This window comes from Rhinichthys klamathensis, unplaced genomic scaffold, assembly GCF_029890125.1.
Source record: "Rhinichthys klamathensis goyatoka isolate OS25496 unplaced genomic scaffold, OSU_Roscu_1.1 h1tg000230l_1, whole genome shotgun sequence".
Classification (NCBI taxonomy): Eukaryota; Metazoa; Chordata; class Actinopteri; order Cypriniformes; family Leuciscidae; genus Rhinichthys; species Rhinichthys klamathensis.
In genome coordinates this window covers 1,146,297-1,206,803 of record NW_026606754.1, presented here as the reverse complement: position 1 = coordinate 1,206,803, position 60,507 = coordinate 1,146,297, and the positions used below count along the sequence as shown (strand labels likewise).

The window sequence follows — 60,507 nt, the reverse complement described above, 5'->3', positions numbered from 1 at the left end:
TAGGCCTAGCATCAGACGCTCCGTCACGTCCAATGCCGAAGGGGTGTGGAGGAACTCAACAGGGTTCGGCTAAAGGGGAACTCAACTGGAGCAGGACCTGCTTCTCTTCCTCCCTGACATTGTGTTTGTGCAAGAAGGCTCACTGGGGGAAACGCATACATGCGGAGGCCCCGGGGCCAGCTGTGTGCCAGCGCATCCGTGCTGCGGGTCCCCTTGGTCAGGGAGTAAAACAACTGGCAATGGGACGAGTCTGGAGAGGCAAACAGATATATCTGTGCGGTCCCGAAATGGTCTCAGATCAGCTGGACCGCCTGGGGATGGAGTCGCCACTCTCCCTGGGCCACAGGCTGTCGTGAGAGCTCAGAGAAACGAAGGGTCTGACGGCAGGCCGGGTTGATTGTCACACGGAGCGTGCCGCTCTGCCACGCCCACCTCGGGACTCGGCCGTGAAGCCAGTGCTGAAGCGGTCTCATATGGAGCAAGCCGAGCGGCGTTACTACGTCTGCGGATGCCATATGCCTCAGGAGCCTCTGAAAAGATTTCAGTGGGATCACTGTTCTGCTCTTGATAGTATTCAGGCAGTTCAGCACCGACCGGACATGTTCCTCTGTGAGGCGTGCCGTCTGTAAGACCGAGTCCAGCTCCATACCTAGAAAAGTGATCCTCTGCACAGGGGCGAGTTTGTTCTTTTCCCAGTTGACCCGAAGACCCCACTGGCTGACATGTTGGAGCAACAAGTCCCTGTGTTCGCACAACTGCTCTCGACAGTGAGCTAGTATCAGCCAGTCGTCGAGATAGTTGAGGATATGAACAGCATGCTCTCTCATGGTAGCAATGGCCGCCTCCGCGACCTTCGTAAAGACCCAGGGCGACAGGGCCAGCCTGAAGGGTAGGACTTTGTACTGATACGCTCGACCCCTGAACGCGAACCGCAAGAACGGCCTGTGTCGCGGCAAGATGGAGACATGAAAGTACGCGTCCTTCAGGTCGATCGCTGCAAACCAATCTCAGGGATGTCTCTGCGTTAGCATTTTGAACTGAAGCTTGTGAAGGGCCCGATTCAAAACTCGCAGGACCAAGATTGGCTGTAACCCACCACCTTTCTTGGGTACAATGAAGTACGGGCTGTAGAAGCCGGTCTTCAAATCGGCTGGAGGAACCGGCTCTATCGTATCCTTCGCCAGTAGGACTGTGATCTCCGCGCACATGACAGGGGCACGTTCGCTCAACACCAAAGTGTAACAAACGCTGCTGAACTTGTGTGGACGCCGGGCAAACTGAATCGTGTAGCCGAGTCTGATGGTACAGAGGAGCCAGCTTGATCGGTTGGGAAGCACTCTCCAGGCTTCCACAAAACCGGGCCAGGGGTACCAGAGGCACCACAGACATAACGGGGTGGGGCAGCGAGGTGGAGGACAGGGACCTGGCTCGGAAGGCCTGGGGGCGGCCCGAAGCGGGTTCTGAGTGTGCGGTGCAACACTTACCAGTCTCCATGGGTCGGCAGGGGATACGGAAGAAGGCGTAATCGGGTCCTCGAACTGCACCTGGCTGCCGCCTGGCGACACAAGATGGGGCTGAGGGGTGCAAGGCTTTACAGGGTCACACACTGCCAGGCTGGCCCTCTTGGGACCCAAAAACAGAGGAATTTGCTCTTTTGACAATTCGGGGTATCGCTGGACTCCTGGGAGAACGGTAACCAGCGGCAGAACGGTAACCATCTGAAGAGCTCGTCCCTCCCATCCCTGGTTGGGCTGTCTTAGTCTTACACTTGCCACCTGGTATGGCAGCGACTGAGACAGGCTGGGCGGCCTGCCTACGTCTGGCTCCACGCTGAGGCCTGGGTGGAGGCTGCTGTGAAAGCCCAGCAGAAGCAGGAGCGGCGGCAGGGGGATGCCCTCGATGACGAGCAGGCTGTAAGCCCAAACACGTGATGCAACAATTGTGACCGTCAGAGAGGGACAGGAAAAAACTGCATTCAGAAACGCATGGGTAGATTGACATCTTGAAACAGACGCGAACATACCTGTGTTACTTTTTCAGGAAATGAAAACTCTCACCAGTGCCAGAGCATAAAGGGGAATGATCGTGGCAACACTGACAGGTATGGTGCAGCCTGTACCAGTGAAGCACTCACTTTCTTCGCCCTCAACCGGCTGTCAGACAAACAAACACAGAATGGTGATGCTGTTAAAACAGCAGTTGAGAGCTCAGAAGCTCGCGATCACCGCTGCACTCGCGCTGTAGAACCACCAGCACCAGGAGAGACTTCCTGAAGAACACCGACACACTCGCTCATTGTAATATAACAACACTCTTCAGAGACATCGACATGAAGACCTATCGGCTCCGAAGCGAAAGACAACTGGTGCGTGCATCTACTTCCGTATTTATACCTGCGCTACACCAATGTGTATTGGCTCGTTTTATCAATACTCGAAGATGACAGGCTCCCTAAGCGTGATCCCAATCATTTGACACGTCGACCGTGAGCGACTGAGAGGGAATTATAATTCTTCTGTAATTGTATCTTCACTAGTGAAATGTCAGCACAGGCTGACATTCAAATTCATATTTATGTGTGTGTGCACATGTGCATGTGTGTGTGCATGTATGTGCTTGTATTTAGAGGGGTTTGTGTGTGTGTGTGTGTATATATATATATATATATATATATATATATACACACACACACACACAGAGAGAGGAGCTGGATGTGTTGCTGACCTTTGATGAGAATGGTAGCCTGTTTGTGGTCCTTGCCAAATACTACAACATTCACCAAAATAAACCTCAAGTAACAGTGGTCATGTGACAATAGTGTAGCACACATTATTTCATAAGCCATATCGTTTCAAATAGGAAGACATTTTCTCTTAAATAGTAGGGCTAAGCAATTACAGCATATATTACCTAAACAGTAGAATGCTAGTAAACAATTCTAAACATTTGGAATGTTTCTATGTGTCAGTTTAGAAATGTTGCATATTTGTAAAATAAATTTTAATTTTTAAAAAAAATTCTTTCTCTCGTTTAACATGTTAGAGATGACAGACTCAGAGTGAGAGGAGGTATCAAACAGGATGACAGTTGAGGTAAACTTTGAGTAACCAGTAGACAATGGAACAACAGGAGACAGACGAACTGGAGACTTGAATTGCCGAGTACAACCACACACACACCTGTTTTTTGCCGATGAACTTAAAGAATTAACTGAACCGTCTGAAATATTTTACAGGGAATGGAGAGAACGCTGGAGTATGATCACAGGAGCAGGTAATCCAGCAAGAGGAAAATCACAGGAGGCCTGTATACGCCAGCAAGGGCATGCTCTCTGAGCTCCAAGTTGAGACTAGACTATAAGTGCAACTGAAGTGTGTGCTTTTATCCTGAGTGATTGACGAGGGAATGAGCTGCGGGTGATCATTGAGTGTGTGCAGGTGAGAGCCAGGAGGGATTCTGGGAAACGCAGTGCTGAGGTGACTGGGCTGGTGACTGGAAAAGATTGTGGCATAACAAACACACACTTCTATGGATTGTAAGAAATCAATCCATAGAAAAACAGAAAAGGTGCTGGTATTTTTTCTGCCAGTACAATATCGGTTAAATTCATGGACATTTCCTTTAACCCTAAAGCACAATGCAATGCAATGCATAATTCAAAATACAGGGAAAATTCCATATTCATATATATAGATCCAAATTTATATTCCATATAATTTCATATTAACACAGTACATTTGACCCTGTTTTTCCAGACTCTTCTCTTAGAGTGCAGGCAGCTTTATACCATTAGTGCAAACAAAATAAAGAGCAAATGATGCACATTAAAGGATTAGTTCACTTTTTAAAAAACTTTTGCTGATAATTTACTCACCCCCATGTCTTTCTTTCTTCAGTTGAAAAGAAATGAAGGTTTTTGATGAAAACATTCCAGGATTGCAATGCTCGCCTTGCTCTGTTCTGTGATGCGCGTTCGTGAGGTCACGTAATACGCAATTACATTGAAAAGGTCTCACAGAACAGAGCAAGACGAGTATTTGTGCTTATAAAACTTTTTTATTTATTTTTGAAATGACCAATCGTTTCTCTAGATAAGACCCTTATTCATCGTCTGGTATCGTTTAAAGCCCTTTGAAGCTGCACTGAAACTGTCATTTGGACCTTGAACCGTTTGGGGCCCATTGAAGTCCATTATATGGAGAAAAATCCTGGAATGTTTTCATCAAAAACCTTAATTTCTTTTAAACTGAAGAAAGAAAGACATGGGCATCTTGGATGACATGGGGGTGAGTAAATTATCAGCAAAAGTTTTTTGAAAAGTGAACTAATCCTTTAAGTGCGCATCTGACACTAGCTACTACTTCACAGGAGAGAAGTCATGATTAGGTGAAGTGTTGTAGGACACATGACAGTGCAGATTGTAAGTCAAGTCATCTTTATTTATATAACGCTTTATACAATACAGGTTGTTTTAAAGCAGTTTCACAGTGATCAACAGGAAAATGATGCACTGTTGTTCAGCTTAAGTCAGTTCAGTGATGATTCAGTTCCGTTGTAAAGATCATCAATTATTAAATTAGTTCATTTAAGCTATGAAACAGTTCAGCAACAAACAAACAAAAATGTCATTGTCCAGCTCAGTTCTCATACAGCAGCGTCAGTACAGTCAGTACATTGCACACATACTCATACATAGATACTATATAAAATACACTTTTTCAACAGCAAGTTCTTCATCAATGTTGTACCTTCTCAGAGCCCACTCAACCCGAGGGTTCAGAATTTTGAAGCAAACTTGTAAAAGACTAAATTAAATATTTGTATATTTTCTATGATTATTGTACAGCAGTTATACAATTAATAATAGTGCCTCACAGCCGTTGACTTTTGGTGAATTTTGCTGTTTTGAAGCGAAAATATGTAATTTAGCGAGTGATTAATCCAGAACCAAGGAGTTTTGAGTGAGGGTGGTTTGGGGGAATCTGCTAAAAAAAAAAAATCTGAATTTGTCACCATAACTCAACCAAAGCAGCATTTGGTATTTAATGAGGCAAGCCTTACATATCCATTTAAATAACAGCCTTTAGTGATAATGACAGAGATCTAGGGAATCTGTTACAGATGCGGTGCATTTCTCTAAAGGACTACAGAGAAATAATGCATGTTCTTGCTTCGGTTCATAATTCAAAAGTAGCCTATATAAGTCGGTCTGAAGACATGGCTGTAATTGTTAAAATGTAATTTAAAAAAATCAACTGTTTTCCACATGAAAATGCAGGTTGATCACCGGCAGTCGAGTTCACTTGCAATTTAGCTTGGTTCATTATAAAAATGTATATTATATCAGGATTTTACCCCATGCATACTTTAACACCACTAAGCTGTAATGGTAATGGGAGAATCTGTTCAGGTGTTATTACTAGAGAGTGACGTGTCTGTATGTAACATGTACAGTTAATACAGATAATACTGCAGATAGAGCACATAACAGTGTTCATGTTGTTTTGCCGTTCAAGAGTTGAAAGGTCATAAACTAATCAGTCCTTATCTTTATGAGCCATTCCAACATTACATTGAGTATCATGATTCACAGTATAGGAAGAAGAGCCAGAACTGTTACTGGTGCCCCTATAAACACTAGTTGCATGACGTTCCTGAATCTACTCTGGAAGTACATGATTTTGGACACAGCTTTGAAGCGTTCACTAAAGAGCTGATGAGTCGCATCAGTGAGTTTTATTAGGAAGAGTTCACAAATATTAGTGTGTTTCCAGGAACAGGTTTGGGAAATACTGTTACAGCATCTTCCCCTACACTACATGAGCCTGTCCAGCAGAGGGAGTAACACACACACACACACACACACACACACACACACACACACACACACACACACACACACAGAGTGTTTTTGCCTGAGGCTTCCGACTCTACTTTCTAGTGAAGAGTTTAGCTCCCCATGCTAATCAAACACACCACACTAGATGTTTAGGGTTACTTGTAAACTACAGGAATGTGTGTGTGAGCTGAACTCTGCAGACAGTTAGTTCTTCAGGAGTTACACAACCCTGATTAATAATTAGACTGTGTGTTGAATCATGGGTTTGACAACAAGCACTGTTAATACTTAAATGTCCTCATATCAAGTTCCTTATCAATGTAGGCTACTTTTGACTCAGGGCTAGAGTATATTTTAGAGAAAATCCTACAGTTGACTATACCAGGAAGCAACTGCACAAGTCATCACCAAATCCCAGCATGCACTGCAGTCGCTGGTGCTGAGAACGGGTCCTGTTATATCATCTGTGGTCATTTTGTCCTATTTATGGTATTATGACTTACTGTATATTTGTCACAGTAGTTGTACTTAAAATCCATTGAATTCCATCATTTTTCTTATATATATATATATATATATATATATATATATATATATATATAAAGTATAAAAAAATTTCAAACATTTTAAACTTTTTAAATAACGGTTGGTTTGAAAGTATCTTGTCTTGTTATTCTGTCAATTATTATGCATGGATATATAAACCGCTGCTTGCCTCACAGTCCATTCAGAGCTCGAGTTATAGGATAATATATATATATGAACATATGAGGATTTCACTGAAAAGAAGATTACTAAAATGTGTTGACACTTTATCTTGTCACATAATGTAAACGTGAATTTAAACATACTTGAATTATTGTATGACTTGTTTAATGGTTACTTAAGTATTGAATTTATAATAAAAATGACTTTGTGATTTACAGTACAGTAGAAATGTTCTTTATCAAATATTACATGCACAAACACAATTTTTTTAGTACATACAAAACTCACTCTCACAATAATTTATCCAATTGACTCTAATATGCAGAAGCAGAAAACAGGAAAAAAGCCTTAAAGACTGAATCATTGTATAGTTAAATGGCTCTGATATAAAAAGAAATTGGCCGTTTTAATGGGGTTTAATGGGGACATTTTTGTCCTTAAGGTCCAAACTTGAGTGTAACTATTTTGTCTACCCAGTGATTTATGAAAGGAGGGTGAAATAAGAAAATTCCAATAAAATCTGATGCAGTTGGCATTAACACATATTTTAAAAAAACTGAAAGAGACAAACATGTCCACAGGGAAACACAGGGGTTAATTTGGCTCTAAATGTTACATTAAGTGTGATTGATCAATGAGACCCTTTGATTAGTGTTATTATTGAAGAATAATTTGTAAAACTGTATTAATCTAGAAGCAGAAGTAGATTTAACTGTGATTTTCTGCTGTAATAAACAGTTTAACTGGTAAGATCCTCAGAGGGGAAGTTGTGCAGAAATTATATAAGAATGGAAAGACTGTGTCATTGAAGGTGTTTGTGAATGTGAGTAAATGTGTGTTAGTTACAGGATCAGAGAATGACACTGTTCCTCTGTCATAGTCCAGCTGAACTCTCACACGCTGGAGCTTCTGTTTAACAGGAAAGACAGTGTCTGGTTGCCCTGGGGATTTTGAGGTGTATTCGCTGTTTATGTACCCCACACTCCAGACATTAGAGTTAAAGAAAACACTTCCCTTCCTTTGGTTTGATGCTGTGGTTATTCCAAGAATCCAGAATGTATTGTCTCCAACCTCCACATCCCAGCAGTGTGTTCCTGAGTTAAAGCCCTCAGATCCCAGGACACATGCATACAAGTCAATCCTCTCTGGATTATCAGGAAGTGTTTTATCTTCATCACTGTACGACACACTGGTCAGATCAGCAGAGAGTGTGAGACGACGATGTGCTGTGTTTGGATCCAGAGTCAGCGGAGCTGCAAAGAGAATAACATCAGATTAGAGGATGAGATATGATGTATTAGAAATGTAAATGTAAAAAACAAAGCCTTTGTTGAAAGTGATCATAAATCATAACAATGGTCTCTCAGCAGAGGTGGAAAGAGTAAAAGTGAAAAGGTTACTGAGTCACTTTTTTACAGCGGGGGTGTGGGGGACTCTCTCGTGCAGGGTTTCACAGTGTGATAATGTCACCGGTGCAGGCCGGGGCGGACTCGTATGACCAGCCGCCCCTGACTCCAGACACCACCGCGAGGAGCCGACACCACAGGTGCGCAACGGAATGGACCAGACTGAGGCAGAAGTAAATTTCAAGGAATAACAATCTTTATTAAACACTGTATTTATGGAAGTAAGAAAAGGATGGTAACGGTTGCTGGGCCTTCTCCCCGGAGCAGCTTGGCAGATCGAGGGCTCCTTCCCCGGGATGTTACACACTCCACGGCCCCGAAGGTAGATAGACAGGTAAGCACTCTTCTTCCAGCGATAACTGCACACTTCGGAACTCAGAAGGTAAGTAGACGGGTAAGGATTCTTCACAGTACAAAGTACTTTCGTCGGTGCACAGTAATGAGACAGTGGTTTAAAAGCTTACTTCATCAGCGAGGCTGCATACTTCCAAACTCAGACAGTGAGTAGAAAGTTAAGGATTCTTCACAGTACAAAGTACTTTTCGGTTCACAGTAGTGGGACAGTGGTTGACAAACTTACTTCATCCGCGATGCTGCATACTTCCAAACTCAGACAGTGAGTAGAAAGGTAAGGATTCTTCACAGTACAAAGTACTTTCTTCGGTTCACGATAGTGAGACAGTGGTTTAAAAGCTTACTTCACCAGCAACGCTGCATACTTCCAGACTCAGACGGTAAGGAGAACAGATAAGGATTCTTCACAGTACAAAGTGTTCTCCAGCTCAGCTGTAGCACTCTAGGCTTCTGATGGAGAGCAGATATAGTAACAACTTTCCACAAACGTGTAAGCATGGGTTGGGGCCACTTCGCAGCAAAAGCACACCACACTCGTGTTCACTTCAATTCCACAGCCATAAATCAATGTGTATCAATAAGGCAAAAGCACTGCAATTCACTCACACGATAAGGCTGTTCAGAGGCCTCAATCCGTTTGTTACACTCACGTGGGGGAGATTCAACCTTCAGTTCCTGCTCAACACACTCTGAAACACATAGCCTCTCCAACAGTCAGATCCACACTCACTGCATCCTCTTCAAGCTGTTTGAATGTTAGTAAGATGAAATCAATTCACTTATCTTTCTCTCTCTCTCCACAGTGCCGGTTAAGTCGATAACTCAGTCCAGTAGATTCCCCACAGACGATCACTTTGATCCAGCAACCTTCAATGGGCGACTTCCACACCCAGACAATTTTCCCGAGGAAGTTTGTGTCCAACACTGCTCTGAGACCACCAGCTTTAACCCACTTCGACGATCCTCCTTGAACATCCTCTTTGAACACGCTCGAACCACGTTTGAACCCCTTCTCTGAATGGCCCTTTTATATTTGGCTTGTGAAGCAGGAAGCCTGTGTGAGCGCCGCTCCTCTCTCTCTCGCACCTGCAATGCATTAGCGCTAATCAGTTCAGACCAGGGGTGCTTCTCAATATCCCTCCTCGTCTCCTCGCTCCTCCGTCCTCCATCCTATGACCCGGAAACCAATCGAGCTCAGCCATCTTAATTCTCTAATTGCACCGCGAGGAGGCGAGGATCGAGGAGTGAGGAGCTTCCAGAGGAGCTATGAGCGAGGATGCACAGGTGTACCCTTTGCGGAAGAGTTTTATCGACTAAACATGACGCACGTATCAATTCTCCTCCCCCTTCACATCTGTCACAATCATTTAAATTTATACTTTACTTTTGTAGTTTACATAAACCATACAACTCACATATTTCAACAAGGTATCTTGCTTTATTATTATTTATGAATTTCTTAAATAAACCAACATAAGGGCAGATCATTTGAGCACTGCTGATGACGCAGTGAAGTGACGCTCGAGTGATCAAGTATTTCAATGTATAAAAAAAACTTTCATTCAATTCCTCTGTCCTCATTTTCTTTCCTTGCAGCCTTCCCTCGCATCCTACAGGGGGTGGAGCTGAGACGCGAGGAAAGGAAGCGAGGAAAGGAAACGAGGATGCACAAATAAGAAATGAGAAGCACCCCAATGCTGCGTCCCAATTCGCATACTATCCGTCCTGAATAGTATTCGAAAATAGAATTAGTACGTCCCAAATCGTAGTATGTTGAAATGAGTGTCCCAAAGAGACCCGGATGGTCTACTATATCCGGTCAGAGTCCGAAGTGCAGATCGATGCGCACTCTAACGGCTGATATTGCCCACAACCCATCGTGCGTTGGACGAGGATTCGGTTAGAACTACAAACACGAATGAAAAGTGTTCAAAAACTACAGACATGGAGGATGCGCGAGTCCGACGGTTATGTAGAGAGGTTTAGATAAAGGGGTTTGAGTGATTAATTCAGTATCTAACCTGACGAAAATGTATTTATTCAATGTTGTCCATGTTACGTGGATGCAGATTGACGAACCCAAAAGCAGACTGAATGCTCTTCACACAATTTATTGAAGACAAAAAGGGGAAAACAAAACCCACGAGGGGGCAAAACAAGACAGGACTCTGGTGACTAACTAGACAACGACACTGACAAAATACTAGAAAACAAACACTTCGAGAGATACTAACAATGACTAGACCTACAATGACTTTCAATGACAAGACTTTCACAAGATACTCACAAGTAACGTTTGGCAATGAACCGACCCAAGACAGCAAACACAAGGGGATTAAATAAGGAGACTAATCAAGACATAACAGGTGACACGAGTGAAGCAATAAAGACTGAATCAGGATAACAAGGGGGCGGGGTTAAGAGACGAGACAACACAAGCACATGGCCTTGACAATTGGCCATGCGCTTGTACACAAAACATTGGTTCTGTCATGATCCTGCCACAAGACTAGGAATAATCAATAACATGATGGCAGAATCTTGACAGAACCCCCACTTTAAGGAGCGGCTACCAGACGCTCCTCAAAGGGACACTAAGCACAAGACAAGACGGAACGAGACATTGACAAAAACCAACAAAACATGGAAAACACTAAAAGCGGCATACATGAATAAACAATAACAGGGTTAGGGTGAAACATCAAAAACAACATACAAGGCAAAGGAGGTGAAGGAAACACAGAGTTCATGGGGGGTGGTCCAGGGTGTATGGGAGGACTGGGGGTCTTGGGTCCATGGGATGAGGGCTGAGGACAAGAACTCAGGGCAGGTCTGGCGGAAGACACCCGAGGACGAGACTTGGGCGGAACAGTCCGGGGTTTCGTGGTGACAGGGGGAACAGTCCGGGGACTAGTGACGACAGGGACAAACGGGGAAACAGTCCGGGGGCTGGTGGAGACAGGGACGAACGGGGAAACAGTCGGGGATGCTGCAGCAACAGACTCAGACACAGGGGACACAGAGGACACGGAGGATGAGGTAACGGGACTTCTGACGGGGGACATGGCAGGTAACAGGACAGGACTGGGTGCGGCGCTCACGGCGACCGGCTCGGGTGCAGCGCTCACAGGGACAGGCTTGGATGCGGAGGACAAGGCAGGACAGACAGGGGGTTCAAGAATCGCGACAAGACGGGACAGGTAATTAGAAAGGGCCTTGGCCGCAATGATGACCGGCATCTCCTGATGAGCAGAAACAGCTTGCAGAACATCTTTAGCGGCTAGGTCGGCCGCAACTCTCTCCGCAGATCCTGGAACAGCGCTTGCAGAACATCTTTAGCGGCTAGGTCGGCCGCAACTCTCTCCGCAGATCCTGGAACAGCGCTTGCAGTAGCGGGCTCTGGAACAGCGCTTGCAGTAGCGGGCTCTGGAACAGCGCTTGCAGTAGCGGGCTCTGGAACAGCGCTTGCAGTAGCGGGCTCTGGAACAGCGCTTGCAGTAGCGGGCTCTGGAACAGCGCTTGCAGTAGCGGGCTCTGGAACAGCGCTTGCAGTAGCGGGCTCTGGAACAGCGCTTGCAGTAGCGGGCTCTGGAACAGCGCTTGCAGTAGCGGGCTCTGGAACAGCGCTTGCAGTAGCGGGCTCTGGAACAGCGCTTGCAGTAGCGGGCTCTGGAACAGCGCTTGCAGTAGCGGGCTCTGGAACAGCGCTTGCAGTAGCGGGCTCTGGAACAGCGCTTGCAGTAGCGGGCTCTGGAACAGCGCTTGCAGTAGCGGGCTCTGGAACAGCGCTTGCAGTAGCGGGCTCTGGAACAGCGCTTGCAGTAGCGGGCTCTGAGAGAGACGGAGGGCAAGAGGCTCCCCTCTTCTTCTTCCTGGGTCGCGGAGCAGAGGCCGTAGCCGGGCTTGTGACCAGTTGAGGCTGTACAGCCGGGACTGCAGTCTCAGCGGAAGAGGACTCCGAAGTCGACTCCCACGACAGCCGTCTCTCTCGTTTGCCACGGAGATCAGCGGGTGCAGATGATGCCTCGGGAGTCGAAGTGGGACGAGTCTGGTCTCCAAGCGTCACGACGCCTAACATACGACCCTCCGGGATCCCCGGCAGACAGGCAGGAGGTGACGACACGATGGGACCCTGCGGCTCCTTACGAGACAAACAGTCCACCATGTCCCGGAACGGGCGGTGGACCAGCCTCTCCCGTTCAGCCAGAGGAGGCGGAGCTTTGAGACCCACGATGAGGTAACAGTTGACAAGGATCTCAGGTAAGAAAAACCTCCTTGCTTCCACAGCCTGAGCATATCTCCTCAGAGACCTCTCTCCCTGGGGAGGGAAAGGAAGCTTGCCCATCCTGCTGTCGGTGATAGCTGACTGCCACCATAATTGCTGGTCAGCTGACTGTTGCTTAAGCAGGGAGGACATACTGTCTGCTGGGTTCAGTTCTGGTCGGTTCATTCTTTTACGTGGATGCAGATTGACGAACCCAAAAGCAGACTGAATGCTCTTCACACAATTTATTGAAGACAAAAAGGGGAAAACAAAACCCACGAGGGGGCAAAACAAGACAGGACTCTGGTGACTAACTAGACAACGACACTGACAAAATACTAGAAAACAAACAACACTTTGAGAGATACTAACAATGACTAGACCTACAATGACAAGACTTTCACAAGATACTCACAAGTAACGTTTGGCAATGAACCGACCCAAGACAGCAAACACAAGGGGATTAAATAAGGAGACTAATCAAGACATAACAGGTGACACGAGTGAAGCAATAAAGACTGAATCAGGATAACAAGGGGGCAGGGTTAAGAGACGAGACAACACAAGCACATGGCCTTGACAATTGGCCATGCGCTTGTACACAAAACATTGGTTCTGTCATGATCCTGCCACAAGACTTGGAATAATCAATAACATGATGGCAGAATCATGACAGTCCACATTATATTGCATCTGCAGCAGCATTGTGAACTTTTGCAAAGATACGTTTAGCCATTTACTTTTAAATGCATTATTATATTCAAATTCCAAACACACGAGGAGAGTCTCCGCATGAAAGACCCATGACTGGCAGATGAACGTGCTACAACATTTCTCTCCGAAATGGTAAATTATATTAGATTGAATGGAGGATTTTAACTGTGACGAGATGATTGACAGGGCAGTTTACGGTGATAGGATGCACGCGACAGAGCTGTCCGTTAATGATGACGAAGTAGTATGTCCCAAAGCTTGCCTACTCTTTTGCTACACACTCAAAAGTATGTACTTTTTCTTCACAAAAAGAGTACATACTTTTAGGGCGTAGTATAAGTAGGCGAATTGGGACGCAGCACATGTTTCTGTCACACCCGGAACCGGAGTGAGATGTGTCGCACCCAAAACGTTCCCACAGGAAACTCAGTTCATCAAGAGGGTTCCGCTCACCTAGCGTTTTTGTCACCCGAGACAATAATCTCAGAAAATATCACGGTTTGCGCTATTAATCAATTATTAAATACATAAATAAAAAGTATTATCAAATTATGTTTATTATTATTATCATCAGTCAAAATGACTTTTTTTTGGGGGGGGGGGGGGGGGGGGGGGGGTTTGGGGGGATTGGGGGGGTTGGGAGTTGAACAAATGCTTTTATTAAAACAAACTTGAAACCATTTGTTTGTTTTATTACAATTTCAATAAAACATGTCTAATCAACTAAATTTAATAATTTATAATGAATTAGATTAACAACTTATTTTTAACATTAATAATTTATAAAAATGATCCTATGAAAATGTATTTTATTTAGAAAATTAATGTTTCTTTTTATGATTAAATACAAATATATTATCAAAAACAGTGGTAAACAATTGAAAATTTAAACTTTGTCCTTTTATTTCCATCTGCAAAATAGATTTACTCAATTAAACCATGGACAAAAATATATTCTTTAAATATTTTTACATATATTATTATTGTTGTTGTTATCATTATTATCTTGAGAAGTCTTCTATTCTAGGCCTACAATAGTAATATATTTCTGTAATTTCTCCTAACTTATTTTGACGGGATGTAGTGAAGACCTGTTTCAGAGTGTATTTGACAATGGTTATCCTCAAATATGATGAAAATGCTCATAGGCGTTCTCTCAGAGCAGCCCTGGAAATGTTCATGCATTAATGTCCTCATATTGTTGTGACGCTGAAACACCATGAGCGCGTGGCGTACAGTAGACGAAGCGGCACAGCTCATTCACACAGAGACACGCAGAACAAGCATTAGCAGTCTTTTGTGCTTTAATATTCACAGATCATGTCGCAATTGGATTTATTGCACAGCTCTACTTTCGATTTCTTTATTCATCCATCAGTTTGCGTGTTTTACGAGACATCTGCGTTATGTAAATTCCATTTTCATGATTCTGGAATTCCCTCTGAATCACGGAAATCATACAGCCTTAAGTTAAAACGGGACATGGTCATTACTGGGATTTGGTAATATTTCAACTTGGATTTTTTTTTTTAACTACATATAAATCACTTTCTAAATAGCCCACATCATTAGGCACATATAAAATCTCCAAAAAAATCATATTTTTCTACCTCAGGCATTTAAGAGCTTTAATTCATTTGGGGTACATTGTAACATGACCATATAACAGCTTAAAATGCTTTCTCAAAAAAATATACAAGACAAACTAAAATATTTTCTCAATAAAATACAACTTTTTATTAACTTTTTCATATAAAATAATGGCATTTTTTAATAATTAAAAATAAAATAATTTTTGAGTTTGACAACAAACACGCATGTCTTCTGCTAGTTAGCGAAGCATTAAAGAATCATTACATAACATATTGGAGATTAAAATAATATCAGATTTGTCTAATTTAAAATAAACGCCAACAATAGAGATGAAAAATGAACATAAGAAAGACATTTACTTTTGCTATGGTTAAATAATTGATATCTTTCAAATATTTCTGAATTTTGATGCAATTTTTTCTATATAGTGTTGATATGGCAACTATAAATACACTAAGTTTCGTCACGCTAGCATGTGTGGACGTATTTAAAACAAGTGTGTTACAACGAGCCCGCGTTAGGTTGTGCCCCGCTCTCCCCTACTTTTCAAAAAATTAAAAATAGACAAATTGTGTCTGTGGTCTCTTTATTTTTATAAAAAATATAGTAAATTTAGATGTTTAAAGGTATACTTCACCTCTGGAAAGATGAATGTGTATTTAAAATGGGTCATTTATGTAGAAGAAATGTGAAATTATTTTTGAATTTGGAGCTTTCTAGACTGAGAAAAGCCAGAAAATGTATTTTTGGCTGATGTGGATGAAAGACAACAACTCCCAGAATGCACTTCCTTCGCTGCCCTAGGAGGCCACGCCTACCGGTAACAGAGCGCAGTAGTTAAACAACAAGTCTAGGTTACTAGTGAGTCTCCGTGATGAGTCTGCCCAAAAATGTGTTTCGAGATCGCCCAAAATGTCCGGGATTCGGCTTTGCGTTCTACAGTCGCCATTCATCATGTTTACTGTGGCGAGCAGGACGAGTGAGGGCCGCGGGAGAACGGCGCGAGTCATGTTTACTGTGGCGAGCAGGACGAGTGAGGACCGCGGGAGAACGGCGCGAGTCATGTTTACTGTGGCGAGCAGGACGAGTGAGGGCCGCGGGAGAACGACACGAGTCATGTTTACTGTGGCGAGCAGGACGAGTGAGGGCCGCGGGAGAACGACACGAGTCATGTTTACTGTGGCGAGCAGGACGAGTGAGGGCCGCGGGAGAACGACACAAGTCATGTTTACGGTGGCGAGCAGGACGAGTGTGGGCCGCGGGAGAACGACGCGAGTCATGTTTACTGTGGCGAGCAGGAAGAGTGAGGGCCGCGGGAGAACGACACGAGTCATGTTTACGGTGGCGAGCAGGACGAGTGAGGGCCGCGGGAGAACGACACGAGTCATGTTTACGGTGGCGAGCAGGACGAGTGAGGGCCGCGGGAGAACGGCACGAGTCATGTTTACTGTGGCGAGCAGGACGAGTGAGGGCCGCGGGAGAACGCCACGAGTCATGTTTACTGTGGCGAGCAGGACGAGTGAGGGCCGCAGGAGAACGGCGCGAGTCATGTTTACTGTGGCGAGCAGGACGAGTGAGGGCCTTGGGAGAACGACACGAGTCATGTTTACTGTGGCGAGCAGGACGAGTGAGGGCCGCGGGAGAACGACACGAGTCATGTTTACTGTGGCGAGCAGGACGAGTGAGGACCGCGGGAGAACGGCGCGAGTCATGTTTACTGTGGCGAGCAGGACGAGTGAGGGCCGCGGGAGAACGACACGAGTCATGTTTACTGTGGCGAGCAGGACGAGTGAGGGCCGCGGGAGAACGACACGAGTCATGTTTACTGTGGCGAGCAGGACGAGTGAGGGCCGCGGGAGAACGACACAAGTCATATTTACGGTGGCGAGCAGGACGAGTGAGGGCCGCAGGAGAACGGCGCGAGTCATGTTTACTGTGGCGAGCAGGACGAGTGAGGGCCTTGGGAGAACGACACGAGTCATGTTTACTGTGGCGAGCAGGACGAGTGAGGGCCGCGGGAGAACGACACGAGTCATGTTTACTGTGGCGAGCAGGACGAGTGAGGGCCGCGGGAGAACGGCACGAGTCATGTTTACTGTGGCGAGCAGGACGAGTGAGGGCCGCGGGAGAACGACACGAGTCATGTTTACTGTGGCGAGCAGGACGAGTGAGGGCCGCGGGAGAATGACACGAGTCATGTTTACTGTGGCGAGCAGGACGAGTGAGGGCCGCGGGAGAACGACACGAGTCATGTTTACTGTGGCGAGCAGGACGAGTGAGGGCCGCGGGAGAACGGCGCGAGTCATGTTTACTGTGGCGAGCAGGACGAGTGAGGACCGCGGGAGAACGACACGAGTCATGTTTACTGTGGCGAGCAGAACGGCGCGAGTCATGTTTACTGTGGCGAGCAGGACGAGTGAGGGCCGCGGGAGAACGACACGAGTCATGTTTACTGTGGCGAGCAGGACGAGTGAGGGCCGCGGGAGAACGACACGAGTCATGTTTACTGTGGCGAGCAGGACGAGTGAGGGCCGCGGGAGAACGACACGAGTCATGTTTACTGTGGCGAGCAGGACGAGTGAGGGCCGCGGGAGAACGACACAAGTCATGTTTACTGTGGCGAGCAGGACGAGTGAGGGCCGCGGGAGAACGACACGAGTCATGTTTACTGTGGCGAGCAGGACGAGTGAGGGCCGCGGGAGAATGACACGAGTCATGTTTACTGTGGCGAGCAGGACGAGTGAGCGCCGAGGGAGAACGACACGAGTCATGTTTACTGTGGCGAGCAGGACGAGTGAGGGCCGCGGGAGAACGACACGAGTCATGTTTACTGTGGCGAGCAGGACGAGTGAGGACCACTGGAGAACGGCGCGAGTCATGTTTACTGTGGCGAGCAGGACGAGTGAGGGCCGCGGGAGAACGACACGAGTCATGTTTACTGTGGCGAGCAGGACGAGTGAGGGCCGCGGGAGAACGACACGAGTCATGTTTACTGTGCGAGCAGGACGAGTGAGGGCCGCGGGAGAACGACACGAGTCATGTTTACTGTGGCGAGCAGGACGAGTGAGGGCCGTGGGAGAACGACACGAGTCATGTTTACTGTGGCGAGCAGGACGAGTGAGGGCCGCGGGAGAACGACACGAGTCATGTTTACTGTGGCGAGCAGGACGAGTGAGGACCACTGGAGAACGGCGCGAGTCATGTTTACTGTGGCGAGCAGGACGAGTGAGGGCCGCGGGAGAACGACACGAGTCATGTTTACTGTGGCGAGCAGGACGAGTGAGGGCCGCGGGAGAACGACACGAGTCATGTTTACTGTGGCGAGCAGGACGAGTGAGGGCCGTGGGAGAATGACACGAGTCATGTTTACTGTGGCGAGCAGGACGAGTGAGGGCCGCGGGAGAACGACACGAGTCATGTTTACTGTGGCGAGCAGGACGAGTGAGGACCACTGGAGAACGGCGCGAGTCATGTTTACTGTGGCGAGCAGGACGAGTGAGGGCCGCGGGAGAACGACACGAGTCATGTTTACTGTGGCGAGCAGGACGAGTGAGGGCCGCGGGAGAACGACACGAGTCATGTTTACTGTGCGAGCAGGACGAGTGAGGGCCGCGGGAGAACGACACGAGTCATGTTTACTGTGGCGAGCAGGACGAGTGAGGGCCGTGGGAGAACGACACGAGTCATGTTTACTGTGGCGAGCAGGACGAGAGAGGGCCGCGGGAGAACGCCGCGAGTCATGTTTACTGTGGCGAGCAGGACGAGTGAGGGCCGGGGGAGAACGACACGAGTCATGTTTACTGTGGCGAGCAGGACGAGTGAGGGCCGGGGGAGAACGACACGAGTCATGTTTACTGTGGCGAGCAGGACGAGTGAGGGCCGCGGGAGAACGACACGAGTCATGTTTACTGTGGCGAGCAGGACGAGTGAGGGCCGCGGGAGAACGGCACGAGTCATGTTTACTGTGGCGAGCAGGACGAGTGAGGACCGCGGGAGAATGACACGAGTCATGTTTACTGTGGCGAGCAGGACGAGTGAGGGCCGCGGGAGAACGACACGAGTCATGTTTACTGTGGCGAGCAGGACGAGTGAGGGCCGCGGGAGAACGACACGAGTCATGTTTACTGTGGCGAGCAGGACGAGTGAGGACCGCGGGAGAATGACACGAGTCATGTTTACTGTGGCGAGCAGGACGAGTGAGGGCCTCGGGAGAACGGCACGAGTCATGTTTACTGTGGCGAGCAGGACGAGTGAGGGCCTCGGGAGAACGACACGAGTCATGTTTACTGTGGCGAGCAGGACGAGTGAGGACCGCGGGAGAACGACACGAGTCATGTTTACTGTGGCGAGCAGGACGAGTGAGGGCCTCGGGAGAACGACACGAGTCATGTTTACTGTGGCGAGCAGGACGAGTGAGGGCCACGGGAGAACGACACGAGTCATGTTTACTGTGGCGAGCAGGACGAGTGAGGGCCGCGGGAGAACGACACGAGTCATGTTTACTGTGGCGAGCAGGACGAGAGAGGGCTGCGGGAGAATGGCACGAGTCATGTTTACTGTGGCGAGCAGGACGAGTGAGCGCCGAGGGAGAACGACACGAGTCATGTTTACTGTGGCGAGCAGGACGAGTGAGGGCCGCGGGAGAACGACACGAGTCATTTTTACTGTGGCGAGCAGGACGAGTGAGGGCCGCGGGAGAACGGCGCGAGGCTGGTGGCGTGATTACCGATGAGCGACACCTGTGAGACGCACCGGTCTCGTATCTCTCACGGAGGAGCGAGAATTTTCTTAGCAATGTTAAAACGCACATAAACCGATCACTTGTCTGAACTATCTTCTGCACTGGTGTCAAATCTGCTGAGACTCACTGTGTTGGACAGTTTCCAGCATCTTCTTCCAGACTCTGAACGGCAGGTTACCCAGATAACGCCACACATGAATCAAAGCTCCAGAACTCTTCCGTGGATCCGGCCGTGAGATCTGGAGTCTGAGGAACATTCAGGAGTCAGAACTGCAGTGAATTTGAGTTCAGATCCACTGAGAGAAGAGATACGAGCAGCTCACTTACCTTTCCATCGAGACTTTATAGTTCTGGAAAATATAGAGTTTGAAAACATTTTAATATCTTATCAAACACTCTCACTGTCAATGAGTCTCTCTATACAAGTTGTTTTATGCACAGAGAATGAAGCCAGATTGATTTGTCACCTTTAGAAATGAGACGTCATTGTCTTTCATCATCTCCTCCATGTCTCTGATTGTGTGTGAAAGAGCTGAGATGTGTGTGTTCATCTCCTCCAGCTTCTCCTTCATCCTCTGCTTCTTCTGCTCCTCTTCCTCCCTCAGTGCAGTGATTGTAGCTTCTTCTTCGTCTCTGAGAAACTGATGAAGCTTCTCAAACTCTTCTTTAATCTGACGCTCTGTGTGCTCAGCTTGAGACTGAAATCAAATCACATTCACTTCAGTCAGCTCTGTATGAACACACTATCTATCTATCTATCTATCTATCTATCTATCTATCTATCTATCTATCTATCTATCTATCTATCTATCTATCTATCACTATCTATCAAAGATGTTAGAAAAAGCAGTATCCTCACAACTGTGTTCCTTTCTAGAAAGAAATTAAATCTGCGAGGATTTTCAGTCAGGATTCAGACCGTACCATAGTACCGAGACAGCTCTCATCAGAGTCACAAATGATTTGCTCTTATCATCCGATCGTGGTTGTATCTCTCTATTAGTGTTACTTGATCTTAGTGCTGCATTTGATACTATTGACCACAACATTCTTTTAAATAGACTCGAAAATTATGTTGGCATTAGTGGAGTTACACTAGCATGGTTTAAATCATACTTATCTGACCGTTATCAGTTTGTAGCAGTAAATGAAGAGATGTCTTATGTACTAGGACCGCTGTACTAGGACCGCTGCTGTTCACTCTGTACATGCTACCACTAGGAGATATCATTAGGAAACATGGAATTAGTTTTCACTGTTATGCCGATGATACTCAGCTGTATATTTCTTCACGCCCCGACGAAACTTACTAATTCACAAAATTAACGGAATGCATAGCCGATATAAAAAATTGGATGACTAGTAATTTCCTACTACTAAATTCTGAAAAAACAGAGATTCTAATAATTGGACAAAAAACATCCACACGTAATAACCTAGAATACTGTCTAACACTTGATGGCTGCTCTGTTAAGTCCTCGTCGTCGGTTAGGAACCTGGGTGTGCTCTTTGATTCCAATCTCTCATTTGAAAGTCACGTGTCTAGTATCTGTAAAACCGCATTTTTCCATCTTAAAAACATATCTAAATTACGCCATATGCTCTCACTAACAAATGCAGAACAATTAGTTCATGCGTTCATGACATCAAGGCTAGATTATTGTAATGCTCTACTGGGTGGTTGCCCTGCACGCTTAATAAATAAACTACAGCTAGTTCAAAACGCAGCAGGAAATATGACCATATTAGCCCGGTTCTCTCAACACTGCATTGGCTGCCTATTAAACATCGTATAAAATTTAAAATATTGTTGACTTACAAAGCAATAAATGGTTTAGCTCCGCAGTACTTGAGCGAGCTTTTAAAGCATTATAGTCCTTCACGTCTATTGCGATCTCAAAATTCCGGCCAGTTGATAATACCTAGAATATCAAAATCGACTGCTGGCGGTAGATCCTTTTCCTATTTAGCACCAAAACTTGGGAACAGTCTTCCTACCATTGTCCGGGAAGCAGACACACTCTGTCAGTTCAAAGCTAGACTAAAAACACATCTCTTTGGCCTAGCATACACATAACACACTATAGACCACTATAATTCAATGTTAGGCTGCATAGATTAGGTCAGCCGGAACTGTGAACACTTCCCTTAAATCCTGATGTACTCGTTACATCATAAGAAGAATGGCATCTACGCTAACTTTAGTGTCTTTGTTTATCCCGAGGTTTTCCTGCAGCCTGCCGGATCCAGGCCGTATCCAGATCTGATGAAGGAGATTCGCCTGGACCCGATGACAATGCAGTGCTGAAGTGTCAACTATCCTCTCCCTATGGAGGATCCCTTTCCCACTCTACAGATAAAGCGTTGTTGAAAATCCGGTTCGCGTACCCCGAAGTGATAAAATAAAATTCTGTATCAAATTTATAGGCAAGACAAGTAGTTTGTTTAGGCATGGTTTGTAGGGAAATTACAAACCTGCACACACATATTCAAACGAATATAACTATAGAATCAATTTTTAATGCGCATGTGAACGCCATCAGGTCACAGGTTCGCGTTTAAAGTCTGTTTAGAGAGAACTCCGTCGTCTTAGTGGCCCCTAATGTAATAACAAATGATAATTTTGCTGGAAGTGAATCAATCAAAACTAACTTTAGCCGGAAATAACATTATTCAAAATCGCTATAAAGCCAAAACAATCTCTGTTACCGTAAATTGTATGTTTATCTCTGTAAAGCTGCTTTGAAACAATCTCCATTGTTAAAAGCGCTATATAAATGAAGATGACTTGACTTGACACACTCCACTAATGTCAATAATAAACTCTGTGTGAATGTAGAGTATTTAACTCTTTATATCCTCACCTTGATGTGTTCAGTTGTTTCATCACACTTGTTCTTCATTTCTTCTCCATGTTTGAGCTTGTTTAGTAAGGACGTCAGTGCTGTATTAAATTCCTCCTACAGGATAAGATGAAAATCTGTGAAACTTATGCAGCTATAAGAGGTTTAAACATTGTATGTTTGGATGTTTTTATTGTTATATTATTTATATGTTGAATGGATCATTCTCAGGAAGCATTTGTGCTTGACAATTGCAGGAGATATATTTTTAATAATTTAATTTGGAAAGGAAGAACATCAAGAAATCGTGTTTTCACCAAACAAATGTGTTTTTTGCAATGGTCAATTCTTGATTATTATATCCATGCAGGTGTATATTTGTGGTTGTGTAAATACAGAAAGTGAAAGTATGTTAGTATCATTCACTTTTTGGTGTGTCTTAAATCACATATTATTATTGAAAAAAATATTAATAACCCATGGCATTTCTATTTTTTTAAACATGTTTTTGCCAATGCTGTTACATTCAAGAAGATTTAAACATCAGAGAGTCGAAGATTAGTGCAGAATTTTATATCAGTAGTAAATCAGAGAGATTTGATTTCATCTGAAAAATAAATACTGGTCTATTGTGTACACAAATAATACTGTTTATATGTTTAGCTCTGTATTTAGCATATGAAATTAGAGACATTTGTCTTACCTTGCAAGAGGAAAGCACTTCACTGATGGGTCTGAATGTGTGATTGGTGTGTTTCTCTGAGTCTCTGCACACTAAACACACAGGCTGTTTGTCCTCCAGACAGAAGAGTTTGAGTTTCTCACTGTGTAAACTGCAGATCTCCTCAGATCCTGACGAACGTTTCTCATTTCTCTCCTTCAGGAACGACTCACACAAGTTTTTTAATGTGAGATTAACTGGAGGATCATCTCTTGAGGATCTTCTCCTGCAGACAGGACACTCCTGAGTTTCCTTAGTTCTCCAGAACTGTTGTAGACACTCTTTACAGAAACTATGACTACAGGACAGAAGAACAGGAACCTTGAAGATTTCATAGCAAACAGGACAATAAAGCTCTTCCACAGATTTTAAATCCATTTCCTCGTCTAGTAAAAGATCCAATGATCTACAATTTACTTTCACTTTCTGAACTTTGGTTTGAAAAATAAATAACTATTACAATAAAAATCTAATCTAGGTTCGTTCAGAAATACACAAGTATCCTAATATAATGTGTCCACCTCTTTTATTCACAACTCGTTTTAGCTTTCAGTGAAAATGAAAGGTAGAAATAATGACTAGTCAGTTCCTGGTGGGTTGTAAGAGGGAGGAGTTTCTGATGAACCTTTTGGTGTCGCTGCATAAGCCACTGAAACTAGCCTTACAAGTTAGTCATCCTTTTTTTTTTTCTTTAAGACTGTTCATAACTTTCTAGCGTCAGTTATACATTTTTATTCAAAACAAAAATAAGACTGATTGTCCCTTCTAGTGTGTATTTAAGACTGTCACATCCACCAGCTGGAGTGCCCATGATCTCCACTAGGGGGAAACACCTCCCGACTCTTGCGCTCTTATCATGGACTACATTTCCCATAACCCACTGCCTGGACTTGATTCCATTTAGCTAGTTTCTTTCAGACAGGGAGCGCGCGAGGACGAACCGTCAGTGAGAGAAGCTTGTAATCGTTTGCCAGGCACTGTTTACACTCAACTCGGATAGAATGGCAGGGATGGAGACAGATGATAGTAACAGTATGGAGTTTAGCGAGGAAGAGAGAAATTACCTAGATGAGGGGGGAGGAAAAGGATGGGAAGAGGTGGTAAGACGGAGAGAGAACAGGAATGCAGGTAGGTTTAAGAGAATGAAAAATACAGGTAGTTTAATTGAAACAGAAAATGAGGGAGGAGAAAGTGGGAGGAAGAATCCAAAGGCAGGAGTGCTTAATGTAGTGTTAAGATTTGAGGGGGAGTAAAGAAAATTGTTCCATTGAAGTTAACAAAAATAAAATTGAAATTGAAAGTGAGGGAGGAATCAGTTAAGAGTGTGATAAGAATGACAAGAGGAATAGAGAATATTGAGACTGAAACTTTTTTTGGTAGAGTTTGGAGGAAAGGAGATCCAAACGGGGTTTACTGCGGTTTTGTGAGATATAATGCAAGGGAATACATACCAAAACCTATGAGATGTTTCAACTGCCAGGAGTTTGGACATATAGCCAAAGTATGCAAAGGAAAGAGCCGAGGAAATGTGCTAGGTGTGTGTGTGTGGGGGGGATCATGAATATGGAAGGAGTGGAGAAGGAGTGAGTCCCAAATGTAGTAACTGTGGAGGTAATCACAGTGTTGCATATTGGGGGTGTGAGGTGTTGAACAAAGAAGTGAAGGTAGGCTACAACAATTTTGAGTAAAGGAAAAAGTATTGTATGCTGAGGCAGTTAATATGGCAGGAGAGAATAAGAAGCATGAGGAGGGAGGATGTAGTAAAGAGCAAGTGGTGGGGAGAAAACAGCAAGATGAGAAGAAGACATGGGTAGAAAAGAAGAAGATGGTGACATTTATTGCAGGAATGATAAATGCAACATATGAGATCAAATCTAAAACTGAACGGATTCAGGTCATAGTAAAAGCTGCAGTGCATCATTTGGATATGATAGGATTAAGGTGGGAAGAAGTATGAGATGAATTAAGTATACAGTCAAGTCAAGAGACAGCATGTGTGGGTTGATAGTTCTAATACTAATAATTTTAATTCTTCAGTGGAACGCGAGAAGCTTGATAGCTAATGGGCAAGATTTCAAACAGTTTATAGTTAGAGGGGGAAAACCTGACAATGGGTCTCATTCATGAAACATTCGGAAATATGTGAGTGATTTGCGCGTAAAGAGACCTTCCCGAAAACTCTTCTCCTGATTCACAAATACTTCGTAAACGTCCGATGTGATAGTGAAATGTGTGTGTGTGTTAATGAATTCCAATCAGTCGTAAATGGGATACGCGTGCACGCTCATTCTCAATTATCATAAATCCCGCCCATTAAATCCGACTGACAACTATAAATGGGCATCATATTATGACACCAAACGAAGGATTTCAACATGTCTTCTCAAAAGCGAATAAAAAAGAAAAATTTCTCAGATGCAGAAATTGAAATTATACTATACGAAGTTCATTCAAAACGTAACATTTTATTTTCAAGTGTACATAGTGGCGAATCGGGTCCTAAAAAAAGGAAGCTTGGCAGCATATTACAGATGCAGTTACTGGAGTTTCATCTGTCAATCGAACAGTCCCAGAAGTGAGAAGAAAATGGTTCGACATGAAGCTTGACTGCAAAAAACGAAGTGTTCCGTTTGTAGATGCTATTACTGGCTAATAAAAGTAAAAAGAAAACCCGTATGTAATTACCATAGGCCTATATAATATTTTTTTTCAAAATGCTGTGTAATGTACCCGATTAAGGTGAATTAAAATGCAGCCTTATTAATGAGCAAAACGTTCGGATGTTAAACGCACTATTTACGCGTGGCTGGGAGCAGGTGTAGATTTCTTGTGTAACAACTAACATTTGGAAAATACGAACATTTTAATGAATCCAAAAATTTACGCCAGAACCACTTTACACACGATTTACACACAAATTCGTTCTGCTCTTGTTTCATGAATGAGACCCTTTGGGTCTCATTCATGAAACATTCGTAAATATACGAGTAAATATGCCAGTGATTTGCGCGTAAAGAGACCTTCCCGAAAACTCTTCTCCTGATTCACAAATACTTCGTAAACGTCAGATGTGATAGTGAAATGTGTGTGTGTGTTAATGAATTCCAATCAGTCGTAAATGGGATACGCGTGCACGCTCATTCTCAATCACCATAAATCCCGCCCATTAAATCCGACTGACAACTATATATGGGCATCATATTATGACACCAAATGAAGGATTTCAACATGTCTTCTCAAAAGCGATCGAAAAAGAAAAATTTCGCAGATGCAGAAATTGAAATTATACTATACGAAGTTCATTCAAAACGTAACATTTTATTTTCAAGTGTACATATAGTGGCGTATCAGGTCCTAAAAAAAAGGAAGCTTGGCAGCATATTACAGATGCAGTTAATGGAGTTTCATCTGTCAATCGAACAGTCCCAGAAGTGAAAAGAAAATGGTTCGACATGAAGCTTGACTGCAAAAAACGAATTAGTTCACTTCGAAAAAATCGTATACAAACTGGAGGAGGACACCATCATCATCGAGCATATCTACATGCGATGAACGCATCATTAGCATAATTGGCGAAACCTCTCTGTCGGGTATAATTCCCGATGGTGGCTACATTTCCTTTTTTTTGGGCCAGCTGACATGGTAAAATAAAATAAAAAATTTGAGGAAATACACAAAGCAGTTTACATGTGAGCAGATTTTACTTTTTTGTAAAGACAGACAAATGCCAACTGTGTCCGCCCATGGGACCACTGAAGCGGCAACCGGATCCGTTTATCTTACGGCCCCTGAACCGGTATTTCCAGCAGCATCCCGCGGTGTTGCCTCTGTACAGAAGACGGCTTTAACTCAGGAAGTGCTGGATAAGCAAGACAAAATTTGTCAAGCTGTGCTGGCAATAAATGACACATTAAAAGAAATAAATGTAAGCCTACGAGAAATATGTGATGCTATTAAACATAAGAAATAAAGTTTACTGAAACTATTTTGTGCGCTTGTTTTTTAATGCATACATACTCTTAGAAACGTAGAATTAGTTCCTGTCGCTTTGCAATTGCAGCAAGAGGTATGTCTATGTGTCGGATAGGCAACCTTGGAGGCACCATACCATGATCAGCTCTAATTATATCCCCTGGGTCTGGCAGACCATGTTCAATGTAAATATTGTGTAAAACGGAGCAGGCCAATATTATTTTGCAAACCTTTTCTGGTCTGTATAACAGTGTACCACCTGATGTGTCCAAACACCGCCAGCGGCCCTTTAAGATACTGTTTGTGCGTTCAATAACTGACCGAGATTTTGCGTGTGCTTCATTATATGCCATCTCCTGCCGGCTTTGGGGATTTATCAATGGTGTCATAAGCCATGGTGTCAGGGGATAACCATTGTCACCTGAGTGGAGGGGAGGGAAAGTGTCAAATATTTGTCAAATGTTGTGAATAAATACAATTGTAGGCTACATACCAATTAGCCATCCGTCTGTAACTGCACCACTGTCCAAACGTCTAGCAACTGAGCTGCTCCGAAGAATGAAACTATCATGAGTACCACCCGGCCAGCGGGCCACTACATTAAGTAGTGCACATTTAGCGTCACAAATTAGTTGCGCATTGATGGAATGATAGTTTTTCCTATTCAGAAATGGAAATGCATCATGTGATGGCAAACAATTTGAGGATATGAATACATGAACATTTCCAGAGCTGCTCTGAGAGAACGCCTAATGAGCATTTTCATCATTTTATTTGAGATAAACCATTGTCAAATACACTTTGAAACACTTTTTTTTACACTTTTGGTCTTCACATAGGCCTACAACCCGTCAAAATAAAAGTTTGGTTTTACCAGGAGAAACTAGGACAGAAATATATTACTATTATAGGCATACAATAGAACGTAGCCTACTTCTCTAAATAATAATAACAACAACAATAATAATACATTTTATTTAAACATTATTTAAAGGAATATATTTTTTGTCCATGGTTTAATTTAGTAAACCTGTTTTTGCAGCGCTTCCCCCCAAAGTAAAAGGACACAATTTTACATTTACATTTGATTACAACCGTTTTTGATAATATATTTGGATTAAATCATAAAAATAAACATAAATTTTCTGAATAAAATACATTTCATAGGACAATATTTTTCTTAAACATTTTAATAAATTATTCATGTTAAAAATAAGTTGTTAATCTAATTCATTATCAATTATCAAATTTAATTGATTAGACATGTTTTATTGAAATTTTAATAAACAAAACAAACAAATGGTTTCAAGTTTGTTATAATAAAAGCATTTGTTCAACCAAAAAAAATCCTGTTTTCATTAATTTAACTGTCATTTTAACTGATGATAATAATAATAATAATACCCATCATTTATTTAATAATTGATTAATACTGTAAACCGTGATATTTTCTGAGACGTTATCATACTGTGAAAATCTCATACCATTACAAGCCTACACGGGAGAGTCCCCCACCCCCGCTGTTAAAAAAGTTACTTAGTAACTTTTACTCTGATTAAATTTTAAATGAGCTACTTTTTACTTTTACCTGAGTAGATTTTTAGACCGGTACTTTTACTTGTACTTAAAGCTGCAGTCCGGCATTTTTCCTCTTTGTCGCCATCTCTGTTCGAAATCTGCAATTGCAGTCATTCGCGGAATTATCAACTTTACGTGGGTTGTAGTTCAACACCCTCGACACGGCACAGCGCGGATGAACACAAGGTTTGAGGAGAGTGTGCATCTGTCATTCACCGCGCCGATGTGGATAATGTCATTCGGAATCACAGATTATTCTTTTTGGAAGTATGACCAACATAATAATTTTCACCGGGAAATGTCATCTGAACTAGTAAGAAACATTCACTTTTGTTCTGGTTCTGACATTGCAGTAAATCGCGCTGATTAAATCTAACAATTGCTTATAAGTTATCATTTCACGCAAAACCGTGCAAAGTAGCTATACTATGTTCTCAAATTGTTAATGTTAACAACGTCAGCAAGCATTGCGTGACTACATCATGTAATGTCCTTCCGATATTATCCTTGTTTTCGCATGGGTCCGGTTGCAGTCTCTTTTTTTCTGTAGCCACTCCGAAGTCCGAACGAAGTCTTTTGCATGTTACAGCGGGTGAGTCTCTAGTTGTCACTGATGATCAGGGGATATAACCCCCCCAATATTTAAATCTATGCATTACAACCCCCCATTATTTATACCATGATCACAATATCAGGAGGCATACCCAAACTTCAACCCCCCCAATGTTCAAACCAAATCTACGCCCTTGCTGATGATGATCGTTGTTTGAACCTTTCTGGATCCGCCATCAAATTGATAAGTTTAATTATATCAAGTGCTGTGAGAAAAGGCTATAAATCTCCACCTCCAACATCCTCACACGCAATATAGCTTATACTAGCCGAGACTCTTCTTTATGTGTACAGATGTGTGTGTACAGATGTGTGTGTGCAGATGTGTGTGTACAGATGTGACGTAATGACGCAAAGACATGCTCGAATCTCCCGCGGAAATCCACCAGTACCACTAAAATTAAAAACATTATTACAAGCTTACCGTTTTGCATCGAGCTAAGGCAAGCAGAGAGTTTTGAACACTGGCTGGTTATGTATTTTATCAAATATGTATTTTGGATAATTTTTAACCCAAAAAAAGCTACGGACAGCAGCTTTAAGTAAAATTTCATTGAAGTAGTAGTACTTTTACTTGAGTAGAATATTTTATTACTCTTTCCACCTCTGCCAATTAGCCATCCGTCTGTAACTGCACCACTGTCCAAACGTCTAGCAACTGAGCTGCTCCGAAGAATGAAACTATCATGAGTACCACCCGGCCAGCGGGCCACTACATTAAGTAGTGCACATTTAGCGTCACAAATTAGTTGCGCATTGATGGAATGATAGTTTTTCCTATTCAGAAATGGAAATGCATCATGTGATGGCGCCTTGATGCGAATGTGTGCGCAATCAATTGCTCCTATTACGTTTGGCAGGTTTGCAATAGCAAAGAATCTTTGCTTCACCTCCAACTGATGGACAAGGTTATAGGGGAATTTTATATATTGGGGCATTAGCCCTATTATGCAATCAAGAACATCTGGGATGATGCGACTCATGGATGACTGAGATATCCCTGACCTGTCTGCAATCTCTCGCTGGAATGTTCCTGTTGCCAAAAAACCAAGCACGGACAACACCTGCAACTGTGCTGGAATGCTGTGGGATCTTCTAGTTTGCCTTCTAAGATTGGCCTCCAATATATTGCATAAATGCAAAAGAACTGGTCTGGGTAGCCTGAAACGACTAATTAACCAGTCATCATTCTCGGCAAGTAAGTTTGCCCGGTCTCTGAAAATACGCCTTTTGCGCAGCGCTCTATCTGCCAAATCTAGCAAAAGCGCTATATCAGCCATCGTAAATGTTTCTTGTTATGCCTGATTTTGGCCATTTTATAGGAAACAATTTCCGTAACAATTAAGGGGCTATTAGTTTGCCCAGCCCTATTGAAAGCAATTCATTATTTGATTAAAGTGTTCCGTTTGCAGATGCTATTACTGGCTCTCATAATAAAAATAAAAAAAACGTATGTAATTATATTATATTATACTATATATAATATTTTTTCAAAATGCTGTGTAAATATGTGCACGATTAAGCTGAATTAAAATGCAGCCTTATTAATGAGCAAAACGTTCGGGTGTTAAGCGCACTATTTACGCGTGGCTGGGAGCAGGTGTAGATTTCTTGTGTACCAACTAACATTTGGAAAATACGAACATTTTAATGAATCCGAAAATTTACGCCAGAACCACTTTACACACGATTTACACACAAATTCGTTCTGCTCGTGTTTCATGAATGAGACCCATTGTGTGTATACAAGAATCCTGGTTAAATCCAAAATTGGATTTTGTTCTACATGGGTATGTAATTGTGAGGCGAGATAGGATATTGGGGGTAGGCGGGGGATGTGTCACTTTTATAAAGCAGGGCATTCCCTACAGGATTTTAGGGATAGGAAGAGAACAAGAGTATGTGGTAGTGGAAATATGCGCAAGGAAAGAAGTAACGGTTGTGAATTATTATAACCCGTGCAATAAAATAGAATTAATGACGAAAGTAATGAAAGATGGTGGAGCATTGTGGAAAAGAGGGAGAAATGTGGAATATGTAGTTGCAAGTGCAAGATGAAATTTGTCAAGTCGAAAAGTGGGGGACAGAATGGGGATTTAAGTTTTCAGTGGAAAAAAACCCTAAAAGTTATGTTCTTCACAAGAAAGAAAGTCAGGGAATGATATTTGAAATTGTATGGGAAAAAGTTATAAATGTCATGAGGTGTCTTGCAGGATTGGGGTGGAGAGCGGATGTAGCATCGCTACAATACATACATATAACCTTAATAAGATCAAGGTTAGACTATGGAAGTATTGTATATGGTTCAGCAGCCTGTGTTGGCAGATCTGGATGTTATACAAGCTCGGGCTTTAAGAGTGTGTGTAGGAGCGGTTAGAACTTCCCCAGTATGTGCTCTCCAAGTTGAAGCCGGTGAAATGCCATTGTGGTTGAGGAGGAAGCAGCTGGGGGCTAATTATTGGGTTAATTTAAGAGGGCATGGAGATAGTCATCCAGCAAAAAAGGTGCTGCAGACATGCTGGGAGAAGGAGACAAAACAAAAAACAAGTTTTGGGTGGACGGGATCAAATGGCAAAATATACAGAGGTTTATGATAAAGAGTTTGGCGCAAATGTAGTGTGGCCTTTCAGACCTGTCTGGGAATTAGAAATACCATGTGTAGATTTAGAGCTACTTAAGATTAAACGAAATAATAAGAATGCTGATTTAAATGGTGTATATTATAGTTATAAGGAATGTAAGTATAAGGAAAGTATTCAGATTTTCACAGATGGGTCAAAGGACATGCAAACAGAGGCAACATGGTCGGCAGTTGTTATTCCTAGATATAAAGTGGAAATTAGTAAAAGAACATCGGATTGTCTGAGTGTATTTGCAGTTGAAATGTTTGCCATATTGATGGCGTTGGAATGGACAGAACAAATTAGTGATAAAGAAATGTTAATATGTAGTGACTCTGTATCAGCTCTAGTAAGCATGAAAACAGGTACAACTACAAGTCACCTGGACCTGCTGTATGAAGTCTTATTTATGAACTCAAGAATAAATAGGCAGGGGAAAATGTCATATTTCTGTGGGTCCCTGCACACTTGGGAATTCAGGGAAATGAGAAACCAGATAAAGTGGCAAAAGAAGCAGTTAAAAAGAGCCCGTTCTCATCCCAAGGCGTAATATACTGACTCTTTTGCCAAAGCGTCTATATCCCACGCACATGGCACCCTTTAGCGTCATATGAGACGCAGATATATGGCGCCTCCTAGTGGTCTAACCCTAACACTACCCCAGACCTAAACCTACCCAAAACCGAAGCGTGTTATATTGACGCTAAAGGGTGCCGTATGCGTTGGATATAGACGCTTTGGCAAAAGAGTCAATATATTACGCTTTGGGATGAGAATGCGTTGGTTAAAAAAGGAGATGTTGAAGTCAATATTAAATGATCAAAATCAGAGGGGAAAGGCATAGTGTGCAGAAGTGTAAATCAACAATGGCAACGAAGCTGGGATAATGCAACAAAAGGGAGACATTTCTATGAAATTCAAAGAAAAGTAGGTATATCAAGAAGTAGGTGAGCAAAGAGAAAACAGCAGGTGATAATAATTGGGCATAGTAATCTTATTAGCACACTTTTAATTATAGGAAAACATCCTAAAGGAATGTGTGAACAATGTCAGGAGGCTGAAACAGTAGAACATGTTCTTACAACATGCAGGACATTTAATCAGGAAAGACAAGAAATGATAACACAGTTAAAAAATATAGGAAGGGTAGATAATACAGTAAAAAGTTTATTGGAGTATGGAGAGAGTGTGGAGGGTAGGAAATGGTTATTTGGTTTTTTGAAGGGGACTGGATTAGATAAGTGGATTTAGTATGAATGAAAGTAAAGGGTAGATAAAGCCTGAAGATGGCAGTAATGCAACTCAATGGATGCCAGCTGCCGTAAAATCCGAAGAAGAAGAAGAAGATTCCATTCAGCTGTCTCATTACCTTGTTACAGGTTTTTTCAGTCGCTTTGGTACATTTCTTGAATCATCCTCGAAATTTGCAAAACAGTAAGTGCATTTCTCAAAACAATTCGGACAAATAGCAAAACACCGTGGATTTCTTGCAAAAGCCAGTCTCTTGCTCAACATCCTTCTCTCAAAAGTAAATATCTGTGTCAATTACCATGTCATTGCCATCAGAATGACAAGTCATTGTGTCATTGGGTGCTTCTCAATTTTATTTGTGCATCCTTAATTTAGTAGTTTTTTTTGTATTATTTAAAACGTTATGTTTGATTTATCTTGTTCAATTGTAAATTGGTTTGGGCAGTTACTGGGGTTAGGTCTTGATAAGCCTAGGGCTTCTACCTATCTCTTTTTGAACAGGTTAATTATTGTGCTAAACTTTTTTGTTGTTTTTGTGTTTATTTATTTGTATGGATATTTCATACGTATTGCTGTCTTTTTTAAAATTTATTTTATTATTATTTTATTAATTGTTCGAAATAAAGATTTCATTCATTCATTCATCCTCGGTACCTTTCCTCGCGTCTGAGCTCCACCCCCTGAAGGGATACGAGGGAAGGCTGCAAGGAAAGAAAAGGAGGACGGAGGAATCGAATGAAAGCTTTTTTTATCAAAGCATTTGCAAACTTGTTCAAAGAAGTGAGAAACTGCTTTTTTGATGTGCACAAGTGACACAATGATGTGAAGATTGAACAGGTAGTTTTGAGGATTTCAATTCTGATCTGAGAAATGTATGGCATAATGAAGAAAGAATAATGTCTTTAATGAAGAAAGATGGTTCTCTACCGACACTTCCAGCCAAAAGATGTCTCAATAATGCACCTTGCCCTGGAATGGTGTCCATTGAACCGGGCCTGCACTGGTCCCTGGAGTGGTTCCCTGTAAGGTGTAATAATTCTGATGGGATTGTCAATGCAGGGATATCCACCATCTCCTAACAAAAAGTGTCCACGGGCTGCAACGCAGGACTCAGGCATCATGTGTTGATCCAGGGTAACCACAGAACACATCAATAGACCTGCCATTGTGGTCACAGATTGCTTGCGATACAACAGAATTAAAGAGTTTTCAATTAAAGTAACAGTTGGCATCTCTCACTGGGGCTTTTATGCGTATGTGGCATCCATCCATAGCACCCAAAGCCCCCAGGAAAGCATTGTGATTGGCCAACCTTTCAAAACCTTCACTTACTGCCTTCCTTGCAACTTCTGTGGATGGGAGTTGTATTATATTGCCTCTGTGGATATTGCCCAAGTACCTCTCTTACTGAGCGGAAGACTGTGGTCTTGGGTATAGAGAATGCCCGGCTGACAACTCTGTAGGAGGTACCGCAAGCCAACCAGAAGATGAATACCAGCACCTTTATGGTTTGCCCTCAGCCATGGTGTCGATCCTCATAAAGTATGCTCAGGAGTGCATTCACGAATTCACAACTAAGGTGATAATCAGGTCTGGTGTCATTTTCTTCATCAAAAAACAGACGAAGCACTGGCACATAGGGTTCATTGAAATGTAGGTTGCAGGATTTACATCTTACAAAATTAGATGCAGGCCCACACATTAATCAACTTTATTGAACTTGTGACGTTCTTCATTCTATTCAGTGTTACTGATATAAATGTATATGGTTATATGCATCTGTTTATTAACTGGGCTATATTGTGTAAAAAATGTAGAGATATAGTGCCAGAAACCATATAAAAAGTGGGTTTATGTCAAATTATTATGAATTAATTATAAACCATATAAAAAGTGGATTTGTTAAATTATTATTAATGAATAATAATTTAACATAAATCCACTTTTTATATTGTTTATGGCAATAAAACAATCTTATTCATATAAGACCTTTTTTACTGTGCTAAACTAGCAAGTTACAAATCTGTCCAGGTGGTGGAGCTGGGAGCTTAACACACTCGTTCAAGAGTCATGGCCAGAAGCAGTCTCTTACGAAGTCGTCGTCTTCGCTTTCATATTCATTATGGATTATAAATAGGTATGACAAAGTAAAAGTGGCGAGAAGTAGCTGAGGCTCAGACATTTTTCTTTACTTTACTTTATTTACCTCAGGAGTGTTTACTCTATGTCAGCGGGAAGAAGGCGCACGAGACCGCTATGCAATTATATGACCATTGATTAAAAACACATACACATAGTTAACCAAATACAAGTTTATTTTCATATTGCATGACAGTTACAACAGAGTTTTAATTCTGTTAATAGTCAAGTAATAGTCTGAGAGCCAAAGTCTCAAAAGGGTTGAACCTGACATGGTCTGCCATACTTTTTATTTGTGCTCTGCAGGAAATATTGTGAAAAAAATTTGTGGCCACTTTAGTGTATGCACCCTTTATTTTTTTGTCAGATTTTTTTTTTTTTTTTTTTTTTTTTTAAATCCTCAGTGGGTTGGGTAGGCTGTCAATAAATGCATTCCAGATACACAGAACACATGTGGTGACAACATCCACTGAAAAAAATAACTCTTAAAACACATTTCCAGCCTATTTTGAAGACTTCAGATGCCCAACACATGTGAAGAGACGGTGCCAACTCCTGCAAGACTTCAGATGAAGCAAGCTCTGAATCAACATGCACCAATGCTATATTTTCTAAATGTCATAATCATTTGTTAACAAACAAGTATATTACTTCAATGAGCTCATTGTTTCTGCATTAAATTATTACATTGTTTAAATTAATACATTTTTAGCTAACTGTGACTTTGTATATGTCCATTTCTAAAATACTAAACTTAGACATTTACCTCTAATAACAGATCACTGTAAATTGTAATATGGACTCATGCACTTCTGTAAAGCTGCTTTGAAATGATGTGTATTGTGAAAAGCACTATACAAATAAAACAGAAGAGAACCAAAATTGCACAAAATTATGTTTTTTGTTTTTTCCATTTTTTCTTTTTCTCTTTATATGTCTTGCATGAGCTGGGATGATTCAGAGTCAACCACAAACATGGAAAAACTAGAAAAGTAAAGTACATTTTTGTAAGTACACATTTAAAGTACATTCTTGACATTTGTTTCTCAACCTATGTTTGCTTAATCTTTTTAACTTCCACTCAGTATTTTCAAAGACATTTCTGATCTTTTAGTGCTGAGAACGGTGAGAAGTTTCTTTGAAACTCAGGAAAGATGTTTAGGATGTTGCAAAAGACACTCAACACATGATCTCTCTCTCTCTCTCTCTCTCTCTCTCTCTCTCTCTCTCTCTCTCTCTCTCTCTCTCTCTCTCTCTCTCTCTCTCTCTCTCTCTCTCTCTCTCTCTCTCTCTCTCTCTCTCTCTCTCTTTCTACAGAAAAACAACTTGTTCCATGAATCAGTGGAAACTTGCCCACGTCTTCAGAACATATTCAGAACAAAAGGTTAGCATAAGTCAAAACTATAGATACATCATTGATATATGTATTTGAGAAGCAAAATCATCAAAGGGAACATTAATAAAAATATGTCTGATTATATGATGATCAACACAAGAAGATATGATTGATTATATGATAAAATATGGTAGATTTTATGATAAAACATAAACAGGAGTTATAAAATATTAGCGATTTAGGGCACGCACTGAGACGAGAGAGGTATGTATCAACTCATCTTAGTTAAGGGAATAACATAGTTTAAAATGAAAAACCAGTAGAGTATCCCTTTAATAAACAAATTAACTCTATCGGAGAAAAAAAAAGAAAATCACATTAAAAGACAACAATTTTTGCAACATGAACTTAGATATCAAAAAACTTGAAGTCTATCTTTTCAATTTCACTTTTCTTTCCACATTCAAAGAGACAGGCAATGTACTTTTGATCCTCACACTCTGCCAGATCTGAGTATCCACTTGGACCTTCATTGATGCACTGCATGGTTGTCCATTGCATTGGATCCGACAGTGATTTATTCACATAGATTGTGAGATCCTTTCTCTCGGTTTTATCAGATGGATGAGAATAGAGCAGCCATGTACTCTGATCTCCAGTACTCTGATCAGAGGAAATAATTTTCAGCACACTGCCTTGGCAAGCATACTTCCCAGTCTCTATCAGCTTTGAAGATTTAAGTTTTTTAAAAGTTTTTCCACCATCCTTGCTTAGAGCCTCGACTCTGTGGCCAGATGTACTTCGAGCATTGCAGTACAGTGTACTGTTACCTTTGTCCATGATCTCAGCCATCTGACACTCATTAGACACCAGATCTTCGATTTGTTCTCCTACATGCCAGGTGCTTCCTTTATCATCACTGCAGAATGCAAATGCATGTGATATGGGGGAGGATGAAGCACACTTGGAATCAAAACAATACGAGCATAAACATGTTTTGTATTCAAAATAATACGCATATGCTGGGATAATCAGTTGCCCGCTCTCCATTTGAACACCATGTCCTGGTCCAACAGCAAAGGTGGCCCAGTTTTTCTCCTTTTCACTGATCACATCGTTCAAGTTTGTAATATCACTCCAGTTTCTGCCAGTGTCCTTACTGGTTATGTAACAAAGTTGTGCCTGGTTCTTTTTAGTTTTTATTTGTTCAAGTTCAGAGACACCAAAGGGAACACAAATAAAAAACAGGAAGAGCGTATCCGAATCTTTCTCATAGACCGGACATGGATTCATGCTGCGGTGGTTTGGTAGAAGAGCTGAATTGAGCACCAGATGATCATTGTCCCACTGAAATAAAAACCACGACATCATGACTGTTTATGCCTTTAATAAACTGTGTAAAGAATCTATGAAAATAGATTTGTTGTGAAGAAAATGGTCAGTTATGAAAAATATTTTACAATTTTGGTTAAACATGCCTGGTACCTCAACTTTCTTCTGGTCATTCTTCCACGATCCTCTTCTCATCACAAGCACTTCTGCATCAGTGTCTTTAGGAGTTTTCCGCTTTTCAGCGAAGGCAAGGTAGGTTTGTTCGGCACTGATATAGATGAGAGCTGGAATTCTGTACGTCACCTGCTTTTGATCAACTTCTGGCTCCTGTTCGAATAATGTTGTTGCTGTTTTGTCGTTGAGAGGAATTGAATTCCTGTTTGAAGATGTATTGTTACCCATTTTAAAATTCTAGCCCTATAAATAGAAAGAATAAATAGTAGAAGTATCAGTAACAGTATCACCGTGCACTTCAGCCACATGTATGAATTACATTGCTTGAGATACCAACTCAAATCAAATCAAAATTATTTTAGACCTTTTCTCAGAATTATGTTGGCTTGATAAAAGTCATACTTTCATTGAGGGGGTCAAAACTTTTATACAAAAAACATTTTAGGCCTGGTTTCACAGACAGGGCTTAGATTAAGTCAGTATTAGGCCTTAGTTCAATTGACCTATTGGTAAGCCCCTCCCATCGAACGCAGATGAGCCAATGGCAGTTGAGTATCAGTTGTACAGGGGACCAGAACTCAGACATCTTTGTTTCAGAGCCATAGAGAAACATTGGAATTTGTCAAAATTGATCAAACACATCTTGGGACAAGGTGAGATTTATGACATTTAAAGGTGGGGTAGGTCATATTTGTCTAAAAAAACTTTTTTCCAAATTTGTTTAAACTGTCTTTATATATCAATGCATAATTAAAATGTAAGTACTCTGAATAAGAGATGTTAAAAATCGAGTGTCTGTAGCCCTCTCAGGGCTGCAATAAACACAGCTACTTATTCCATTAACTCCCACCTCCTCCCTTCTCGGCTCCTTCCAAAGCCACGCCCCCAAAACACATAAAAGCGGCGCGCGATGCGACCGCTCAGCTGGAGGACGCGTTTACCAGCGCGAGAGGAGCGCAGTGCATGTAGTGACATCATGTAAGAATCACATGTAATAAAATACCTAACTTTATCATAAATGAATTAGGGCTGTCAAATGATTAATCACGATTAATCGCATCCAAAATAAAAGTTTGTGTTCACAAAATATATGTGTGTGTAGTGTGTATAATTATTTTGTATATATAAATACACACACATGCATGTATATATTTAAGTTTTTTTTAAATTAATATATAAGGCAAGGCAAGGCAAGTTTATTTATATAGCACATTTCATACACAATGGTAATTCAAAGTGCTTTACATAGAAGAAATTAAAATAATCAAAACAAATAAGAATAATTAAAACAGTTTAGAATAATATATACCAGTAATAATACTTTAAAATCAATCCTAAATGTAACTGGGAGCCAGTGTAGAGACCTGAGGACTGGTGTGATATGTTCATATTTTCTGGTCCTGCTCAGGATCCTGGCAGCAGCGTTCTGTATGAGCTGCAACTGTCTTATGGTCTTTTTAGGAAGGCCAGTGAGGAGTCCATTACAATAATCCACCCTGCTGGTGATGAAAGCATGCACAAGTTTCTCTAAATATAAATATAAAATATAAAATATTTATATTTATATATAATATTAATTATGTATACATTTAAAATATATACATGCAAATATTTCTTAAATATATACATGCTTGTGTGTGTATTTATATATACAAAATTATTATGCACATTACACACACATATTTTATGTAAACACAAACTTTTATTTTGGATGGATTAATCGTGATTAATCATTTGACAGCCCTAATATGAATATAAACTAACATGGCTGTTAGTACTCACTATCAAGCTAGCATATCAATTCTGGTACTGTTTAAAATATATTGAGTTTTCATTGGTTACGAGCTAGTAACATAAGGCAAAGCTAAAAAACAGGTTGCATTGATACACGTTTTCCAACATATACAGTGTTTTGCATGTAACAGCTTCCACGATGAAAGCACAGTTGACTCTGATGAGGACTAACACTCCGGAGACAACTAGCCTACCGCATCGTCGGCTCAAGGACAGGTCCGGGGTTGATTGATTTATCCAAAGACTTTTTGATCATAGTCTTTTCGAATACTGTCTTCCTTTTTTTACTTGTTTGCCTTCGCTGACTGTATATGCAGGTACTGAGAATTGTGACTGCTCTTTCTCTGCCACAATTGTTATTATTACTAGCTTCAGTGCCTCTTCACCTCTTCGAGTCAAACGCGCGCGCACATGTGGGCAGATCCTGTAGCAGCAGGGTGGTAGTCATGGTAGACACTCGATTTTTATAATCTCTTTGTCAGAGTACTTACATTTTAATTATTTATTGGTATTTAAAGACAGTTTAACCCTCTGGGGTACTTCGGGACAAAAATGTCCCGAAGCGTTTTTAAAAAAAATGTAAAAAATTGTAGCTTCATCGGAATGGTCTGAAACTTGCTGACTTTTTTGGTACTTGGTATATGAACACCCAAAAAAATTGGGGACAGGATTTGAAAAGTCTAAGTGGTCGTAAAAAAAATAGTCACACTCAGGACCTTCGGGTCAAAAATGACCCCCATAGGAAATGAATGGGAAATTGGTAAAAATGTGAAAATACAGAGTTTTTTTGTGCATACAATCTACAAAACAGCCAGGATGCAGAAAAAAAGCACACAACAGTGAAGGGGTGAATCTCTTAAAACAATGGGTGACAATTTTTTTTTCCATTTGTTCTCTTTATAATGCAATGTTCAGGTTTGACTGTATTATAAAGTAAAACTGCCACTTCAAATGACCATTTAAACCAACCAATTTTTTTTTTTTTTTTTAAATTACAAAAATAGTCTTTGAGAATCTGTTATTATATAATCAAATCAACAACCTGAAAAAAAATAAACAATATGTGAAAAAATCACTAAAGTGTTTCTACCATAGGTTTCTACAGAGAGCTGTAAATCCACTAGTGGTAAAAATGTGCTATTGCGTGATAAAAATGCTCAGTGTGTCCACCAGATGGCTCCGATCTCATTTCAAAAACTGCTTTCATGAGGCCTAGACTTGACTCTAAAATGAAATACAGCTTTAATAAATTTTTTTTTAATTATATATATATATATATATATATATATAAATTTTCTATTACATTCAATGGGAAAAAATGGGTCTTAATTATTGCATAAATATTAATTATAAATCATACAATTATCTCAAAACACCAAAAAAGAAAAGAAAAAATATTATTGAATAAAAATATATTTCATTGATTTTACTCAAATAAAATGTATCTTAATGCCGCCCTCCGGGTCATTTTTGACCCGAAGGTCCTGAGTGTGAGTCTAAAATGAAGTACCCCATAGGGTTAAACAAATTTGGACAAAAGTTGTTTTGGGATTTTTTACCTACCCCACCTTTAAGTAGCTTTTATAAACATTAAGATATGTCAGTGCAAGTTGCTTTCAGTTTAAACAGCTCACACATGCATTTTAGTCTGGGACTAGCTTTAGCCTTGTCTGTGAAACTGGGAAAGTTTGTAGCTCTGTTCCTCAAATATCTATCACTGATTCACTGGCAAAGTCTAGCAACTGGCTAACACTGTATACTTGTACGCTTTCTTTAAGTGAACATAACATCACACTTATAGTTTACAATTTATTTATTATTTTTGCACTTTAAGTATACTACTATGTTCCTATTTAGGTATAATTTTAACTAACTAATTTTTAAAATTACCTTAACATGGTGGAGGGGTTTGAGTACCCGAATGACCCTAGGAGCTATGTTGTCTGGGGCTATATGCCCCTGGTAGGGTCTCCCAAGGCAAACAGGTCCTAGGCGACGGGCCTGACTAAGAGCGGTTCAAAATCCCCTTATGATGGACAAACATCCAAGGACCGTGACGTCGCCCGGTATGGCGCAGCCGGGGCCCCACCCTGGAGCCAGGCCCGGGGTTGGGGCTCGTATGCGAGCGCCTGGTGGCCGGGCCTCTCCCCACGGGGTCCGGCCGGGCTCAGCCCAAAGGAGTGACGTGGGACCGCCTTCCCGTGGGCTCACCACCTGCAGGAAGAGCCGTAAGGGGCCGGTGCAGAGAGGATTGGGTGGCAGTCGAAGGCGGGGACCTCGACGACCCGATCCCTGGACACGGAAACTAGCCTTAGGGACGTGGAACATCACCTCGCTGGCGGGGAAGGAGCCTGAGATGGTGCGTGAGGTTGAGAGGTTCCGACTAGAGATAGTCGGGATCACCTCTACGCATGGCTTGGGCTCTGGAACCACACTCCTTGAGAGAGGATGGACTCTTCATCACTCTGGAGTTGCCCATGGTGAGAGGCGACGGGCTGGTGTGGGTTTGCTTATAGCCCCCCAGCTCAGCCGCCATGTGTTGGAGTTTACCCCGGTGAACGAGAGGGTCGTTTCCCTGCGCCTACGGGTCGGGGATAGGTCTCTCACTGTCGTGTGTGCCTACGGGCCAAACGGCAGTGCAGAGAACCCGGCCTTCTTGGGGTCTCTGGGAGGAGTGCTGGAAAGTGCTCCGACTGGGGACTCCGTCGTTCTACTGGGGGACTTTAACGCTCACGTGGGCAGCGACAGTGACACCTGGAGGGGCGTGATTGGGAGGAACGGCCCCCCCGACCTGAACCCGAGCGGTGTTCAGTTATTGGACTTCTGTGCTAGTTACAGTTTGTCCATAACGAACACCATGTTCAAGCATAAGGGTGTCCACCAGTGCACGTGGCACCAGGAAACCCTAGGTCGCAGGTCGATGATCGACTTTGTGGTCGTTTCATCTGACCTGCGGCCGTATGTCTTGGACACTCGGGTGAAGAGAGGGGCGGAGCTGTCAACTGATCACCACCTGGTGGTGAGTTGGATCCGATGGCGGGGGAGGAGGCTGGACAGACTCGGCAGACCCAAGCGTACTGTAAGGGTTTGCTGGGAACGTTTGGCCGAGTCTCCTGTCAGAGAGATCTTCAACTCCCACCTCCGGTGGAGCCACGACCGGATCCCGAGGGAGGCTGGAGATATTGAGTCTGAGTGGACCATGTTCTTCACCTCCGTTGTCGAAGCGGCTGCTCGGAGCTGTGGCCGTAAGGTCTCCGGTGCCTGTCGAGGCGGCAATCCCCGAACCCGGTGGTGGACACCGGAAGTAAAGGATGCCGTCAAGCTGAAGAAGGAGTCCTATCGGGCCTGGTTGGCTTGTGGGACTCCTGAGGCAGCTGACAGGTACCGGCAGGCCAAGCGGACTGCAGCCCGGGTGGTTGTGGAGGCAAAAACTCGGGCCTGGGAGGAGTTCGGTGAGGCCATGGAGAAGGACTATCGGCTGGCCTCGAAGAGATTCTGGCAAACTGTCCAGCGCCTCAGGAGAGGGAAACAATGCCCTACCAACGCTGTTTACAGTGGAGGTGGGCGGCTGTTGACCTCAACTGGGGATGTCGTCGGACGGTGGAAGGAATACTTCGAGGATCTCCTCAATCCCGCCGTCACGTCTTCTATTGAGGAAGCAGAGGCTGAGGGCTCAGAGGTGGACTCGTCCATCACCCTAGCTGAGGTCACCGAGGTAGTCAAGAAACTCCTCGGTGGCAAGGCACCGGGGGTGGATGAGATCCGCCCTGAGTACCTCAAGTCTCTGGATGTTGTGGGGCTGTCTTGGCTGACACGCCTCTGCAGCATCGCGTGGCGGTCGGGGACAGTGCCTCTGGGATGTGTCCGGTCCCTGTATGACCGAAGCAGGAGCTTGGTTCGCATTGCCGGTAGTAAGTCAGACTTCTTCCCGGTGCATGTTGGACTCAGGCAGGGCTGCCCTTTGTCGCCGGTTCTGTTCATAGTATTTATGGACAGAATTTCTAGGCGCAGCCAGGGGCCGGAGGGTGTCAGGTTTGGGGACCGCGCGATTACGTCGCTGCTTTTTGCGGATGATGTTGTCGTGTTGGCCCCTTCACACCAGGACCTTCAGCATGCACTGGGACGGTTTGCAGCCGAGTGTGAAACGGCTGGGATGAAAATCGGCACCTCCAAATCCAAGGCCATGGTCCTCAGTCGGAAAAGGGTGGCTTGCTCACTTAAGGTTGGTGGAGAGATCCATCCTCAAGTGGAGGAGTTTAAGTATCTTGGGGTTTTGTTCACGAGTGAGGGAAGGATGGAACGGGAGATTGACAGACGGATCGGTGCAGCTTCTGCAGTAATGCGGTCGATGTACCGGTCTGTTGTGTTGAAGAAGGAGCTGAGCTGTAAGGCAAAGCTCTCGATTTACCGGTCAATCTACGTTCCTACTCTCACCTATGGTCATGAGCTTTGGGTCATGACCGAAAGGACAAGATCCTGGATACAGGCGGCCGAAATGAGCTTTCTCCGCAGGGTGGCTGGGCGATCCCTTAGAGATAGGGTGAGAAGCTCGGTCACTCGGGAGGAGCTCAGAATAGAGCCGCTGCTCCTCCACATCGAGAGGGGTCAGCTGAGGTGGCTCGGGCATCTGTTCCGGATGCCTCCTGGACGCATTCCCGGGGAGGTGTTCCGGGCACGTCCCATTAGGAGGAGACCCCGGGGAAGACCTAGGACACGGTGGAGAGACTATGTCTCCCGGGTGGCCTGGGAACGCCTCGGTGTCCCCCCGGAAGAGCTGGAGGAAGTGTCCAGGGAGAGGGAAGTCTGGGCATCTCTGCTCAGACTGCTGCCCCCGCGACCCGGCCCCGGATAAGCGGAAGAAGATGGATGGATGGATGGATGAATAATTTTAAAAACATTTTATTCTATCTTCATGCATCCTTTTTATCAACACTTGAATGTGGGTAAGTTTATTTATTTATCTATTTTTAGAAAGTCAAGAATTTAAACAAAAAGCTGAGAAAATTGCATTTTAGTCAAAGACTTCGTCTGGATGGGATTCAGACCGATGATCAAAATAGATGTAGTAGATCGAGTCCATCAACACCCTCAAAGCTTCACAGTCCTTTAGCTCGTCCTGGGTTGACATTTCATTCGGTAACATTAGGCAGTTTTGATTTATATGCTGTTTAATGTTGATAATAACATTATGTGATTTGTGTACCCAGGTGAACAAGACATAGTATTAAATGTATTACAAATATACCTGAAATTCAAACAGTATATTTATAATACATTTGTATTCCCAACATGCTTATTTGAAGTGCATTAAAAATACATTGAATTACATTTTAATATATTTCTTAAAATTATACTATAAGTACATTGGTAATAAATATATGTTTAATTACACTTTTAAGAAATATGCGAAACACAAGCATAATTTTAATATATTTCTAACAAATGCACTATAAGTACATTGGTAATAAATATATGCTTAATTACACTTTTAAGAAATATGCTAAACACAAGCATGATTTTAATATATTTCTAAATTATGCACTATAAGTACATTGGTAATAAATATATGTTTAATTACACTTTAAATAAATATGCTAAACACAAGCATTATTTTAATATATTTCTAACAAGTGCACTAGAAGTATAAATATATGCTTAATCACAATTTTAAGAAATATGCTAAACACAACCATACTTTTAATATATTTCTAAAAAGTACACTACAAATACTTTGGTAATAAATATATGCGTAGTTACATTTTTAAGAAAAATGCTAAACACAATCATAAAATTTTTTTGAAGTTTTAGTGTATTTAAAGAAAACATACTTATTGTCATAGATCACTCATCAGTGTCTCGCTCTGGTCATCGAAGAACTCCCTCTCCTGAATATTGAACTACATATCCCATCTGTCCCGTTGTCTGTCTGAACCTCTCTCCTAATCACCTGCACAGGTGCAGCCACTTCTCCCCTCTATGTAAGCTGCTCTCTCTCTATGCTCAGTGCGAGGTCTTGCATCTGCCACGTTAAAACTCTTCTGTGTATTCTACGTTCCCTGGATTTCCCTGGTTTCTCTACTCTAGCCTGTCTCCCTGGTCTCCGTGTGTCTGCTGCCTGCCCCGACCTCTGCCTGGTATCGTTTCTGAGTTTGGACTGCCCTTTTCCCCTGTTATTCACTGAGTTTGCTCTGTGTGCTTCTCTGTTAAATAAAATCACTGCAAATGGATCTGCACGACTCTGCCTCTTCCTCACAGAAGACCTTGCCACAACAGGATCCAGCAGTCTTGCAACAACTAACTTCTAATGAGTCTCCAATCAAGCGTCTGTTCTGATCGTTCATCAACAACAGCTGGAGAAGCTAACCACACTTACCGAGGAGTTGGTGAAATCCATACGGGCCCTCACGACACAAACCGCCGATCCTGTTCAACCCGCGGCACCCACAGTTCAGCCATCAACCATCGTGAGTACTCCATCAAATAATCCACGTTTGTCTCATCCTGATAAGTATGATGGTTCAGCTGGAGCATGTAAAGGATTTCTGCTTCAATGCACACTGCATGTAAAGGATTTCTGCTTCAATGCACACTGTTCATCAAACAACAACCCAGCCTTTTCCCTGACGACGACAGCCGCGTGTCTTTTATCTGTTCGCTTCTAACTGGAAGAGCTCTGGAATGGGTCACCGCGCTCTGGACGGGAGGTAATCTCACTTTTCCCTCCTACGATCATTTTCTCGCCCAATTTAGAGAGGTTTTTGAGCACCCTGCCAGTGGGAAGGAACCGGGCGAGTTACTTCTGTCGATACGTCAGGGAGGATCATCCGCGGCGGATTACTCTCTAACCTTCCGCACTCTCGCCGCGCAAACAAGCTGGGGCGACGATCCTTTGAAATTACTGTACCGTCAAGGTCTCAACCCCGATCTGCAAGGGGAACTGGCATGCCGGGATGAGGACAGAACTAGGGATGGCCCGATACCATTTTTTTTCAAACCGATACGAGTACGAGTATTTACATTTGTGTACTTGCCGATACCGAGTACCGATACCGATATTTCTACTGCAAAAGTAATAGGCTCCCAGAAGAGAAGACGACTATTTTAGAACACAGGTTAGAAGACTGTTTTTATTTTCTTCTCTGCTTGTTTTAACAAGTCTAAAAATAAATAAAAATTTGTAAAATAATAAATGTATTAACACACAAACCACTGTTAATTTAACATAAAAGCAAGCAGGCTACTGCGTGCATGGTCTGGCATTCTGAATGTGCGCAAGTGCGCTCCCTTAATAAATCCTAAAAGCTGACAGTTCATCGCGATCTCACACAACTCTGTTATTATCAATGAAGCTGACTGCACAATCAATCTTTCATAATATCCACACTTTGTTCATTGTAATTAGAGGATTTGCCAGCATACAGAATTCAGCACTGAACAAAAAAGTCCGTTTTGAGTGGTGAGGGGAGTCTATCTTAAATGCTTCTGATTGGCCATTGCGTTCCAGAAATCAACACATATGTCTGTGATTGGCTACATCGCTCAACGCTGTAACCATGTTATGAATAGAAACTCTGTCCTGTAAATCGTTTCTATTTTGTTGTAGTTGTTCTTGTTGCTTTTCTGCAAGAGATGAATAAAAATCTTTTATTTTTTATTCATAGATATTTCTAGTTTGCGGGAGTCCCGCGAATCGTTTTATTCTCCCGTAACCCGCACACACAGACTGAGTGCATTACCGCCCGCGCGCGCGCTCGGCCATCAGATCTATGATGCGTCTTCAGATGTTTAACTAGATTGCTGGTGTTAAACGATGTACTTTCTTTCCCTCCTCTCGACACCTTAGCTGAACATAACTCAGTCTGCCTTGCTGTTGTCATCACCCCTTATCTTGAAATGAGCCCAAACCGCAGACATTATACTTTCCTATGCCTCAGTTCACCTCGACAAAGCACTCGCGGCGGCCAGTTTCGTTTTGCAAAATGTACGTGGTATCGGTGCGTGGTATCGGCGAATTTTTATGAGTATGAGTACGAGTATATTAGGACAGTATCGGCCCGATCCCCGATGCCAGTATCGGTATCGGGCCATCCCTAGACAGAACCCTCAGTCAGCTGATAGAGGTAACCATTCGCCTGGATAATTTGATGCGAGCCCGACGAGCACCCCTTAAGCACCGAGTAACTGCACATCCCTCCGCGGGTCTGGAATCTGAACCTATGCAGATTGGTTTCACTCGTCTCACCCCCGAAGAGAGAGAGAGACGAGTACGCAATCGTCTGTGCTTGTGCTGTGCCCAATCCGGCCACAGGAGGGCGACCTGCCCCAACCGACCCACTGATCGGGACCCCACTGCGGTGAGTTTCAGTTCTCATATCTCTAAGTCTCTTGTATTAGCTGTCACTCTTCACTTTAACGACAAGTTCATTGAAACGTGTGCTTTAATTGACTCAGGAGCTGCAGGGAATTTTATTGATTTGAGCTTTGCTAAAGATAACAAACTCTCTCTCGTTCCATGTGATTCCCGGGTGGCAGTGGCGGCAATAGACGGACGTCCATTGGGTTCTGGCAAGGTTCAGTTCATCACTCAAGAAGTCACGTTGATCACGGACGTTCAGCACACAGAGAACATTCACTTCTTCACCATTGACTCACCTCACCATCCCCTTATACTGGGCCTTCCATGGTTAGAACAACACAACCCGTCCATCTCGTGGTCCGACAAGCAGATTACTCAGTGGTCCGAAGCCTGTCTGAAGAGATGCCTTAACACTCCTATCAGTAACACTCCACGAAGCTCCCAATCTGAAAATCCTGATCTCCAAGGGGTACCCGCTGTGTATCATGATCTCTTCCTGGCTTTCAGCGAGGACAAGGCATCCCAACTACCTCCTCACAGATCCAGTGACTGCGCCATTGATTTAATCCCAGGTGCCACCCTCCCACGGGGAAGAGTATACCCTTTATCTCAGCCAGAGTCCGACGCCATGAGATCTTATATTGATGAGCAGCTCTCCAAGGGCTTTATCACTACCTCCACTTCTCTGGCTTCGGCCGGTTTCTTTTTCGTGAAGAAGAAGGACGGTGGGCTTCGACCCTGCATAGATTATCGCGGTCTCAACGAAATCACGGTCAAGTTTCGCTATCCTCTGCCCCTGGTTCCGGCCGCCCTGGAACAACTCCGCACCGCCAAATTCTTCACAAAGTTAGACTTGCGCAATGCGTACAATTTGATCCGTATAAGAAGAGGTGATGAGTGGAAAACCGCTTTCTCTACAACGACGGGGCACTATGAGTACCGGGTCATGCCGTTCGGCCTTTCCAACAGTCCGTCAGTGTTCCAGGCCTTTGTGAATGAGATTTTCCGCGACATGCTCAACCAGAAGGTAATCGTATACATCGATGACATCTTGATCTTCTCTGACACTCTTGAATCTCATGTACGGGATGTGCGAGCAGTTCTCCAACGTCTCATCAAGAACCGTCTGTATGCCAAGGTGCAAAAATGTGAATTTCATCAAACTCAGATCACCTTTTTGGGGTACATCATCAGTGCGGAGGGAGTTACCATGGATGACAGCAAGGTCCGATCTGTAGTTAACTGGCCACAACCCACCACCGTTAAAGAGATGCAACGTTTTCTGGGCTTTGCTAATTTCTACAGGCGGTTCATCCGAAATTTCAGCATCACCGCAGCCCCACTCACATCTCTCCTAAGAGGAGGGGGACATCGGTTGAGATGGTCACCTGAGAGTTTATCTGCCTTCAATCAGCTAAAGGAGAAATTCACCACCGCTCCTATCCTTCACCATCCTGATTCCGAGCGTGAGTTCTTTGTGGAAGTGGACGCCTCCAGCACGGGCATCGGTGCCATTCTTTCTCAGCGGCATGGAGACCCTGCTAAGATGTTTCCCTGTGCCTATTATTCCCGAAAGCTCTCCTCTGCTGAACGAAATTACGACGTGGGCGACAGGGAACTTCTGGCCATGAAGGCAGCACTAGAAGAGTGGCGACACTGGCTAGAGGGAGCTCGTCTGCCGTTCACCGTGCTCACGGACCATCGTAATCTGGAATACATCAGATCAGCCAAACGTCTAAATTCCAGACAAGCCAGATGGCCCCTTTTTTCTCCAGGTTTGATTTCAAGATAACCTACCGTCCTGGCTCTAAGAATGGTAAAGCAGACGCCCTGTCCCGCCAGTTCGATAACTCACCTGTTCCTCCAACATCCGAGCCCATCCTGCCTTCGTCTCTCATTGTCGCCCCTGTTCAGTGGGACATAATGACCGAGATCTCCGCTGCTCTGAGGGAGAGTCCACCGCCTGTCGAGTGTCCTCCCAATCTCACCTTTGTACCACAATGCCTCCGCACCCGAGTCTTACAATGGGTACATAACATTCCCAGTTCTGGACACCCAGGGATTTCTGCGACCACACATCTAGTCTCCAACCGCTTTTGGTGGCCTTCGCTCCAGGCTGATGTGATTTCCTTCGTTCAGCAATGTTCCACATGTAATATAGTCAAATCCTCTCATCTGAAGCCAGCTGGTCTTCTTCAGCCCCTGCCCATACCACGGCGACCATGGTCCCACATCGCGGTCCACTTTGTTACTGATCTGCCTCCCAGCCAGGGTTACACTACCATTCTCTCAGTGGTCGACCGTTTCTCGAAGGCCTGCAGGTTTATTCCCTTGGTCGGGTTACCCACAGCGTTACAGACAGCTGAGGCCCTGCTACAACATGTTTTTCGCTTGTACGGTTTACCAGAGGACATCATCTCTGACAGAGGTCCCCAATTTACCTCCCGGGTTTGGCGGTCATTGTGTGAACAACTCAACATCAACGTCAGTTTGACTTCTGGCTATCATCCCCAGGCCAACGGACAGGTGGAGAGGTTGAATCAGGAGCTCACACGCTTTCTACGCAACTACTGCCACCAAAACCAGCAGGACTGGAGTCGCTTCCTCGTCTGGGCTGAGTACGCCCAGAATTCCCTGCGCAAGCCCTCGACTGGTCTTACTCCTTTCCAGTGTGTGTTAGGTTTCCAGCCTCCATTATTTCCCTGGTCAGGTGAGCCCTCTGATCTTCCCACAGTTGACGCCTGGTTACAGAGGAGCGAGGAGACGTGGAACAACGCTCATGTCCACCTTCAGCGGGCCGTGCGCAGAGTCAAGGTACAGGCTGATCGTCACAGGAGAGGGGGTCCCAGGTACACGCCCGGTCAATGGGTCTGGCTGTCGACAAGAGATTTACGTCTACGGCTCCCCAGTAAAAAGTTAAGCCCCAGATTCGTGGGTCCCTTCAAGATCCTCAGACAGATTACTCCAGTGTCATTCCGGTTAGCCTTACCATCTTCTTACCGCATTTCCCCTACCTTTCACATGTCTTTGCTTAAACCTGCAGTTGCTCCGAGGAGAGAGGAGAGCCAGGAGGAGACCACGGCGGAGAGTTCTCCTCCCATCATCTTGTAGGACGAGGGGGCTTACCAGGTGAAGGAGATTCTCGATTCCAGACGCAGAGGCAGGGTGTTGCAGTATCTCATTGACTGGGAGGGGTTTGGTCCTGAGGAGAGATCCTGGGTAACTTCTCAGGACATCCTGGATCCTGCTCTCATCACCACTTTCCATCAGAACCATCCGGAGAGGCCAGCCCCTAGACCCCGTGGGAGACCCCGTCGGAGCACTGGTTCTCGCTTCGGGAGCCGCTCGCAGAAGGGGGGCTCTGTCATAGATCACTCATCAGTGTCTCGCTCTGGTCATCGAAGAACTCCCTCTCCTGAATATTGAACTACATATCCCATCTGCCCCGTTGTCTGTCTGAACCTCTCTCCTAATCACCTGCACAGGTGCAGCCACTTCTCCCCTCTATATAAGCTGCTCTCTCTCTATGCTCAGTGCGAGGTCTTGCATCTGCCACGTTAAAACTGTTTGCCTGATCGTGTTGTGGTCTATCTAAATGAACAGAAAGTAACTTCGTTGTCTCACGCAGCCGTGTTAGCGGATGAGTTTGTTTTAACCCACAAAAATGTTTTTTCACTTGCATGTTCAGAGAGGTCACAGCCTGTTCCTGTGCAAAACCAAACGTTTCGTTCTAAAAACAGTCCACCTCGTGCTAGAGAGGATCGAGAATGTTTTTATTGTCATAAACAAGGACATGTGATCGCAGATTGTTTGACGTTAAAACGCAAACAACAGCCTAAAAGCGTAGGGTTTGTGAAAGCTGTTAAGCCGTCTGTTCATATACCAAATGTGGAGAAAATCGATGACAGTTACCAACCTTTTATTTTGAAAGGGATAATTTCTTTAAAGGGAAATTGCGATGATCAGAAAGAAATAAGAATGCTCAGAGACACCGGTGCAATGCAATCTTTTATTGTGGCAGATAGATTACCATTGACTGAGGACACTTTCTGTGGCTCAAGTGTGATAGTTCAGGGTATTGACATGAGTTGTATATCTGTGCCATTACATCGTATACATTTGCAGAGTGAGTTATGTACCGGATTTGTAAGAGTGGCGGTACGTCCTTCTCTTCCTGTTCAGGGCGCACTTGAACGCTTTCACCAGACACTTAAGTCGATGCTTAAGAAGTACTGCATGGACACTGCTAGAGACTGGGATGAGGGGGTTCCCTTAGTATTATTCGCGGTAAGAGAGACTGTACAAGAATTTCTTGGTTTTAGTCCAGCTGAACACATTCGGACATCAGATGAGAGGTCCTTTGAAAGTTTTTAAAGAACACATGTTGACCACTGTTTCGAGTCCTAACACTAATGTACTGGATTACGTAAGTAAGTTTCGAGATCGCTTGCATACTGCTTGGTCACTAGCTAAAGAATCTCTAGGAAATGCTCAGAAAAGCATGAAGCGCAAGTATGATCAGAGAGCAGTTGCGCGTTCGTTTTCAGCCGGTGATAAAGTGTTGGTGCTTTTACCTGTTCCAGGATCATCTTTGTCTGCCCGTTTCTTTGGTCCTTATGTGGTGAAACAGAAAATGAGTGAAACTGATTATGTGCTTTACACACCTGACAGAAAACGTCAAACCCGAGTTTGTCACATAAACATGATAAAAGCTTACCATGACAGGGAGATGCCTGAGGTGAAAACTTCAGAGGAGACTGCAGGGCCCGCTTTCTCGTCTGTCGCACTAGCCGTGGATCTGTTAAAACCTGCTGATATTTCGGGGGCTGACGAGGATGGTGTCGTGCTCCGCAATGTGTATTCTACGTTCCCTGGATTTCCCTGGTTTCTCTACTCTAGCCTGTCTCCCTGGTCTCCGTGTGTCTGCTGCCTGCCCCGACCTCTGCCTGGTATCGTTTCTGAGTTTGGACTGCCCTTTTCCCCTCTTATTCACTGAGTTTGCTCTGTGTGCTTCTCTGTTAAATAAAATCACTGCAAAAATGGATCTGCACGACTCTGCCTCTTCCTCACACTTATGTTGCTCTTATGTGTTCTTTGTGTAAAGAACATAGCAAAATTATTAAAGTTGCAGTCGGCAAGTCTGGCAGATTGATTGGACTTAGGCAAAATTTTGAATGTTTACAACTTTTATGCCCTTCCCCCACTATCAACGAATACCCTCCCACCGAGTTCGTGCTCGTCAGTGCATGTGCACCAGATTTTCTGTGAACGCGCCCGACTCATCCGCCATCACTCTTCGTTACTGCGCGAACTTCAGGCGTGTGCATGTGATTGTAACGTGCGCGAGGGGTGGCGCGTGCCCGATCTGTGATTGACAGTCAGATCTCACACCCCCCTGCGCTGATTGGACCCCATGATCCGGGAGCGGTGGATTTTTGCTAAACAAATAACACGCTCCAGGTGGAGTTAGAAGCTCGTTTTTTTCTAAAACCACTTTATTTATGTTGTTCTGTCGGATTATAGTGTCGATTTCACTGAATATGATCAAAAAAATGTTGCAGACGGCAGCTTTAAGCTTTTAGTGTGTTTAAAGTACTTTTAAAGTACTAAACACTTAGGCCTACTGCAATATATTTTTAATATTTATGTATTTATCATTTTAATATTTTGGAGAGACAAAAATTACATTTATAATGTACCAACTTATAATGTATTATAAACATTTGTCATTGTTACGAATAAAGATGATTACAAGAGATTGCGATTTTGGGTGTCTCTATTTCTTCGTGTTTCTGCCGTGGTCTACTTTCTCTTTCGCAGATGAAGCGCTGATTGGTTGTCCTGGTTACACTCATTGGCTCATCTCAGTGGCTTGTCATCAGAGAGGAGGGAAAGCGTGATCCACTCACATGCATCATCAGGAAATGCGGGAATTATAAAAGAGCACCTGAACGCGATTGAGGCAGCCAGCCTTTTGTTTGTGAAACTGCAACCGTGTGCTTAGTTCTTTGTTATGTTGTGTTGACGTTTGTTTGATTATTGAATCAGTTTGTTCATGTTAAATTTGTCATGTGAATCAGTGTTAGTTATGCAACCTGAACTCCTTTATTCGTTATCTGGAATTGAGTAGGCATATTGATGCTTTGTTAAACGGGATAAAGAAAAGGGTCAGGTAAGATGTCACGTGACATACATTTTGCACATGTAGTATTCTTCTTTGTTTAGACACATTAGATTTAGGGACAAGTGCCACCGTTGTATTTTTGTTTTGGTTAGTTAGAGTAAGGAAGCATATGGCGTCGTGGACGTCGAAGATCTTTCTTTTATACATTTTGTTTTGATTAGTTAGGTTAGGCTAAAAACGGGTAAGAAAGATTGTTTTCTTTTTATTTATTTCTTTGAGTTGGCACTGTCCAGTTGCCCTTTTCTTTTCCCAGAATTAATATATAATTTGCTGGTATGTTTATGTTATTTTGTTGATTGGCAATTATTTGTTTGAATAGCTTCTTTATATAAAATGTGAATGTGAAGTTCATATGTTTTGTGGAGAGCTCTTTTGACTGGTTGTGGCCAGCAATAAACACCTTTAAGCATTCTACTGCCTTTTTCACTCACTTCCCAGTGTTTCTTTGGTAATTGTTGTCGAGGGATGATTAATGTTCCCCTTCTAACTCCCTAGACGGCCAAAATCTAAGAAGGGGCGTAACAGTCAACTATTATCAAGCATTGCTATAAGCATACTTAAAATTAATGTTTTTCACTTTAACTTGTTTGTTGTAAAAGACTACTTAAAAGGCTATCGTCCATTACATGATACGTTTGTATTACTGAAATTCCGAGAGGCATCCAGCTGCAGCCCCGCAGACTCACTTCTCGCTAGACACCAGTGGATGGACACCAGTGGATGGACAGCCTACGTCATTTCCGTATCGTCATTCACTTTTCAAATTTGACGCGCCATGCAGATGTCAGCGGTAAGAAAAAAAATATAAACTGTCGATGATTTATAGGTCATGTCAGAATTCAAATGCACAAACTAGCTAGTTAAAAAATCGTCTTGTTTTCAAGGTACTTTGTCGTGTTTTTTAAAGGTATTAGTGAACTCTGGTGTGCCTCAATTCTAGAGCTAGGTTGCTACAATAGAACACTTGTACTCTAATACAGTTAAATATAAACATGCTCATTCTAATCATATTGTACATCTGTTCTTGCTTTAGGTGTGGTGAATATCAAAAAACTGCCCCAGGCTGTAAGAGACATGTGTTTTCCTTTTAAAATTGTACAATGCAGAAATAGCAGATGTTCTTTCAAAGACTGGGTGGGGTACCGTGGAAACGGAAGACGTGGAGACCTGCGAGGGTTTTATACAGACCCTGAATTTCCTGAGCATTCCCCAGACTGCCAGTTTTAGGGGGCAGGAATGAGGTGTGGTGTGCACAGTGTGCAATAGTTTATTTGGTCTATAGTCTATAGTTTATTCTCTTGAAATAGGGACTTCCCCCACAACCTTACGGGCCTGACTGTGGCATCTTCATTCTGATGGTCATTTGACTAATTTTACTAATTAGATTGTGTAATTTCCAATAAATATTGCAAAACCATGAAGTGTTAATTTGATCTGGATTGTTTGGTAAATTGTCTGATCATGTGAATCTACGTATATTTTAAAAACAGAAGTGGTTACATTTACAAAAAAAAAGAAAAAAAAGAATTGAATATCCAAATGGGCAAGGCAAAAAACTGTGGTCAATTAACATGTACAAGTCTGTTGTATTGACAAAACGTTATAGTCCATTGATCTAGGCTGAATTTAAGTCACAAAAAATAGTGATATGATCTGAACAATATATATTTTCAAGGTGGTTCTTGTGAATGCAGTTTGCATGAATTATTGAAGTTATAATATTAGGTATATAATTGAGAATTGTTTTATGTAAAGAGATGTGATAAAGATCATATTTCAATTTGCACACAGCTTTTATATTATATATTTTAAGTCATAAAAGTAAAATGACAATACGGAAAAGACGTGTGCAATTAAGCCTGCAAAGAATGCTGTCTATCCACTGGTGAAAACAGAAAATAAATATGCTGTCTATCCAGAGGTGAAAATATAAAATAAATATGTCTATCCAGAGGTGAAAATCTAAAATAAATATATGTCTATCCAGAGGTGAAAATCTAAAATAAATATGCTGTCTATCCAGAGGTGAAAATATAAAATAAATATGCTGTCTATCCAGAGGTGAAAATATAAAATAAATATGCTGTCTATCCAGAGGTGAAAATATAAAATAAATATGCTGTCTATCCAGAGGTGAAAATATAAAATAAATATATGTCTATCCAGAGGTGAAAATATAAAATAAATATGCTGTCTATCCAGAGGTGAAAATATAAAATATATGTCTAACCAGAGGTGAAAATATAAAATAAATATGCTGTCTATCCAGAGGTGAAAATATAAAATAAATATGCTGTCTATCCAGAGGTGAAAATATAAAATAAATATATGTCTATCCAGAGGTGAAAATATAAAATAAATATATGTCTATCCAGAGGTGAAAATATAAAATAAATATGCTGTCTATCCAGAGGTGAAAATATAACATAAATATATGTCTATCCAGAGGTGAAAATATAAAATAAATATGCTGTCTATCCAGCGGTGAAAACGGAAATTAGCGGCAAAACGGAAAAGACGGAGAAAACGGAAATGACGTAGGCTGTCCATCCACTGGTGTCCAGCCACTGCTGTCTATCGAGAAGTGAGTCTGCGGGGCTGCAGCTGGATGCTATTGGAAATTCCCACAAGGATTTCAACATCATATTATTTGAAATGCATCATGCAAACATTTCCCAAAGATGTTTAAAAAAAATTCCAAAAATATGTTGTACTTGTTTAAATTTGAACAATACGCATAACACACGTGACTAGACCTGATTGGTTCCAGAGCCGTTGAACGGTTGTGATTGGTTATTATGATAATGAGCTCGCATCTCACTCAGAGCTTCAGTTGCTGTGCATAATATGTTTCTTGAATGTGATTAGATTTAGAAGTCTAAATTTAAACTTGTTCAAACGTGAACAGTTTTGGTAAATCGTTCATCGGAGGGATATAAATCTCTCAGGTTTCAGTACAATATCTCAGTTTTTCATTCGAAGATTTCGGATTTCTTAAATGGCTTGGAACTACTTAAAGGGTGAGTGATCATTACAGCGTTTAGATTTATTTTATTTATTTTATCAAATAGAAAACGTAGTGTGTTGTTTTTATTTTTTACCAGTTTCTTCAAGTTTGCATGACGTGTGACATTTGGAACCTCGTTATTTTGTGATTCTAGGTAAGATTTGAATTACATTAACATTACAGCTAACGTTACATTCAATTTGACCAATCAGAGCCAAACTTTTCAAGTCGAAGTCGAAGCAGAAGAGATGAAGATACTGCCCTCAGAAGTTACTGGTAAGTTTTAACTTAGTTGCTGTTTGCATAAATAAATGGCTCACTGTTTAGTTTTTCCCTAGGTGGACAGGTCTGCTACTGTATGCATTTGCTAATATGACTTGCATGTGGAATACTGACGTTAACCTAATATTAGGGCCTAATGATAAAAAATTAAGATTAGCATTTGTTTAACATTATAATAATTATACTTGTTGGCTGTGGGGATACTTTTTAAGTTAAATTGGCTCTTTTTTTAGCTGTGAAAAATCTTTTCAAATCTTTTCCCCCTTTCACAGACACAGTGATCAAACAATTTCCAAACACGGGAGTGTCTGAGGTGCGAGCACTGATTCAAGGAGATGCAATTAGAGGGAAACTTTCCACTTGAAGGATGAAGATGGTTTGAGTTGTAACAATACTGTAACTGTTTGCAGATATTAATGACAGCATTTTATTGACTGTATTTAGGTTTATTGACTTAAGTTAGATTTTTTGTTGTTGTTGTTTATAATACCCCTGCAGATCAATGTATTTTCTTTACAGTTTATATATTTTGCGGTAGGCCTACTGATGTACACTGGGTGTAGTACATTAAAGTTTACTAGCTTTCAAAGTGTGTGTGTGTTTATACAAATATTTTTTACTGTGTGTTTTACTGACTGTATTTTTGATACATTAAAATATATTCTTTTCATACTGAATGGTTTTATAAAAATGTATTTTTATTATACTAATAGTGGCTCTTGTAGTGTTCTACTAATACATTATTAATAACCTGATATTATATTTAAAATATACTGTGAACACATTAATGTCAAGCTAAAAATATACTTCAGCTGTATTTCTAAAAAGTGTATTAAAAATACAATTACAAAGAAGTGCTATTAAATTACACTAAATGTACTTAAAATAGTTCCATTTTAACACAATTAACTATATTGAAATATATTACTATTACCTTGAAATGTTTTCACATTTAATACACACTTAATACAGTACACTAAAAATACATTAAGTATATCAAAATAAGCACAATTTAAATATATTTCCTTTTCACCTGGGTAAACAATCTTCTATCACTTGTTTCAGCTTCTTCTTCTCCTGTGTTTTGATCCGGAGATTCTGTACTCTTTCAGAAGATGTGTAATAGCGCCCCCTACCGCATAACAGTGAAAACATTGATAGCCTGAATGTTCAAAGTAAATTCCTAAGTACACTACCAGTGGACTAGCCTACTCAAAAATTCAGATACTCAGAATTAGGAACATATCCGTTTTCTTTATAAATCAAAATTTTCAAACAATGTAAGTTTATAAGACAGTATGTAAAACTATGTGAAAAAATTATTTTAATAGGCTACTCTCAATCAAAAGATTAAACACAACTACATTCCAAGTATACTTAGAATACTAATACTTTTAAGTATATCTCAATCAAAAGATAGGGACAGACTAAATATACATATACCTTTCTGTCAGTACAATTAAAGGATACATACATGCAATTTTAAGTACATTTTTGCGAAGTACATACATTTCTGAGAAGTATAAAAAGTAGACTGAAAGTACTTTCTTGTTTTTAGTCTAAAAGTATAATAGCACACTTGAATTAACTTCTTTTCGTAAGGGGCTATATCTTTTCTAACTTTTCCAACTTACAGTTTTCCTAAAAAACCTTAAATTGTTGTTTACCATAACCTATGGTACTTTCATGGTCTCTGTCCTTGTTGATAATTCTCCATTAAACTATAAGAAGCAATACTCACAGAAATGATGTTTCCTGCAGCAGCAGCAAATGATTCTTACAGCAGGGTTGTCCCCAAAAACACCAAAGGAGCCTCTTATCAGGTTTAACCAAAACATGCTGAGCATCCTGTATTTATAATATGTCAACCAGGGGTGGCGCTAGGACTCGAGCCCCAAATGTTTGGCCTGGAACAGGTCCCTGAGTTTATGGGAAATATGATAAGAATAAAGTAAATATTGGTTGTTTTATCTTAGTTTGAAGCTGTCTCTGACTGGTACTTGTTGAAATCTTTCTCTACCTCCCGCACAACATACACATACACACACACACACACACACACACACATACACACACACACACACGCACGCACACACACACACACACACACACACACACACACACACACACACACACACACACACACAGACACACAGACACACACACAGAGACACACCACATACGTGATTTCAGCCTATCCTAGAATATCTCCAGGAGTTGCACACAACAGCACAACAGCAAACAATCTCATAATTACAGTTTTTCTGAATTGCTAAAACACATTTCTTGAAACCATCACTCACTTTCTCAAACCCTTAAACACAAAACCAAATTTTCAAACCACATTCATAGAACTTCTGACTCTTCTGGCAAAATCAAACAATTGCCTCAAATAATTTCATCTGGGCTCAAAATCAAACAAAACGTGATATTAGTGAAATTGATATGATTTAAAACTTCAGCTTGCACATTTTACATTGGGATCATATTGGATGCTCAATTATGACAGATTTCAAACAGAGGCATTGAAGGGTTGCATTCACTTACATTTTTTTTAGAAGTTTGCTTGTTCACAAAATCTTTGAGTATGATGAAGGTAGATGTGGCATGCTGTCCAAGATAGAGGGCTCAAGATACAACTCCAGCTGTAAAGTACTACTTAAATAAGTTTGTAACAAATAAATAG

At 42.4% G+C, this 60,507-nt stretch overlaps 2 protein-coding genes across 2 annotated transcripts; both read right to left on the bottom strand.

The window, feature by feature from the left end:
• Positions 1-7,197: 7,197 nt before the first annotated feature.
• On the bottom strand, positions 7,198-23,675 carry LOC130099489 (zinc-binding protein A33-like). The gene is made up of 6 exons (XM_056265202.1): positions 23,166-23,675; positions 22,484-22,579; positions 20,087-20,317; positions 19,947-19,969; positions 19,747-19,865; positions 7,198-7,800 (listed from the first exon to the last, which is right to left on the bottom strand). The coding sequence occupies exons 1-6, from the start codon at positions 23,559-23,561 to the stop codon at positions 7,256-7,258; spliced, it is 1,410 nt and encodes a 469-aa protein (XP_056121177.1). The 5' UTR covers positions 23,562-23,675; the 3' UTR covers positions 7,198-7,255.
• A 13,425-nt stretch (positions 23,676-37,100) lies between these two features.
• LOC130099514 (sialidase-3-like) lies at positions 37,101-38,426 on the bottom strand. Its single transcript, XM_056265226.1, has 2 exons — positions 38,178-38,426; positions 37,101-38,039 (listed from the first exon to the last, which is right to left on the bottom strand). Exons 1-2 carry the CDS (start codon positions 38,424-38,426, stop codon positions 37,101-37,103), a joined length of 1,188 nt encoding a protein of 395 aa, XP_056121201.1.
• Positions 38,427-60,507: the final 22,081 nt, after the last annotated feature.

Bases quoted from the DNA above. Each gene is read 5' to 3' on its own strand.
- LOC130099514 (XM_056265226.1), bottom strand. From the start codon at position 38,426: ATGGGTAACAATACATCTTCAAACAGGAATTCAATTCCTCTCAACGAC. The intron at 38,040-38,177 runs GTACCAGGCATG...TTTTTATTTCAG, and splicing joins ATGACCAGAAGAAAGTTGAG to TGGGACAATGATCATCTGGT.
- LOC130099489 (XM_056265202.1), bottom strand. From the start codon at position 23,561: ATGGATTTAAAATCTGTGGAAGAGCTTTATTGTCCTGTTTGCTATGAA. The intron at 20,318-22,483 runs GTGAGGATATAA...ATTTGATTTCAG, and splicing joins AAACAACTGAACACATCAAG to TCTCAAGCTGAGCACACAGA. The intron at 19,970-20,086 runs GTGACAAATCAA...TATATTTTCCAG, and splicing joins ATGACGTCTCATTTCTAAAG to AACTATAAAGTCTCGATGGA.